At 39.3% G+C, this 57,874-nt stretch overlaps 2 protein-coding genes across 5 annotated transcripts; both read left to right on the plus strand.

Annotated features, from left to right (window-relative positions):
- Nucleotides 1-566: 566 nt before the first annotated feature.
- On the plus strand, nt 567-4,535 carry FABP7 (fatty acid binding protein 7; the record flags this gene model as incomplete). Its single annotated transcript, XM_082669405.1, has 4 exons — nt 567-693; nt 1,154-1,326; nt 2,549-2,650; nt 4,485-4,535. Exons 1-4 carry the CDS (start codon nt 621-623, stop codon nt 4,533-4,535), a joined length of 399 nt encoding a protein of 132 aa, XP_082525531.1. The 5' UTR covers nt 567-620.
- Nucleotides 4,536-8,786: 4,251 nt separating this feature from the next.
- Nucleotides 8,787-37,900, plus strand: SMPDL3A (sphingomyelin phosphodiesterase acid like 3A). 4 transcript variants are annotated; one of them, XR_014297586.1, is made up of 9 exons: nt 8,787-9,010; nt 13,868-14,081; nt 14,985-15,129; nt 19,678-19,774; nt 20,548-20,717; nt 21,174-21,354; nt 23,131-23,255; nt 36,383-36,532; nt 37,261-37,900. XR_014297586.1 is itself a non-coding variant. In XM_082668628.1 (8 exons), exons 1-8 carry the CDS (start codon nt 8,899-8,901, stop codon nt 26,079-26,081), a joined length of 1,362 nt encoding a protein of 453 aa, XP_082524754.1. In that variant the 5' UTR covers nt 8,788-8,898; the 3' UTR covers nt 26,082-26,393. The 4 variants fall into 4 exon arrangements, 2 of the variants coding, with proteins under 2 accessions (XP_082524754.1, XP_082524755.1); XR_014297587.1 differs by having other exon boundaries at nt 37,496-37,900; XM_082668628.1 differs by lacking the exons at nt 36,383-36,532; nt 37,261-37,900 and adding an exon at nt 25,764-26,393 and having other exon boundaries at nt 8,788-9,010.
- Nucleotides 37,901-57,874: the final 19,974 nt, after the last annotated feature.

The following is a 57,874-nucleotide window of genomic DNA, read 5'->3' on the forward strand; positions in this document are numbered from 1 at the left end:
TCTAGCTCATGTTTTGCTCTCCCTATAAATACGAGAGAAAATAAAAGGCACTATTCAGTCTCTTTTGTCTGAAAAGTCTGGCGTTTCAGTGGTTTTCGTTAAGGCGGGGTCCTCATTTGCAACCAGCTTTGCCATTAACGGAAATCAATCTGAATGTCCTACTGTGCGTTTTTTTCTTTCCTCACAGTCTGAAATGGCCTTTGCCAAGTTTTCGGGCTGAACCTGAAAGACCTTCTCTCATTATACGCTCCCTGCCTCCAGCCTCACTGAATCTTTGCAGAGATTTCTCAGGCAGAAGGGCTGCAGTGTGAGGTTTGGGAGGAACTCGACCTACTCCGCTAACCCAGTGGCCTGAGCCAATCACAAAGAGGATTGGAACCTCGCTGAATGCCCCCCTTCCCATCTCCTCCCCCTGCAACAGCCTCCTGGAAAGAGGGACACTGGAGGGATGTGTTTGCAATTCAAATCCTTGGCTTTCTGCCTGCCTCTTTTCTTAATAAGAAGGCAGGAGCTGCTGTGAGGTGCAAAGGGGTCTTCCGAATTGCAGTGGCCCTAAGATCCGAAGATCCTTGCCTCTGCCTCTTTTATCTGATTCTGAAGCTAACGGGAAAAGGGTAAGGATGGTGGAGGCTTTCTGTGCTACGTGGAAGTTGACGGACAGTCAGAATTTTGACGAGTACATGAAGGCTCTAGGTAGGTAAAAATAAGGTGTGCTTTCTCATCTTAACCTGCAGCTTCAGATACTTGCAGATTCCTTCTTCACCCATCAGGTTAGCAAGAGACAAAGACAGACCACATTGTCGTAATCAGGGCGCTAGGCTGTGTGTTTCTCACAGAATGGATATTTAAATGTAGCATTTGCCTGCTTTCTTGCCTAGGGCCAAATAACGGAGCATTTAGTATTCTGGGGAGGACATGAAGCTTCCGCGCCTTTTCCGCTTTTTCTTCAGCATCCTTTTACTATTTATGCTTCCAAATAAGCATCTGCTTATTATTACGGCTCAGTAGTTGTCCTGCATAATTGATGGGCTAAACATACTCTAATGAAACTTCCACTTTAGGACATAGATTCCAGAATAGGAAGGTAGATTCCTGCTTTGTGAGCTATTTTGGAAGTTGCAGCCAACTGTACTGCTTCCTTTTGCTATTTTAGGTGTGGGCTTTGCCACTAGGCAGGTGGGAAATGTGACTAAACCAACAGTGATCATCAGTCAGGAGGGGGACAAAGTGGTGATCAGGACTCAAAGCACATTCAAGAACACGGAGATTAGTTTCCATCTGGGAGAAGAGTTTGATGAAACCACTCCAGATGACAGAAACTGTAAGGTGAGGAGCTGCTCCTTCTCTGAGGGTGGGGATGGGAAGGAGAGAATAAAAGAGAGAAAGTCCCAATATTTCTTTTTTTCTAGATGATGGGAAGTGAAAAATATTCTCAGTATTTCACTTCAGAGAGAAGGACCAAGAGTTAATTTTGCATCCTAGTGTTCATAGCTTATATTCTGAATAATGGGCACCTACTATAGCTCAAATCTTGAATCTGTTTCTTTCTTTCTTTCTTTTTTTTTTTTTTTGCGGTACGCGGGCCTCTCACCGTTGTGGCCTCTCCCGTTGCGGAGCACAGGCTCCGGACACGCAGGCTCAGCGGCCATGGCTCACGGGCCCAGCCGCACCGCGGCATGTGGGATCTTCCGGACCGGGGCACGACCCCGTGTCCCCTGCATCGGCAGGCGGACTCTCAACCACTGTGCCACCAGGGAAGCCCTGAATCTGTTTCTTTACCATGTGTTTTTCTCATTTTATATTAAACCTGTATTTCAGAAAGTATTTAATAGTGTTCATTTGAAAGACTGCATTTTGTTTAATCTTTCTTTTGCCTCAGGTTGACTCAATCAATAGCTTGCCTCATTCTAAGACTCTGTTTAAAAGAGTAGGATGATTAGTCAGAAAGCACTAGTTCAGGATTTTTATTTCTAATAGGTAAATTTTTGCATTTAGATGTACACATTTCAATCAAATTATGAATTACTAGAGATTTTATAATAATGACTCTGGAAGCAACAGAGGAAATTGTACTACTTTGATAATTAGTTGATCACTATTTATTCAATTATCACTCTTTTAAAAATCAACTCAGGGACTTCCCTGGTGGCACACTGGTTAAGAATCCACCTGCCAATGCAAGGGACATGGGTTCAATCCCTGGTACAGGAAGATCCCACATGCCACAGAGCAACTAAGCCCGTTTACCACAGCTACTGAGCCCGTGTGCCACAACTACTGAGCCCGTGTGCCACAACTACTGAAGTCCGCACCTGGAGCCCGTGCTCCGCAACAAGAGAAGCCACTGCAATGAGAAGGCCGCGCACCGCAACGAAGATTAGCCCCTGCTCGCTGCAACTAGAGAAAGCCCACTCTCAGCAACAAAGACCCAATGCAGTCAAAAATAAATAAATAAATGTAAATAGATAAAAATCAATTCATTTGGCTTCCATATCAGAAATCTGATGTGTACCTATTGATATATTCTGCATTTTGTTGTTGGTTTCAGTCTGTTGTTAGCCTGGATGGAGACAAACTTGTCCATGTACAGAAATGGGATGACAAAGAGACAAATTTTGTAAGAGAGATTAAGAATGGCAAAATGGTCATGGTAAGTAGGAGCAATTTCCCCTTCCTGCTTCATTGCCCACCCCTCACCCCCTCATTTCCCATCTCCTTCCCTGTCCCTCCCTCCCTCCTTTTCTCCTGTCTTTCCTTCTTAAACAACATTAAATCACTAGCAAGGTTCTTTAATCATGTGTAAAACAGGAGAAATAAAAATATCTTAGCTAATTGTTTCCTCCACTCTGCTTTTTTAATTACAGAAAAAGAGAAAAGTTCTACTTAAGTGTAGTTTTAAAAAGTTGCCATTGATTTAGCTAAAACTGTGTCAAAAGAACAGTTGTTGGATTACCGTAATGTCTAATCCTCCAATGAAATCTGAATATAAAACCAATCATCATGAAAATATAGAGATGATATTATATTATCATTTGCTGAAACTCAGAAAAATTACCTTATAGCTTCTGTAATAAATGAGAGCTTTAAACATTTTATATTTTAGTTTATAAAGGTTTCACAAGTTCAGTGCAGATAATTTGGAATATAACAGGAAAGTGTAACAAAAATATGAAAATCCTTTTTAATGTCCCCTTAGAACCATTTTGGTATTACTTCCTTCCAGTCTTTCTTTTTAATGCATCAGATAGCTTTAAAAACATGTCTATTCAATACTGGATAGTCATGTAAAAATTATAAAATAAAAAATAATTTCTCTAAAATGGAATTTTGATGACATTGAAGTAGTCAATACATCATTTGTGGGGTTTTTTTTGGCGGGGGGTTGCTTTACATATTCCTTCTAAGATAATAGCAGGAAGGGTCTTTTGGTTTTGTTATTTAAGACTATTGATTAGTTTTCTTCTCCTTCCCTTGACTACCAGCTAGCTGTTCTAGGTTGAGATAGAGGGCTTACATATTCATTCTTCATTTCCTGGGTGGAAGTGGGTGTGGGGAGCAGAGGGACAGTTTTCCTTTCATGTTGATGAACATTTGCCCACGTTTTCCTGCAGTGACCATCACCATCATCAAACAAACAAACAAAAAAATTCATTTGTAAAGGATTCAATCTGAAGTTCTCCTTTATGATTTTTTCTTTATTTTTTTCCTGAATACAGAAAAGTGGATAGCTCAGCTTTGGCATGTATGACGGTGATCAGGCAAGCCTGAGTTCAAACAAGGAAATGAAAGTAATGGATGACAAGGGCACACTATACTCTTGGAAATCACAGGACTACATGAAAATGATGAACACTAAAAAACACTAAATTTTGTAAAGACGATTTATAGCAATTCTTCAAGTTGGATTAGATACAAGAGCCCATGTTGCACATTATAGCCACATAACCACCAAGGTTCACATAGGCTACAACATGACAGCCAAAGCAACGAGAACGTTTGTACATTTACCTTTTCCTGCTGATTGTGGAACAAATCATTGCAAATACCATTTGTCCAAATAATTTGGGTTTTCAAAAAACTCTTCAAAATTTATCTAGGTCATGAATTGTAAAGTATCATGAAAACCTACTATAAATTTTATATACTTTTTAAAGCAGATAGCTAATCTGCTCCAATTACCCTGATAATTTAAGGCAAAAGGAATTCTTTTGACCTGAATCTAGATAATCTCAGTTTTTGCCTCATATTTCTTTTAGAGACATGAACTGTGTATACATGTCATTCACGAGATAAATATAAGGGTTTCTTTTCAAAAAATGAAGACTTACGCAACATTTAATGTTTGTAAATGCCATTATTCTTTTGTATAATACTTAAATCATATATATGATAATCTTTAAAATAACATAACATGATAATCTTTAAAATTTCCAGCTACTGATGTACCTGTGTAAAAAGATTTGGTTATCTTTTGAATCTTTCAGACTCTTACTTTTGGTGATGTGGTTGCCATTCGCCACTATGAGAAGGCATAGAAAACATCCTGATCTGGGGCTGGAGAAGTTCTACAATCTTTCTGTTTACCCAAGTCTCAGTGCTCTACTGCTGTTACAGCACGGCCGATCACTAATTAGAAGGTTATCCTTGGTGTGGAGGTGGAAAATGATGACTTCAAAACTTGTTTTAAAGACTTGTTACTGCAAGCAATCAAAGCCATTTTTGATCTGCAGATTTATCACATTTTATAATTCCTATTAAAATTGTAAACTACTTTTTTTTAAAATAAAGAAGGGAATACATTCTATAATTTCCAATGGAATGCAAATCAAATTGGAATAAAAATCTTACACCCATGAGAAATTTGTTGTTGTTGTTAATATCACTAATCTGGCTGGGAACTATATATTAGAGAGTTTTAAATGGCCTTTTTTTATGGCATAAAGTCAGGCTGGGGAAGTTAGCACTTTGTTTAAAATACTAATTTAAAAAATAAGCAGAAGCCCAGGGAAACGTGGAAAAATTTGGATTGGTACTTCTGTAGAGAATTGGGGATGTCCAGGATCCAAAGGAGCTTTGTTATGGTGGGCTGGACTGCACGAATGACCTCTTGCTACTAGAAACAGGCAGTCTGAAGAAGCAAGCTGATATACATGAAAATGTCTTATTAAAGAATAAATATAATCAAAATCTCATATAATCAAAATGGCATGTAATTCAAGCTTCTTATTGAAAGGTAAATAGGACCAGGGAGTGAATTTTATCCGAGACTATTGTAACCAAGTAGGACCCTATGGGGCCTTCCTGGGACAGGCCTCCCTCCATATCCTCTGCTTTAGCTCCTCTCTGAAGTACCTAGATAACAGTATTTGATGCACATTTCCTGAGTTGTTTTCCAGATGTGAAAACCCCCCACCAAATGGAAGATGTTAACTACTTGATGACCATGAGCACATAGCCCCCAGGCCTCCTGGAGCCTAAGGACTGATCATGTGAACCCTTGTGACACAACCCTGTTACCTCACCATCAGTCAGTCAGAGAATTGTGCATGAGTTGATCACATACCCTGCAACCCCACCTCCCTCACCTGGCTTTTAAAAATGTTTGGCCAAACACTTCGGGGAGCTCAGGGCTTTTAGGGCAGAAGCCACCTGTCTCCTCGCATGGCCCTGCAATAAACCTTTCTCTGCTCCAGACTCTGATGTTTCAGTTTGTTTGGCCTCATTGTGCCTTGGGCACACGAACTTGTGCTAACACTATAAAGATGCATCTCCAGACAAGTACACTGAGCTGAACAAAGTCTATAAGTGCTAAAACGGATAAAATGGAGTGTGCAGAGGGCATTGTGTGTGTGTGTGCCAGTGTGTGTGTGTGGTGGTGGGGAAGCAGGGGTGTGCGAGGTTGGTGGAACTGAGTTGACCAAAGGAAAGTAAATATCTGTTTATGACTGGCTAAGATTTGCATTTGTAAAGTACAAACATTATTTCGTATTTCACTGTTTATAAGACGATTTTTGTACATGTTTTCAAACCCACAATGTGAAGCAGGTAAGGCAGATATTATTATTTTTACTTTACCGATGAGGAAACTGAAGATTCGATTAACATGTCCAAGTTCTCTTGACTAGTGAATAATACTGAGAAATGCAAACCTTGCAATCTTCCTGCTTATTTCCTCTCAAAAATTAATATTTCAGCTAAATTTTCTTTTGAAACAAAAATGTAAGATTTTATTTTCCCTGAATTACTCCTTAGGAAAACTTTCCTGTTAGCCTCTGTGAAGGCTGGTGCATGGGGCAGGGAAAGGGTAAATATTTTTCAGGACAAACATTCAGTATTCATTTTTAATCAACCCAATATTTTCATTAAGTTTCTATAAGTTAATTCAAAGTCCAATTAACTTACAGATATAAGTTTGAGGAAACTTCCCTTAACTTACACAGTTCAGCACAAAGATACTAGTACCTGACTATTGTATTACTTTTAACTACTGCAGTAAACAGTAGAAAAAATCTAAAGTGCAGCTATAGGATTTAACACGTGAATGTACAATTATTACTGAATGTCAGGATATGATGGTCTAGCTCAAGTTACCATTACTAAAACTAGAGTCTACCTTTGTCTTTAAAAGCATGAAACAGAACATAGAGAGGGTGTTTGCTCCAATAGCTCTGAAAACCTTCATCTCTGCTTCTGGAGGAAGACTGCTTTCTCTTGGTGATTTCAGCCTATGCTCTGATAGAAGCACGGCTTCTGGCCTCTCTATTCTTAAAGATACAAGGGCAAGGATAGGGATTTAGCTTCGTCTCATTATAATTAGGTCAAATAACATCCTGGCATTCATTTCCGTAACAACTGTCTGAAAAATGGAAAAGTTTTGGGATGACCTAGTGGGAAGCAAAGTTACATTGGGTTAAAAGCTCAAGAGTTGCAGCGGTAGATCAAATGCAGTTTTCTGGAAGACAAATAACAAGGATATTTACTTCCTAAATGTTTACAAGGTAGTTACAAATCATTTTCCTTCAAGCTATATTCTATCTCATACAGTAACCTGCCAAGGTACTAGCTTTTCTGGTTTGCCTCTTTAAAATTTTTTCAACGCATCTGAAAAGGAAAAACTACTAAGCCCAAAGGCAATTTGACCAACTGGCCCTGGAAGAACATCTCTGAAATTCCAAGATCTCAGATACTGACTATGCTAAAGGTTGTCTTGTGAAATCTGGTCACGAACCACTTTGTCACTGGTGCAGTCTCTCACCCAGATACACACGCTCACAACAAATTACACCTACACCTGGAACATGGGGACCTACAAATACGTGCCCAGGTGTGAGGTATACACCCAGAGATGGTAAGGCGCTCTAGCTTTGTGCTCCTCAGAGAGAGGGTATAAAGGAAAACAAAAGAAAGCAGAGGGAGTCAAAGGGAGGATAGTGTTTCTACCCATTAATTCAATATGTTGCCTTTTTAAAACTGCAAGCACTTCTTAGGTTTCAAAATGTGTATGCCATATTTTATGCTTACTTAAGAAGAATTATTTCACAACCAATTTACTTCCAGTAAAGCTGACTGAAAATTGGCAAAAGAAGAGTGAGAATTGCTATTTTTACAATTTTTTAAAATCCTTTTTCTGTCTTTCAAAATGCTTGTCCTAGAAACATGCAAGTTATATTGCTGTCCTTAGAGTTGTTCTCTCACATCCATTTTCCTTTTTTTTTTTTTTAAATCTTGCTCCATTTTCCTCCACACTCTTGAGGTTGTTGACTGAGAAACTCCAAGGACAATTTTTTCCACAATAGGAAAGCACTTTGGTTCTCCAAAGGCTTTTGATGCAGAAGCAGAAGCAGCTGAAGCAGAACTTGAACAGCTCTGGCAGCATATGAAGCATAAAATAGAGGCACCCTAACTCCCAGTTCAAAGCCCGTTTCATGAGACACTTTCCCATTAAATTACACAGCATACAAAATAAGGTTTTCTCTGTTGGGAAACAAATACACTTTACAACATCTTTTATGAGGTTAGTAATTCTGGAGGGTTTTTTCTTCTTCAGAGGAATTCTACGCCCTACAAATTTAAACTACATGTTCCCTTATCTTAAAGAAGTCAGCATCCTCATAAATGGTAATAGAAGGACCACAGAACCCAACGAAGTTTGGGGATCTTGGCTCCTTTGTCAGACTGAGTATCTTCAAAAATTCCTTGAAGAGTAAAATCAACCAGTTCTATGATTTTTGTATATCGCTGGAATGCATAGAATATGGTTCTGAGACATTGTTCTCAGTTTCAAAAACAAAGAAAAAAAGCCAAACGAATAAAAAACTGAAACCTAGTGTTTTCTGAGCAGTGGTTCTCAAACATCACCATCACTTTAGCGTCACGTAGAGGACTTGTACACACAAACGACTAGGCTTCACCCTCAGAGTTTGTGGCTCAGTAGGTCCCTGCCCGGCCTGGGAATTTTCCCTTCTAACTAGACTTCCCAGGTAGTGCTGACACGGCTGGTCGAGGGCCCACACTCAGATCCACTGTATCCCAAATCTCTGCTGACCTAGTTCAAGTTGAGACACTTCGAGGTTCTCTGCATCACTTCTGCAGAGGAGTCCCATGCGCTCAGGGTCAGGTGGCACTTAGGGAAGATGATCTGCGAGGGGTTGCTCCAAGCACATTCCTTCCCAGGCCAGTTACTGACGTTGAGACACAAACAGCAACGGGAAAAGCCGGATTATAGCTAGACAGCTGTTGAAAGTCAACCGAACCTACTCATTAAGGACTCTGCCCTCTCACGTGACCACTGGGCGTCAACCCCAGCAGAGGTCTTCCTCCTCCCCAGCCCCGGACCCTACGGTCGTGTGGAGCCCCGGGACTGTAATAGGTCTCCCAGGCCCGTGGCCGCGACCCGCGATGGCGCGGCTGGGCGCGCTCGTCTGCTGCCTGCTGGCTGCTTGGCACTGCCGCCCCGGCCTCGGACTGCCTCTGGCTCCCACTGGCGGCCCGAGTCCCAGTCCGGCGGTGGGTGAGTCGTCTGTACCCTTATCCTGCTGGCAGCTGCCCGGGAGCGGCGGCCAGAGCGCCTGCGCAAAGCCGAGAAAAGTGCGTGTGGGCAGCAGTGGCCCCAGCCAAGGCTCTGGGCTGCGACTCCACCTTCGGGGCGCGGGGAGGGCGAGGGCGACGGAAGGACACGAGCGCCAGCTCGGCTCGGCGGGGAGGCCGGGACTGGCTGCGGACAGTGGGGGCCGCTGCTCCTCCCGTGCAGTTGTTTTCGCTTTGCGTCTCCAGGTGTGTTTTGTGCCCGGAGGAAAGGAAGGAAAAACTGGGTGTCTCAAGGAAAAAAGAAGCTGGGGGCTGGGTGTCCCGCATTTCCAGAGGCCCCGAATCTGCCCAGAGCAGAGGGGGAGCTGCGGGGTTTCAGCTTCTCAGCAGCATAAATTTCAGTGGGACTGAGTTTCTTCTGTTCTGCGCGTCAAATTTGGTGGCCTTTTCTTCCCACCCCTCCAACCCCAGCGCGGTTGCGGCCCTGGCGCTCCGCGCTGGTTAGTCTACGTTAGAACGCACGGGGCCTTCACTTTACCTGGACGCCCCTGGGCTCCCCGCCGGCAGGGCCGATGTTAATTCATTCCCAACGCTTAGCCCAGCGCCTGTACAGAAGTGGTTCTCAAAATGGGGTCCGGCACCAGTAGCACCAGCATCGCTTAAACGCGTTAAAAATGCAAGTTTTTAGCCCCATCCCAGACCTGCCAAACCCGAAACTCTCGGAGAATTGAGCCCCAACGATCTGTTTAACAAATCGTCCAGGTGATTGTGATAGATGCTAGAGTCTGAGAACCACTGGTCCAGAATGGATAAACGTTGGATGAGAGATTTTGTGATGCCACCTGAGCCTTCAGTGCTAAAGGTCAAGGTGCCCACCCTCACCTCCCTGACTCACTTAAAACATAATTGCTTTGTTATCTAGAGGGGGCGAAATGGGATGGGTGGAGTTGTGTTCTGTGGTTTGGTCATAGCTGTCTCTGAAACAGCTTAGTACTTGGCTCTGAAACCTCCTCTCTTCTCCATCACTTGACTCTCACATGATTTCGGAAATGCTCTGGGCAAAAAATGCCTCCTGTTTGTTCAGGAGCCAAGTCCTCATGACTCAGCTGTCAGGCAGTTGAAAGCAAGAACTGTCAATCTTATTTCCCAACTGTCAGTGCTAACAAGAAATTGTCCTCAAATACTTAATGCATGCTGCTGGCTTCTGCCTTCATTAAAGCTGTTTTTCTTTAATTATGTGGCTGTCTAGGATTTTGAGATAAAATGTCCTAGGATGCAGGAGGCCCACCCATGGCAAATGCACCTTTTGGTTTTAAGGATCCGATTGCTGAAGGCCTCAATGACAGCTTTCTGGGGTCTAGTGAGTCTCCACTTCACACCGCCCTGTTTCTGTAGGGAAGCTACACCTGGGGAAGAGAGAGGGAGAGGGGGAACCAAGGTTCAAAGACCTGCTGAAGTGTCCATTCAGCAGGTTCACATTGGATATATTAATTCATATGCTTTCTGCTTGATGTGACCTTCTCTCTCCCCCTGTTCCCACCCCAAATGCTAGGACTTCTTTACACCGTGGGGTGTGTGTGTGTGTGTGTGTGTGTGTGTGTGTGTGTGTGTGTGCGCGCGCCAATTCCCGGTCTCAACTTTCTGTACTGTCAAGTCCCAGTGGTCAGAGGACAATAGCCCAGGGAGACTTCACCTGATTGTGTTTGCCACAATTTTTTAGATTTAGTAAGTCAGGACCTGATGGAATATTTGGTAGGAACTGACATTATAAAGAAATAAACAAAAACACCTATTTTAAACAACAACCATATGTCCAAACATCTGAATTATGATATACTAGCTTCTTTGGGATACATTATCCCAAAGATAAAATAAGATTGTTTTGAGCATTTATCCAGATATGTTTACAACACACACACACATACACATATACATATGTGGGAATCTTTTTAAAGATTATCTGCAGAACAAGAAAACAATTGTTGTGTAGTGAAAAGAACACTGGACTGCGAACCAGAGAATCAATTGAAGTGTGGGCTCTGCCACAGGCCAGGTCTCTGGCCTTGGACACACACACACACACACACACACACACACACACACAGTATTTTGTATAAATTTCATTAGAGGTGGGACGTGAGGCCTCCAGAGGTTCATTATTCATAAATCCCAGGTTAAGAACCTGTCAGGGCTCCATTCTTGGCTTCTATTTAAAGACACCCTTCAGTGCACCTACATAATTATTCCTCACTTATCTGTCTAGCAATCCAATGTAGTGGAAAGGGCGCTAGACTGCAAGTCTGGAGAGACAGGTTCCATTTCAGCTTTCATTACTGAGTCACCATGTGATATTGAGGAAATTCTGAATCTGCCTGTGCCTAATTAAAGAATGTTTGTTGAGGACCTACTATAGGTCAGACGTATTCTGGATGCTGGGGATATATAAATCCAGGTAATAGGTTACATCAGAGGAATGTGTCCTTAATGTGTTTCCAGTTTTGTTTTACAAAGTTTAATATATTAATAATTTCATGTCCCTTACTTGTCACAGTATCCCCTATAGGTGTAGCTGTTATCTATCTTACACCAGGCAAGTGAGACGGAAGGACTTCTGTTTTCTGGAAGGACATTTGAATGTGAGCACGCACAGAGAGGTACTGTGTGCAGTGGTTAAGAGCCGTGTGGACTCTGGAGTCAGATTTCCTGAATTGCTGTCTTGGTTCTGCTGCATATGACATACGTGACTTGCACTTAATTTCTGAGTGCTGCAGCTCCTTACCTGAAAAATGGAAATAATGGTCAGTCAATACACGTAAAGCATAAGAAACAGTATTAAACTTACAGTAAGTACTCAGTACATTTCAGCTACTACTTGGAAATGAGGAAATTCAATCTCAGATGCAAGCTTGACATTACAAATGAATAACAATACAACTAATGTTGAGCTTACCAGATGCCAGGCTCTTTCTGCTACTAAGTCACTTAACCCTCATTCAGTAGACAATAATATTATTCCCATTTTACAGATGAAACAGGCCGAGATCATACAACTAGATTAGGAAGAAGAGCTTGGATTTTAAGTAAGGCGGTCTGATTCCAGAGCCCCCATCCTTAACCATAACACTGTGCTGTTCTGTGTGTAGTTTACTACATACCTTAACATTCTATGAATAATAATGTACATATTTATGTAAAATAGAGATGCAGTATATATTTATACCCCAAGGAAGGGCAGCCACCAGGATGATTCTGAGCTATCTGCCAAACCACTTTATGTGCTGGGTAAAGTATGTCCAAGCTGGAAAAAGAGTTGCAGTACTTTCTGCATTATGGAAGGAAGTAACTCTTGGCAAATGTTTTCAAATGGGGGCTGAATACCAAGTAATTGACCGTAAAGACTATTTAATGACTACTTTGTTCTGGATCTTCTGTCTACCACTTCTTAGCTGTGAACTTAAATATGTTATAAAATTACAACAACTTTGCAAAGAAATAACATCCTAAATATAGTACACCTTTTCCACCTTAAGTAAACTGCTTTCAGTTTTCTACTTTATTATCCAGCTTTGGGTTTTATCCAAGGTGCATACTTAGCTTTTATCATACTTAGCTTTTATCATTTGTATAGATAAAAGTTTGCATTCTACTTATTTGCTCCATGCTTCTGGTGTAGTACTGCTGCTATGTCACTTCTGATGTTTCCTATTGTAAATTGGTCCTAATCAGAGTGAGCTCCAAATTCAAAGTGTGAAAAAGTCTCAATATTAAAACAGTTTATTGGTCGCATATGAGAAGGCAGCAAAATCACTGAAGATATATGTGAATTAAGTATAAGCAAACTTGAGGGCCCTTCAAAATGAGGGGTCAGATTTTGTCTCTGCCATTTATTAAGCTGTATATACTAGAGCAAATTTTCTAACTGATCCAGCATTAATTTCTCAACTCTAAAATGAGAACAGTGATTCCTACTTCAGAGAGTAGTTTTGAGAATGAAATGACACAGTATATTTAAATTGCTTATTACAATGTCTGGCACATAGTAAATACTTAATAAAGAGAGATACTACTATGATTAACCTGTGTTTCCTTCAATGAAAGAATCTTTCTCAAGATGATTTCCAATCAGGGGTGCTATCAAGTGAGTCTTGGGCTTCTCCCTGAAAACCCAGTGGAAGCATCTTCTTTAACAAATGCTTCCCTTAATATTATAAACATCTTATACAAGTGTGTGATAGAAGATGTTCCTCTGTTAAATAGCTTTTAAGAACCTCTGGCAGTTGGCTATTTTGGGCTGAAAGCTAAACTGAAGACTCTTTTTTTCATTAATATTGAGAGGCAAGATTTTACAAGAAATTAGGAGTGAGATTTATTAGTTACAAGTTCTGCAATCTATTCACTGTGTGACCCTAATAAAACACATATTTTTGTCCATTTTTCTACAAGAAAATAAATAAATTCTAAAACCTTAAATTCTACAAGGAAGGAGACATGCTATTAAGATACAATATGGGATTATTATTGACTTGCCAGAAGGATGTCTCCATATATATCACTGTGCAAACTTATGTTTGTCCTGTAGTCTTTATTAAGTAGTCATGCTTTGAGGGACTTCATCAGTTCTGATGTGTGTAAATAGTAAATTCTAGTAAAGTCTTCCTATTGTCTTTAGAATCCTTATTTCTGACAGGGAGTGTATTTAACTTCAGGGCATATGAATATTTAAATGACTAAGGCTTTCCTCTATCACAGGGTGGAGCAACTGTCTCGTCATACTGTAAATATTGGTATGGGAATTCCAAAAGAGAAGTAGGTTTAACCGCATTTATTTTCTCATCACCAGGACAGTTTTGGCACGTGACTGACTTACACTTAGACCCTACTTACCACATCACAGATGACCACACAAAAGTGTGCGCTTCCTCGAAAGGTGCAAGCGCCTCCAATCCTGGCCCTTTTGGAGATGTTCTATGTGATTCTCCTTATCACCTCATTTTGTCAGCATTTGATTTTATTAAAAATTCAGGACAGGAAGCATCTTTTATGATATGGACAGGGTGAGTGATTATATAAATACCCTTAGTTACTCAGTATGTATCTACAGTGTCCTAAACTTCATTAGAATGCCGAATTTCATAAGAATATATATTACGTTTTAAGAATTCTTGGGGTTTAAAAAAATACTAGATCAAATTAATCAACATTATTAGGGATAAGAAAAACTTTAAAAGACCCAGTTTTGTTTCTCTGTTTGTTTGTTTAGAATACAGGCTCTAGAAATATGTCCATGTTAACTAAGAGATGAATCCATAAACAGCGTATTTGTGTCAGTGTCTTGAGGTGTTTATTAATGTGATAATAGGTCTTGATTAAATAATCCAAAAACAAAAGGCAACAATGGGAGTTAACCTGTGATAGCGATTTTGCAAACATCATCGTCTGGTGGTGTAATTAACAAATTCCATCCATCATGACAGAGTGAAGAGGCCTAATATTTCCTGGACCTGAAGTAATGACCGTGGCACTGTTTTAATTTATACATTGTAACTCATTTAATCTTCACAATGGATATTATTATTCCCATTTTACAGATAAGGAAATGAAGGCACTGAGTATCTAAGTAACTTGCCCAAGTGCACACAGCTAATAAATGGCAAACCTGGCACTTTTGGCCCTGGAATCTGTGCTTTTAATTGCTAAAAATTTTTGCCTCTTATAAATCTTCAGTCAGGCAGTGAAATAGACTGAGATTTCCAGTTTATCTTTTGTATTTCACAAATTTTCTTTTGTATAGGCTTCCCTGTGGGACAAAGGTAAATGAAGAGTAGTTTATCAACTCTTTATCATCTGTTGATTTATAGTGGAATTTGACGATGACAATACAGCAAGGCATTACACGGGAGTCTAGTGACTTTTTATAGCAACTGATTTTGTTCTCTATGATTCTGTCTCCTTTTCAGGGATAGCCCACCTCATGTTCCAGTGCGTGAACTCTCAACAGACACGGTCATAAATGTGATTGCTAATATGACAGCCACAGTCCAGAGTCTCTTTCCAAATCTCCAGGTTTTCCCTGCACTGGGTAATCATGACTATTGGCCACAGGTAAATTTGACCACAACTTCTAGACATGCTTAAAGGATTTTTTTCCATCAATAGTGTCAAAATTATGCTGATAACTAGCCGATGATAGGGCGTGGGAGGGGCGCTCATGGAGGTGGAGTTTGCTCTGAATGCTAACCATCGAGGAAGGCAAGGCAAGTGCTTTGGGGACTTGAAAGGGACTCCTAATAGTTCATAAAAAGTTATATCCAGGGCTTCCCTGGTGGCGCAGTGGTTGAGAGTCCGCCTGCCGATGCAGGGGACACGGGTTCGTGCCCCGGTCCGGGAGGATCCCGTGTGCCGCGGAGCAGCTGGGTCCGTGAGCCATGGCCGCTGAGCCTGCGCTTCCGGAGCCTGTGCTCCGCAACGGGAGAGGCCACAACAGTGAGAGGCCCGCGTACCGCAAAAAAAAAAAAAAAAAAAAAAAAAAAGTTATATCCATAGCGAGATTTTGGAATCAAATTACCTAGTCTGTGAGTTATTAATTCTTGATTTCCTTTGTATTCTTCCTCAGTTTCTCCTTGCTTTTGAATAATTTTGTTCATTTGAATTTCCATGTTCAGGTTAGCAAAAACGGTTAATGTTGACAAATGTTTACATTTTTCAGAATTTCTATTAGGCCTACTAAACTACCCATACTCTGATCTAAGCTGGATTGTGATTAAAAACAAAAGCATAGAAAATCATCATAAGAACCCAAAAGGGAGGTCCATGTTCAAGATGTGATTCAAGGTAGAGAGCATGTTCAGAATATTTTTTATGCCTGATACGGCCCAGGCTTCAACCTATTAGGGTGGCTGTTTATTAAACAGCCTGTGCATAACAATTGGATAGCAGCGCTGGTTACAGCGATCTGCTATAGCAGTGTAGAATCTTAGATTTGTTCAGATTCAAGAGATCTTAGAGATTGTTGTTTAGTTCAGGGCTTGGCAAACTAGGGCCTGTGGTCCGAATGCAGTGTGACACTTGTTTTTGTAAATAAGGTTTTGCTGGAACACAGCCATGGCTATGCTTTCTGTTTTGCCTGTGGCTGCTTGTGTACTGTAACAGCAGAGTAGAATAGTTGCCACATTGACTATGTGGCCCAGAAGCCTAAAGTAATATTTATTTTTTGACCCTTCATAGAAAAAGTTTGCTGACCCCTTGTCTAGATGAGCTCTTCATTTTACAAAAGAGAAAACTGAGGCCCAGAAATGTTAAGTTGCTTGTTCCGGTGCTCGCAATCACTTAGTGGGAGAGCCCATATCCTGGATCTTTTGTGTTCAGTTAAACAAACATCCTTTCACACATCCTTTACTCTTGCCAGACTAACATATCAATATTTCCTAAACATTATATTTACTTTCATGCCTTTCTTTGTCTACATTTTTCTTTTGGTTTAGCATATCTTTTCCATCTCATGTCCAAAGGCTGCTTAATGAAGGTTTTGATTATAATAGTTAATGAATGTGAATAATGTGACTTTGAAAAGTTGCACTCTATGATGACCTTAAGTTTCAAGTGACTTCTTGAGCCCGGCCTCCTGTCTTGAGATGAACAATATGTGAGTCTTTGCGAGTTGGCCTTTCAACCAGTGGTCAGCTTTTGTTACTGTTGAGATGTTAGACCACACAGGGCAGAGGCTTGGGAATGGGCAATCTCCAGGAATCAGAGGTTACACACATTGTTTTTATATGCTTTATGTGACAGGCAGACTGTTGTAATAGAAAACGTGTGGGGTTTAGAGTCACATTCACTGGAAGTTAAAAACCTGTTCTGTCCTGCTTCTAATAGCTTGAGCAACTTGGATAATGCACATAATTATCCCTGATCATTTGTAAACAAGAGCAGTAATACCTACTTTGCAAAGTTTTGGGGAGAATTAGCGACACCATGTGGAAAGGGCATAGTTTCCTACCTGGCACATAATAAGCCCTCAGTAAGTGAAGTGGTGGTTTTGCAGCATGAAGCAGTGACATGGGACACATGTTTCCTAACTCCCCTGAGGACTGGTTTTATTTTACTTTTATCTCTGCCTTCTTTCTGCAAAGCTAAATCTTATAATAATTCAAGATATAGATGCTATCCAACTTCTAAAATATATCCGATTATATGTACAGCTAGGATAAACTGGCAGCCTTTATACCTTAAACAGTTAATTTTTTTCTCTTCCTAGCTTATGACCTTATACCTGAAAACCTTCTATTATTCTACTGCCGTCCTTCCATCCCAGTTTCAGGAAGGTCAGATGTAACACGAAAGCCCTACAACAAATTCTCCTGGAGACTTCTCATATCTGAGATCAAATTCCAGTGAATGTTAGTAACAAATAAATCGGATGTGTTATTTCTCCACTAAAACCCCATAAACATGTATTTAAACATAGCTACATCAACATACAAATACAGACGCAAATTCCCACCCACTACATCAGAAGTAGATATTTGTGTGGACAGCCCAGGGATTTCTTCCCATTGACAGGCAAGGAAGCAGTCTGGACCAGGGTCCTCAGGTACTCCTACAATGGCAAGGCTGGTGCTACCAAACTGGTGAGTGGGTCACTTCCCATTGTGCAATAGATAACTGGATGTAAGAGTGATGGTAGAAAGACCTGGGATTTAGACCCAGCTCTGGGACTGACCAGCTCTCCCTGGATAAATCACTTAACTTCTCTGGTGCTCATGTTTTTCATACTTAAAATAGACAGAAAAATCTAGAGCAATGTTTATATAATTTTGATTCTACATGACCATACCAGTATCTTGGCATCCATCCCAATGTAAACAAATGGCTAAGATATTAGGTTTTTGATGATGATGATGATAATTACCAATTTTTAATCAGAATTTAGATTGGCCTAAGCCATTGTGTAATTTTCAGACAGATGACTCTGATCGCTGACACGAATTGAAAATATCCTTTGGATAATCAGTTTCAGTTAAAAGAAGTCATTTGCTTATTACTTGCCCTGAATATATTCGTATTTTCATTATGTATTAGGCACATGTATTAGGAACTAATGTGACTTGGGTGTCATCTTTAAAAAAAAAATAAACTAAGAATTTTAATTACTGATGACAGGGAAACTCCTTTAAGAAATAGGTCTGTGTCACCAATATAGAGAAGGAAATGAAGAGAGTGAAGAAAATGGCTTCAGTTTTTTACCATAATTTTTTGAAATGAAAAATAGGAATAATTACCCAATTTCACAAATGATTTCTGAGTTTTTATTCAGTATGTACTTTCTTGAAGTTTTTTTTCTTCCCCTGCGCTTATGTCACCATAAAGATACTTTACTATAATATGATAAAATAGGATGATAAAAATACGGTGTAATGTATTATACATATATTATTTTAAAAAATCAGAACGATATGATTTAGGCTGACATAAAGAGACTTCAAATCAAAAACATGTTTTTCTCTTTCTAACTTACTTTACTCTGTATGACAGACTCTAGGTCCATCCACCTCACTACAAATAACTCAATTTCGTTTCTTTTTATGGCTGAGTATTATTCCGTTGTATATATGTGCCACATATTCTTTACCCATTCATCTGTCGATGGACACTTAGGTTGCTTCCATGTCCTGGCTATTGTAAATAGAGCTGCAATGAACACTGTGGTACATGACTCTTTTTGAATTATGGTTTTCTCAGGGTATATGCCCAGTAGTGGGATTGCTGAGTCACATGGTAGTTCTATTCTTAGTTTTTTAAGGAACCTCCATACTGTTTTCCATAGTGGTTGTATCAGTTTACGTTCCCACCAACAGTGCAGGAGGGTTCCCTTTTTACCTCACCCTTATAGCACGGGGAACTCTACTCAGTGCTCTGTGGTGACCTGAATGAGAAGGAAATCTAAATAAGAGAGGATATATGTATACGTACAACTGATTCACTTTGCTGTACAACAGAAACTAACACAACACTGTAAAGCAACTCTATACTCCAATAAAACAAACAAAAAATCAAAAACGTGTGGTTATAAGTCTTCATTCAAGAAGTTAAAAAGCTTTATACTAGTATTAACATTCCAGAGGACTTTGTTTAATTCTGAAATCCATCTCCTAGGCATGCTACACCAGGTCCCACATATTCAGGCTAAAACCTGCCTTCAGTGTCTCTATAATAAGCATATTCTCACGTCCATTCTATACCCCAGTCACACTGAAACAAGGGCTTGTTTCTGTATATGGCACTGTGCTGGTGTCTGAGCCATTATTTTTGCTTTGATTCCCTTTCTTGTCAACTTGATGAAATCATTATTCAAGTTCTGGTTCAAATGCTCTTTTCACTCTCCCTGCTGACTCTCTGGGCTAGACTTGATTGTTCTTGCTTTTCCACTCCCAGAACCCTTGTGGTGGTACCTAGCACATTGTCTTACAGATGATTGGTTGCATTTTGTCCTCCATCTCCCCAGTTAAGTTGTAAATCCTTGAAAATCAAGTCTATCTAGTATTCCTGCATCTCCAGATGCCTAACATAGTAGTAACTGCTCAAGTGATATTTACATTAATTCATCCACATATCTTCAGAGTTTCACTGGTGGATTATATTGTTTGTGGCCAGGATCAACTGCCTGTATTCACCAGCAAGGTGTACAATGCAGTAGCAAGCCTCTGGAAGCCATGGCTGGATGAAGAAGCTATTAGTACTCTAAGGAAAGGTAAGTGAAAGATTTACTCATCCCTATTTTATCTCTATTTTTTATCTCAGTTCATGTTGTTTAGACTTATATCTTTAATGTTTGCTTGGGTGTGCCAATTCTGCAGAGTCCCTGTGCCCAGTTTCTCTGGAGGCCTTATCATGTTTGAAAGCCGGGGAGTGGCATGGATGGCGAGTGGGCCCAGGGTGAAGAAAGCAGGGTCAGGGTCCCAGTGGCTGAAAGTGCCACAGGAGCAGGGTGTTCTGTCACCACTGGTTCGCAGGTGTGAGTGGGGTTATACCTTTAAGCCTCATCTCACCTGAGATTGTAGCAGCTCTGGTTTATCTGACATTTCTTCCTCAGTATTCTCTGGCAAGATCCATGTGTGTTCCCATTCTTTGGATTTTAGATTTCACAATATCTCTTATCTTAATTCCCCAAACATACAAAAGTAGAAGCTGATGTATTAATCTTTCTTTTATAAAATTCAGTACCTCATTACCTAGTGCCAAAACATTTAGTTATCTTTTCAAGTGAATGTTGGATACAACTGTTGTTACCTCAATTTGTGGAAGTGGCAGCACTGGACTTGACACATAGTAGGTTTTCAATAAATGTTTGTTAAATCTGATTCTTATCCAATGACAGCCTATGTATGTGCAAACTAAAGAATAAGAAATAAGTATAACTTGCCTAAATGGAAATTGAAAACCTTAATTAAGATTTTGCCTTCACAGTGTATATGTATCTGTGTGTGTATTATTCCAGAATGTGTTTCAAATTTGTTTTTATAGGTGGCTTTTATTCACAGAAAGTTTCAACTAATCTGAACTTTAGGATCATCAGTCTCAACACAAACTTATACTATGGCCCAAATATCGTGACCCTAAATAAGACTGACCCAGCAAATCAGTTTGAATGGCTAGAAAATACACTGAACATCTCTCAGCAAAATAAGGAGAAGGTAGATGCCATAGACCAACATCATCATGGGATGAACAGAGGGTTAAACTTGTATACTTATTAGACTTGAGTGGGGTCAGGGATTAATAAAAGTATTAAAATTTAAAGATGTTCTTACATGAAACACTTTGTGATTTGCCTCTGCTGTTGTTGCTTGTTTTATTTTGCTTTTAATGCTCTGGGGATTGATTGACATCTGTTGATTTTTTAAAAAAAATTTGAGCAACGTCACAGTTACCTTATATCATAAACCATGTAGTTCCAACAGACAAGTGCAAATATAGGACCATTAATAGTTCCATAATTTCAACTTTTTTTGGTAAATAAATAGGAGAAATGGTATATTTGCTTTCTAAAATTTAATTAATATACTTTCAATCTTGGGTATCTAAATCATTTTGTTGTGAAAAATGTGCGAAAAGATTCTCATCAGTCCTCTTTGTGTTTCTTTCTCCAGGTGTACATCATAGCTCATGTTCCAGTGGGGTACCTGCCTTATTCAAGGAGCATCACGGCAATGAGAGAATACTATAATGAGAAATTGATAGATATTTTTAGAAAATACAGTAACATCATTGCAGGACAATTTTATGGACACACTCACAGAGATAGTATTATGGTTCTTTCAGATAAAAAAGGTAATATAACATTCTATTTGCATCTCCTCAGTCCAAGATGCTAGAACAAAATAGTGAAAATCCATTAATTTTTACTGATCCAGTAAATTAAAAGTTTTATTAAATCTACCTGCCAGCACCTGCTTTTTCTCAGTTACCTTCTGTGAGTGATGGCAACTGTCCAAATCATATTTAGTCCTGCCACTGGGTTTCTTCCTTTTAGCTCCACAAGGCCGTCATCATTTGACTGCTGTTGACACAAAAGCCTCTGAAACCCTCAGTTCACTCAAATGTTCTTTTAGGTTCTCAAGTTTAGAGAATCACCCTTTTTTATTTACCTGCTAGACTCAAGTTTCCTTTGATATGATTAGATTTACTTCTCAGAATTTAAAGAGCAAAGCACAATTTACTGTTGGTTTAAAATAAATTAAGCTCCTACTTTTAAGTGCTTATCGACATTGTCATCTACTCAGCATTAAAAGAAAAAAAATAGAAGAAGCTCTAGCATTAAATAAGACAACGATTATCTATTTTTAAAGATAACTTCTGTATAAGGGCAAGAAAACTGAGAGTTAACAAAATAAGAGTTCTGATTTTTTAGTAGTCAGCCATGAGGAAAATCAATATGTATTTTTTTTTTTTCAGTAATTGGGGAACATTTTTTTTTTTTTGCGTTACGTGGGCCTCTCACTGTTGTGGCCTCCCGTTGCGGAGCACAGGCTCCGGACGCGCAGGCTCAGCGGCCATGGCTCACGGGCCCAGCCGCTCCGCGGCATGTGGGATCTTCCTGGACCGGGGCACGAACCCGTGTACCCTACATCAGCAGGCGGACTCTCAACCACTGCGCCACCAGGGAAGCCCTGGGGAACATTTTTGAAATGCTTTATTTACCTTCTTCATCTAGAATGAGTGGGCTTGGTAAAAATGACCATTTTCAGCATTTGGTAGCTTTTTTACTCAGAAATTTAGTTCTATAATACAGGGGTCCCCAACCCCTGGGCTGCGGACCGCTGTCTGCAGCCTGTTAGGAACGGGGCCGCCCAGAGCGAAGCGTCATCTGCTGTTCCCCATCACTCCTCATCGCTCCCATTACCGCCTGAAGCATCACCCACCCTCCCCACCCATGGGAAAATTGCCTTCCACAAAACTGGTCCCTGGTGCCAAAATGGTTGGGGGCTGCTGTTATAGCAGATATGTGTAAAACATGGTGACACTTAAATCAAATTCTTATTATATAATTATTGGAATATTGTTATAGGTAGAGTACAAAAAAAACTAGCTTTGTCTATTTTGTGTGTGTGTACTTGTAATAAGTTGGATAGTTTTATTATGAAAAATTTCAAATATATATATAGGTAGAGAGAATTATAAGACAAACCCCCATGTACCATCACTTATATTCAATATCTGTCAAGATTTTGCCACATTTATTTTACCTATGATTCTTTATTCTTTTTTCTCTGAAGTATTTGAACATAAATCTCATACATCAACTGTATTTCAGCCCTACATGCTTCTGTATTCATTGCTAAGTATATGGATAACTTACATAATAATAATACCATTAACTTACCTAACAAAATCAACAATAATTCTTTTAATCTCTTCATAGTAAAACTTCCCCTATTTTCTCAAAAGTGTCTCTTTAGTGTTGTTTCAGATCAGGGTCCATCAAGCGTCACACATCATTTGGCCGTTACTTCTGCTAACCTCTTAATCTGGAATTTGTTCATATTTTTAATATAGTTAAACTCAATTATTAAAAAATGTATGTTTATGTACATATATTTTATCTAGGAAATCCGATAAATTCTTTGTTTGTGGCTCCTGCTGTTACTCCAGTGAAGAGTGTTTTAGAAAAACAGACCAACAATCCTGGTGTCAGACTATTTCAATATGATCCTCGTGATTATAAATTACTGGTAAGTTGGTACAATTTTAGAATTGACCCCATATTTATGCATATCTTTGTAGTTTTCATTAGTTTAGTTGAATGTTTTCAGCACAGCTATTGTGAGTCGTACTTGATGTTGAAATCTCAGGATGTTTTTCTTCTTTTTTATATTTGGAATGTCAGCACTTTCTAAGTGTGGGTTTATGAGGTTAGCCTTTGGGAAGCTGTTTCTGTCTTCTAAGGTCTTCATTGGGTAGCGCCTTGTTTGTGTACTTACATACATTTGAAACTTTTCACTACTCCATATTTGTTATTAATTACTCTTCTCCTGAACACAGCTATGAAGAAGAATGTAGGCTCTGAAATCATACTGTCTCATGAGTGGTCTTACCCTACTTCTCTGTGTCCTAGTCTATTCCCCTTAAAACTGGGATTAAAATATTACTGACTTCACTGAGTTGCTGTGAGGACTACATGAACAACTATTCTTTTTTTAAAATTTTAATTATTTATTTATGGCTGTGTTGGGTTTTCGTTTCTGTGCGAGGGCTTTCTCCAGTTGTGGCAAGCGGGGGCCACTCTTCATCGCGGAGTGCAGGCCTTTCACTATTGCGGCCTCTCTTGTTGTGGAGCACAGGCTCCAGACGCGCAGGCTCAGTAGCTGTGGCTCGCGGGCCTAGTTGCTCCACGGCATGTGGGATCTTCCCAGACTAGGGCTCGAACCTGTGTCCCCTGCATTGGCAGGCAGATTCTCAACCATTGCGCCACCAGGGAAGCCCAAACAACTATTCTTAAAGCACGTGGGAAAATGCTTGGCTCACAGTAAGCACTCAATAAATGTTGGCAAAATTTTTTTGTAAGGAAAATAAATCGAGGTGGAACTTTTGAGACAAAAGCTCTCTGGAGCTGGTACATGACTCTATATATCAATTCAGCCTCAAAAGGCCAGGCATTTAGCTTATGGGTACTGCCCCTTTCAACAAATATAATTTGAAAAGAATTTCTCAGTTAAAATCTCTATTGATGTGACTGTATTCTTCTAGGTAAATTTAGTAGGAGATAGATTTGTTAATCCCTAGAGCATGTTTTTACAAGAAAAGATAGGGCAGAAAAAATCTGGTTTAATCCATAAATATTAAATTAAATGAGGAGATAAAACAATTGAGAAAATAGTCCAAAGGAATTTTTATTTATTTATTTATTTATTTTTGGCTGCATTGGGTCTTTGTTGCTGCACGTGGGCTTTCTCTAGTTGCGGCAAGTGGGGGCTTCTCATTGCGGTGGCTTCTCTTGTTGTGGAGCACGGTCTCTAGGTGCATGGGTTTTAGTAATTGTGGCACATGGGCTCAGTAGTTGTGGCGCACAGGCTTAGTTGTTCTACGGCATGTGGGATCTTCCTGGACCAGGGCTTGAACCTGTGTCCTCTGCATTGGCAGGCGGATTCTTAACCACTGCTCCACCAGGGAAGTCCCCAAAGGAATTCTTTTACAACTATTAGTTGCCTATTTTTGGATCTGAATCTCAGATACACACACACGTGTGTGTGCATGTGTGTGTGTGTGTATACTGACATAGAAAGATGTACCTGATATAATACTATACCATTTTTAAAAGTGCAAAACACAGTGAAAGAAACAAAATCCTTTCCCACATGGAGCTCACATTTTACCTTTTTGTGAAGTTTAAAAAAAAAAAAGTGCAAAACGGTTTGTATAGTTTAATTTCATTTTTTAAAAAAGCCAAAAGGTTAGGAAATAGGTATATATATTCTAAATACTTATATTTCTTTGTACATAAAGTCTAGAACAGCACACTGGAGTGCTGGTAAATGTTTAACAGCTGGTTCACCGGGCAGGGGGAAAAGTGCTTTGATTTGTAGTGTTTGCCAATTTCCATGGAATAAATACTCCCATCATGGCCAATTTCAAGCTGCGAAAGTGATACCAACTAACTTGCAAGATGCCTGAAAATTTGACAGTCAAGCATTTGTGGGCTGGTACAAGCCACCTCCTGCATATGACTGATTTATATACAACTGTTAGCAGTGGTTACTTCTGATGTGTGTGAATTGAACGCTTTTTATTTTGTAAGTCCCTCTGTATAGTTGGATTATTTTGTATTATGTTCTTTCTTTTTTTTTTTTTTTTTTGCGGTACGTGGGCCTCTCACTGTTGTGGCCTCTCCCGTTGCGGAGCACAGGCTCCGGACACGCAGGCTCAGCGGCCATGGCTCATGGGCCCAGCCGCTCTGCGGCATGTGAGATCTTCCCGGACCGGGGCACGAACCCGGGTCCCCTGCATCGGCAGACGGACTCTCAACCACTGCACCACCAGGGAAGCCCTCATTATTTTTTAAATGAAAAAATATATAGATTTTTCTATCAGGACTCTTTTTCTTTAAAAGCAATGCACACTTCTTAAAATGACTATACTTTAAATTAAGAATGTCACATAAATCCTAATAAGAACTCTTCTTGATATGCAGTACTTCATATGCCAAAAAACGAACCAGGCTTTGTTACTCTTTTTAACTATAGGATGTGCTACAGTATTACTTGAACCTGACAGATGCTAATCTAAAGGGAAAATCTAACTGGAAGCTGGAGTATACCCTGACCCAGGCCTATGACATTGAAGATTTGCAGCCAAAAAGTTTGTATGAATTAGCTAAACAATTTGCAATCTTAGACAGTAAACAGTTTATAAAATACTACAATTACTTCTTTGTGAGTTATGACAGTAGGGTAATTTGTGATGAGAAATGTAAGGCCTTTCAGATTTGTGCAATTATGAATCTTGATGTTATTTCGTATACAGATTGCCTCAAACAGTATTATATAAAGCACAATCCATAGTATTTCACAGCCTGTACTCATAGAAAATGTATCATTGCTCTGTTTCTGAGATCAGTTTGTGGAATTGTTATGCAAAAATTGGCGAGTTGCTGAGTGGGCAGGAAGAATTCCTGTCTTTGCTTTTTTATGATGCCCAAAATGTAGATATTTTTAACATCCTAAATTTTTATTATATCGAATGTATCTAAACTGCCCATTACTAGAATGATGTTTGGATGTACATACCCTATCTTCCAGTTTATATAATTGCATTTAATTTATACTCTTGTTGAAATTGTCATTTATACAATAAGACAAATTACTTTTCTCTAAGTATGACGAATTATTTTTAATATGATAATTTTCAGTCTTTTAATTCATTCTTCTGGAAACTTCATGTGTTAACTGAGGTTCAGACAGTTTTAAGTATCATGAGGTTGACACTGTTTATGCACTATCTATACTCGGGAAAACACCAAGGTCACATTAGGGCCATCTCTGAGTCTATGAAACATCACAGGACATGACCTCACTAGCTGTCTTCATTCTGTGAGTGAAGGGCAGTCCTCTTTAGAACTAAGTTTTAAGGAAGAGAATGTCACGGGAGAATGGCTAAATATTTTATCAGACTTTAAAAATGCAGAAATAGTATTTATATGTTGCTTACAGATACATGTAATAGATTCCCCCAGAAGAGGTGTGTTGGTAAACATCAAATACAGGAATGTTGGAGGTTAATGAATGGGAAAGTTGATTGGGGAGAGATATATAAGGGGATTTAAATGTGTTGGTAAAGTTTTCTTTCCTAGTTCAATCAATTTCCTAGTGGCTATGTTAATGTTAGCTCTATTTTTCTTTATATATTTTTAAATATATTAAGTACTATAGAGATCCAGCCTTTAAAGTTGATGATACTGGCTCTTCTACGGAGAATGATTCATAATGAAAGCATGGAGACGTTTGGAGGGTTTGAAGTAGTCTAGTAGAGAAGGGACTGTGGGGGGTGCTGAGGTGCTGGCAGTGGAGAGAAGTAGCCCTTTTGTGATATACTTGGTAAGTAGAAGCAGCAGGATTTATTGATGGCAAGGATGTACGAGCTAAAGTACAGAGAGAAATAAAGGATGACTGCTAGATTTTTGGCTGGAGAAACTGGTAGATGGTTGTGTTATGAGGGAGTTGGGATTACTAGAAGAGGAGAGGGCTGGCAGGGAGTGTGAGGGACACAGAGCAACAGATTAAGAGTACTATAGTGTACTACAGCTGATACAGGCTACCCAAGAATTCCTCTAGTTCTTTAAACATTTTTCTATTCTAATCATCTCTAAATTGAGAACTTAAGGATTTCTTTTAAAAAATAAATTAGTACCCTAAGAAAGCAGCCAAACAACTCAGACTCTACTACTGTGATTGTTTCTACAATATTTAAAATTCATTAGGAATAAACATGACTTACTTATAGGAATGTATCATCTGCCTGCCTCCCCACTGGTACTGCCTAAATCATTCTAGACAAACATCAGGGACACTTAAGGAAAGGAAAAATAGTATTAATTCAGTTATTGATGAGCTATCTATTCTTTTGGTAGAGAATGGATTTTCTCAAGCTACAGCATCCCCTACTTGAGTTGCTTCTCCTTGGAGCAATTATGTGTGTTAAGCATAATTAGGCAACCTTTCCATGAACACAGAAAGAAATAATAAGGTAAGGATCATGTTTATTTTATAATTAGTTTTTCAAAACATACCTGAAGTTCCTGTTTTACAAAATTCTCCTCATGAAAATGTAGTGTGATTCATCATCCTTAACTTTTAGTAAAACAAATTTCTTTCTACAATCTGTTATTTAATTTTAAACAAATCAGTATAAAACTCCTCTCTTTTATTGTAAAACTTCAGGTCTTTTGCATTCTATGCTATACATAGTACATTCCCCAAACTGGTGGTTTTAGGAAGATGGCTGTGAGTGTCCCCTGACCATTGCCCTGTAGGCTTGGAGGACTGTTCTTTATGCAGGACTAGGGACCCAGTGGTCCTTTTGGTTTCTGTAGCCTTTGTTCCTGCCTCAGTGAAGACTCTTTCCTCCCATCACCACTCCGTATTCTAATTAACATAGATTGTCAGTTTCTAAACACACATGTAATTATACATTTCAAAAGATTTTCAATATGTATGTTTGATAACTTACTTGAATTCAATATACGTAACTCAAAACTCAACAGTAAGAAAACAACCCAATTTTTTAAAATGTCAAAAGATCCAAATACTTCACCAGTGAAGAAATACGAATGGCAAACAAGCATGTAAAAAGGTACTCTACAACATTAGTCATTTAAAAAAATGTAAACTAAAAAGTAAAAAAAAAATTTAAAGTAAGTAAATTACTACTACACACCGATTGAATTGTTTTTTGAAAAATTGACAGTGTCGAGAACTGGTGAAGACAGAACTGAAATTCTTATATATTGTTCTTTTCTCCCCTTTTTAAAGTGGTACACTTTGTTGGATTAATTTCTATTCTTTTATTAGCTTCAGATGTAGCATATATTTCAATTTCCTAATTTATTATAAGATTGGAATTTATTTATTTTTCATTTTTAATGACATTTATTGTTTTCTTTCTAATTTTACAAGTGATACATGTTCATTGCATTCAACTAGAAATACATAAAAGGATAAAGTAAAAAGTAACAATCACCCATAATCCCCACCTCTCATAGGTAATGACCATGAGCAGTTTGATGCATTTACTCTGTGTCTATATATGCATATAGTTTTAATAATGAAAGAATAATTGACCTACAACACTATGTTAGTTTCAGGTGCATGACATAGTGACAGGATATTTCTTTATATTACAAAATCATCATGATGAAAAGTCTAGTTACCATGTGTCACCATACACAGATATTACAGTATAATTGACTATATTCCTCATGTTGTACATTTCATCTCCGGACTCATTTATTTTATAATTGGAAGTTTGTACCTCTTAATCTCCCTCTTTTACTTCACCCATACCCCCATCCACCTCCCCTCTGGCAACCACCTGTTTGTTCTCAGTATCTATAACTCTGTTTCTGTTGAATTATGTTAGTTCATTTGTTTTCTTTTTTAGACTGCACATATAAGTGAAATCATACAGTATTTGTCTTTCTCTGTCTGACTTATTTCACTTAGCATAATGCCCTCTAGGTCCATCCATGCAATTACCCATTTCTTCACCTTTGCTCACATTGTTCCTTTTCCCAATCTAAAGTCCCCCATTTCTTGCTCTCTCTAATATTGTTTTTCTTAAGACCTCACATAAAAACTACCTTTGTTGTCAAAACTTATCTGACCTCTTCAGGCACACTTAATCTTCTCTCCTTGGGGCCACCATCGTTACCTTATTTAAAACCATCAATGCCATTTTTCTCTGTTCCCTCTCTTCCTTTAGTTCTGAGAGGACAGGCCTCTGCTTTACCCAACTTTGTATCCCCATCACCTAACACAATGCTTGACAAATAGGTAAGTAAGCTTTATAATGAACAGTATCAAATTAATGAAATTATATCTATGTTGGGAGATATTTTTCTCCATTTCTTGCTGATGGCCAAATTCCTTAATGACTAGATAAAACCATCTATTATTATCATTAAGCAGCAGAGATTAAAGGTTGAAGATAGAAATGTTTGGCTTAGGCAATCCATTGATGGAAACATTTACACTAATGGGTAACAAGTTTAGTCAGCCATCCTACGTGCCTGATTCCAGTTGAGACAGAGAGGATGGATTCTGGCATTGGCATTGGCAGGTTGGTGAAAGAGAACTGAGAAGGGAAGTGGGGATTTTGAGACATAAGAAAAGAAGGGTAACCTGTCCTCTCACATGCTGGTAAGGAAAAGGGCTTAGTGAGTAGAAGGTCATCGGGAGGCCATATGATAAGTTGATGAGGTCAGGGATTCTAGTTTGTGTAGTCCAAGGTACTTACCTCTCTGTAATTCAGTTTGTCTCGTCAATTAAAATGAGAGTTATAGCATCACCTGATTTATAACATTATTGTGGGAACTAAGTGAAAATGTAAAGTGCATAGCTCAGTTTCTGGACATTGTAAGCATTATGTAAAAGTTATAAATATTAATATGATTTTTGACATTGTTAGATGCCCACAGAGAACAGAGTAGATTTGACAGGGACTTGGAAGTACAGAAGATGGAAGATGAAGTCAAGGAAAACAGAACCTCATACTTTTCAGTGTTGTTCTGGGGAACGTTCAGTTTATACACACATAAAGCCACAAGCACTGTGTTTTGTATGGCACAATTCTCTCCACAAATATAGGGTTCCTGTGGTGTTCCAGGTGCTGTTCTATGTGCTAGGTAAACAGCAGTGAACAAAACAGATGAAGATTCCTTCCTTTATGGAGCTCATTCTAGCGTGCGCATTACTGTGATGAGTGTGTGTGTGTGTGTGCGCGCGCACGCGTGTGGGCGCAGCTTATGGGGAACACTGATTGCCTTTGAACCACATTGCACATAACTAAAACTGATTTAACAATTAAAATATTTTAAATGTTTTTAACAGGATCACCTTCATTACAATGGACTTCATTCCCAGAAACTATTGAGTAGGGGTTGTGACTGTCATGTCACAAAACAAGAGGGTCAGAAATACTGACAACTGTATTACAAAGATGTCCACTTGAGCCTTTGCTATTTGGGAAGAATGATAAAAAGTTGCTAAAATGATTGCTTTGTCTAAAACCATATAATCGCAAAAACATGGAAATGGCTGTCACAACATAGAAGATAAACCTATGTTCTGATCAGTCTGTCAGGCAGGTTTTGTTATTTTGCAGATTAATACTGAGGTTCCTGCCGGATACTACTTACAAAATCCCTTTTTATGTGTGTGTCTTGAAAGCATTTATTCTCAGATCACCCAGACAGCAATGGGATTGTGCTTGGAACAAGGACTGGAGTTACAGGGAATGTTGTGATATAGTCTTCACTAGTCTTCTTTCCTGTTAAGCCTGCAAATGACTGCCAAGTGATATCAAAGCACCATAGCAACAGCCTGAGGCAGTTTTTATTCACCTGAAAATTCATTAACCACCAGTCCCCTTAAAATCTAGCTGGAATCTTTAGCTGAAATATCCGTAGTTTCTTTTAACCCTTCATTTTTTTGCCAAGAGTTGGTAGCATTGATTTTAGATATATAAAGATATTAAAATCCTTTGAAAATAAAAGAAGTCACTTAAAAATTTTAAATACCGTCTACTCATCATTATATTTTAATGGATATGTTTGCTACAGAAGAAAGAACCAAAATCTTTCATTTGGAATCTTTATGCTTTAGACGCAAAACAAGATCTTTTCAATAAGAGTACATTTAAGATGTTATTTATCTTCTACATTTGAGCATGACAGACCACAGAATATCAAATTGGGGGCTCCCTTGTTTAGAAGCCATACTGGGTTTATTTAAGTTACTCATATGTTCAGTAATTATTTTTATGGAAAAGGGAGGAGTAGATTCATACATTTATTCATCAAACATTTTCTTAATGCCTGTTACGTGCAGGGCCTGTAATTGAAACCTGAAACAAAGAAGAAGACATATACATAAGTGGACAATTAAAAATTATTATACTCACCACAGAAAGAAATTGTAATTATGTGACATGATGGAGGCGTTAACTAATGCTAAGGCATTAACTCTATTGCAGTATATAAGTATATGAAATCAATGTGTTGTACACAAACTTACACAGTGTTATATGTCAATTATATCTCAGTAAAGTTGGGGGGGAAAAGCGCTATCAGGATACGAGGATCTAAGTCAAGAAATTATATCCACCCTTCAAATTCATACCACAAACTCTTAGAATGGACATAATTAAACGTTAGTCTTTAGAGACATTTCTCTGAACCACAGATAATTTTGTGCCAATCAGTGCTGCAATGTTTAAGTAGATTTGAGCCAAGAGTGGGACAGAAGCATTCTAACAAAGTTTTTAAGAGGATTTACATTAACTTGATAATAAAACTTTCTCCCCCTCCAAAAAAATTACTGTAGTAGATTAAATCTTACTGATTTGCTCTCTTATTTTGCCTGAACCTTTATAGTTATGAGTTCTTGGGTTTTTGCATTTGATTGAGGATTTTAACAAATTTTCTAAACGTATTTTGGTTCTTGAGATGACTTATTTTAAAGATACAGTTCTGGGCTTCCCTGGTGGCGCAGTGATTGAGAGTCCGCCTGCCGATGCAGGGGACACGGGTTCGTGCCCCGGTCCGGGAAGATCCCACATGCCGCGGAGCGGCTAGGCCCGTGAGCCATGGCCACTGAGCCTGCGTGTCTGGAGCCTGTGCTCTGCAATGGGAGAGGCCACAACACTGAGAGGCCCGTGTACCACAAAAAAAAAAAAAAAAAAAATACAGTCCCTCTCTGGGTCTAAAAGCTCAATGTTTTCTTTCCTTTTGATACATTAGTTTTGTATAATATCTATGGTGGACTTTTTCTGTCATGCAGTTTCAAACGAGGTGCACCTAGTTCTGGATTTTCCCAAGAGAATGAAGAGAGTTTTCTCATTTGTAAAATAGAGATAATAATAGTATTTCACAAAGACGATTGTTATGAATCAAATTTTGTAAAGCATATAAAACAACCTTTGACACATAGTTAGTGCGACAAAAATGTAGTTAAATGAGATAAAATATACATTACCCTTGATCCCATTCATTGTCTCCTTGAGTGTTGTGAATTAACTTATTCTCAGCTTCTTTTTTGGCAGATAATGGTAGCCATTCCCAAATTCTGGCCTGTCAGATAATAATGAAAACAAGTTTCATCCAGATTATACCACATATATAGATACTAACTAAATATTTAATAGTAAAATAACATATAAAATCAAACAACAGACATTTTATTTACAATGCTCATTTTGTAGTCTCTAGAAGATCCCATTCTCCATCCATTGGGGTTCTTTGAACACTACCTCGGATTAGAGGTTTGCTAGAGTCAAACACTAAAATTCTAGAGATACAATATTTCAGTCTTGTAGCCTCCTCAGATGCTCAAAATCAGGGCAGTTGAGGCGTTAGCCTCTGGTGCAAAATTTAAAGAGGTGCCGAAACACTTAGTAATCAAGAGAAATAATATTTTAAAAATTCAAAATGAATGCAAAATAATTTGTCATGAAGAAAATGTTAAAATTTTAAATAAGACAGTCGTTGTTTTATGTTCCTGCATTGCTGTGCAACAAGAAGTCATTTCCAAGTAACCAGTGGTTACCGAACTGCCAGAACAGGTCGTGAAGGTTTACCGTGGCATCTGACCCCATTGGGCAACATGGAGCTTTATGGTCATAGTTTTGATTGTAGAGATTTTATTAACTTTTACATTTGGTTCAAAATGTGGGAGGATATTTTAGTAAGAGTATGTAAGGGCACACGTTGTTTCTTTGCTGAACTCAGGCTTCAATATGCCTTCACGGGGCACTGCTCAAAACCCTCAGGAGTTCACCTTCAGAGGCAGAAAGGGTGAGGATTGTCTAAGATATCATCCTTAGAGGTGAGGCTGCTGGCCTCCTGGCTCTTCAACCTTGCTTATGTATGATAGGAGGAGTGAGTGTCTCTTAAAAAAAAATACATGCACATATTTCTATGTCTGCCTATCCATCTATCGTCTGTATATCTGTCTATCTATCCGTCTATCTATCCATGCCATTTTAGCTAATCTACATACTTTGCATATCTTTAATTTCTCCTTTGAGAGTCCATTTCCAACATTCATCATGCTAGTCCACAGACTATTATTTTCACCAATAAAAATGCATTTCTGTGTTGAAGAGAGTGTGGAGAAAAAGCAACCCTTCTACCCTGTTGGTGGGAATGTAAATTGGTCCAGTCACTATGGAGAACAGTATGGAGGGTCCTTAGAAAACCAAAAACAGAGTTACCGTATGATCCTGCAATCCCACTCCTAAGCATATATCTAGAAATGATGAAACTCTAATTTGAAAAGATACATGCACCCCAGTGTTCACTGCAGCACTATTTACAATAGCCAAGACATGGAAGCAACCTTAATGTCCCTCGACAGATGAATGGATAAAGAAGATGTGGTACATATATACAATGGAATATTACTCAGCCATAAAAATGAATGAAATAATGCCATTTGCAGCAACATGGGTGGACCTAGAGATTATCATACTAAGTGAAATAAGTCATTTAGAGAAAGACAAATATCATATATTGTCACTTATATGTGGAACCTAAAATATGATACAAATGAACTTATTTACAAAATAGAAATAGACTCACAGACAGAAAACAAACTTATGGTTACCAAAGGGGAAAGGGGAGAGAGGGGGATAAATTGGGAGTTTGGGATTAACAGATAACACAGTACTATTATATATATGTAATAGATAAACAACAAGAACCTACTGTATAGCATGGAGAACTATATTCAATATCTTGTAATAATCTATAATGGAAAAGAATCTGAAGAAAAGAATATATATATCCCACTACTGGCCATATACTGAGAGAAAACCATAATTCAAAAAGACACATGCACCCCAATGTTCATTGCAGCACTATTTACAATAGCCAGGTCATGGAAGCAACCTAAATGCCCATCAACATATGAATGGATAAAGAAGATGTGGTACATATATACAGTGGAATATTACTCAGCCATAAAAAGGAATGAAATTGGGTCATTTGTAGAGACATAGATGGACCTAGAGACAATCGTACGGAGTGAAGTAAGTCAGAAAGAGAAAAATATCGTATATTAATGCATATATGTGGAATCTAGAAAAATAGTACAGATGCATCAGTTTGCAAGGCAGAAATAGAGACACAGATGTAGAGAACAAACGTATGGACACCAACAGGGGAAAGCGGGGTGGTGGTGGTGGTGGGATGAATTGGGAGATTGGGATTGACATATATACACTAATATGTGTAAAATAGATAACTAATAAGAACCTGCTGTATAAAAAAATTCAAAAGAAAATAAAACCTTAAAAAAAGAATATAAATATATATCTCTGAATCATTTTGCTGTACACTTGAAACAAACACAACCTTGTAAATCAACTATACTTCAATTAAAAAAAAAACCCTTGGCTAGATTAAAACATAAAAAAAAATTCTGAAATCCAGTATTCTAATTAGCAAAGAGTAACAGCTTCCTGATTAGAACTTGCATTGACCACTCTCAGGCCTTTCATTCTCGATAGTAAGTGAGTTGAACACCCAGCACATGAACTTTTAAGTATAACAATGGACTGGCCAGGGAGCTGAAGCTTACACTCACTTGCACACACATAAAACAGTTATCTCTGACGGGGTATTTTTAAGTAAGTCACAGACAGTGAAACACTGAGTTTTAGTCATTATGTTCTTAGACCTCAAGTTGGATGTGTATTGCTGTTTACCTCATAGGCTAATGTAAGTAAATGCCAGACACAATAAATGAGGGGATCTGCTTGACTTGAGCTGATATCTTATTTTGTCTCTACTGTTTGGTACTCTGAGATGCTAAACCATCAGAATCACGGCAAAACCCATATTTTCCCACATGCAGTAGTATTTGGGTTCATCTTACCTCCATTCTTACATTAAAATTTTATCTATGGAGCTCCCCTGGTGACGCAGTGGTTGAGAGTCCGCCTGCCGATGCAGGGGACACGGGTTCGTGCCCCGGTCCGGGAAGATCCCACATGCCGCGGAGTGACTGGGCCCGTGAGCCATGGCCGCTGAGCCTGCGCGTCCGGAGCCTGTGCTCTGCAACGGGAGAGGCCACAACAGTGAGAGACCCGTGTACCGCAAAAAAAAAAAAAAAAAAAAAAAAGGATGTACATACGAACCTTCAAATTGCGAATTTTCAAAGATGTGAATGTGCATTCACATGTCCAATCACGTAAGTTAGTTCACGTGTCTGGCATACATTGTCACGTGCGTGCATCCTCTACAAGTGGTTGTGCTTTTGTGCACTTTACTGTATAGCACTGTATAGAGTACAGTAGTACAGTATCTTTATTTCAAGCCCAAGATGTCCAGAAGCAAGAGTAAAAACAGTGGTGATGTAGCTGGTACTACTGTACTTTTCAAGGTACTGTACTGTAAGATTTAAAATATTTTCTTTATTTTTTGTGTTTTTTTTCTATGTATTCTTTGTGTGAAAAGTATTATAAATCTATTATAGTACAGTACTATATAGCCAGTTGTGTTAGTTGGGTACCTAGGCTAACTTTGTTGGACTTACAAACAAACTAGGCTTACAAACGTGCTCTCAGAATGGAACTTGTTCTTATGTAGGGGACTTACGGGGGACTTCCCTGGCAGTGTGATGCGGCCAAAAAAAAAAAAAAAAGATGTAACTTGTTACTGTGGAAGTCTCTTTAGAAGAGGAGAGTGATGATATGACAAAGATGTAAATACAGCCACAAGCAATATGTGAGCTGCTTGGTAAGTGTTGGATGCATGAAAGTATGCATAGGTAGGGATAGGCAGACAAATGTGTAGGTAACGTAGATAGATAAGTAGATGACGTATCCCGTAAGCAGAAGTAGTGCAGATCTCAGGACCAGAGTAAGTGAGAGCTGGTGCATTTCTTCTGGTCCAACTCATTTCTAAGCTCACCAGTACCATGATTGTAAATAATTTATAGAGTATTAACTAACAGTCTCTGCTCAGGAAGAACAGACTTACTATATTTAGACTGTTTTAGATGTCATTTGTTGATCTTTGGTCAGTGTTACGATTTTTCAAAGTGTTTCTTGCAAAAAACATTTGCACTTTCAAGAAATGACTCTCTTCTCAATGTTTACATTAGAAAGTAAATGACATGCAAAGTGTATGCAATTCACAAAATGTCCACTTATGAATAATTAATGGAGTTCACTGGAAGCTTAAGATGCAACAGACATCATCAGCTCTGGGTGTCACCACACAACACTGCATTCCCTTCTTATTCTTTTCTCCCCCTTTTCTTATTTATTTGTTTATCCTGTATCTTGACACTTTCCCCTCATTCCTGATGTTGAACTTGTGGCTTTTTCCAAGTGTGAACTTCAGATGGTATTCCATCGGTCAAGCTCCCTCTGGAGTGCGCACAATGCCTGACAGGGTGGGGATTAATGTTGGAAGCCTCTCCCTCCAGCAGCCTCAGTGTCTCCTTTTCTTTCACGCTTTAGGGATGTTTTGTCAGCCTTTGAATGCTGCCTCTTTGGCTGCCTTTGTGGAGACAGCTTGTGCTCAGAGGTGATTTACTTGTAAGCTGATTGCCGCTCCATGTGTGAAGAAAGCATGACCAGTTCTCAGTCAGCCCGTCAGGGCGCCCCCAGCTCGTTACATCAGCATCGTACGATGGGGAACTGGGCAGCGCCAAACAGTCTCCTTGTTGCCTCTTTTTTTTTTCTTTCTTTCAAGGAAAGAGAAGAAAGCCTGGGAAAAGAGAAATAGATGCCTGTTTTTCCTTGAGAATCACTGAATGCTCTTCACTGTAACACCAAGGAAAAAAAATTTTAATTGATGTTCTATAACAGGAGGGGGGAAGCAAAGGGACACAGAAGACTGAGGGAAAAAAATTACAGTTTAACGAGACTTGGGTCCAGTATATCAGCTTTATCTGTTTTGGCACTTTATTGAACCTTCCCCTATAACTCCCTCCCCATTTTTCTAGTGGTTATATTAATGTTTATCTAGAAACTTGTATGTGCATTAGCAGAGCAGAGACAAAGAAAATAACACTTCTGTTTGTTTTGGTTTTGATCCAATTAAGTAGATTGTTTCTTCCTGTTTCGTACTGTTCTGGATTGTATTACATTGCTTACAGCGGACTGTATGCTTTAAATAAAAAGTGAGCTAGTCCCCATCCCCTCACCTGTGTCATTTCTCATCAATGTCAAGTACTGGTCAGGGGAGGCACGGCACATGAAAGTCCTGTGACGCACTGGTTACCGATCCTGTCATCCGAGAACTGTAACATTCATGGTAGTTCCTCCTTCCCAGATACGTGCAGCAAGAATATGCCTTATGTCCTGCTGAATTGTAGTCAATGTTGATGACTCATGTCCACAGTTGGTTTTGTGGCAATCAACAACGTTATCAACCTGAGTTTGAACATTTGACCAAGAAGGTTTTTTTAAAAAAAAGAGCTTGGTTCTGCTGAGGTTTACTAACGTCCCCATAATATGTGAACCAAACTCCCGAAAAGTGCTTCTTCCTCCTTATTTACGATAAAATCACAGAATTCTCTCTACGATCACATGGAACTAACAATGGTATCCCTGCTGATAACACTCTTCATAAATTAAAGAAGGAAGCATTTGTGTTAAAAATAGTGAAGTATGCTGTCTTATACTTCTGGGAATAGAGATTACTGTTTCCGAGAAAACTTGTTCCGGTTATGCAGCAGAGGCACCAAACACGGACCTTTTAATAAAGGTCACTTTTAATAAAGTTCATTTCTGTCACTTTTAATAAAGTTCATTTATAATATTACTTTATGCCTGTCTCCTTTGCCTTGGCAAAGGAAACTCCTAATTTTATCTTTAGCAGCTGAAACTTTAATGAGAATGTTTTTATGTATTATTTAATAAATTTTGTCAATTTGATTACATAAATCAAATAACATCCTCATTGCAAAAAATTAGAAAATGTAGAAAACATAAAGGAGAAAACCATTTCATCATTCCATGACTTAGAGGAAACCTCTCCTAATGTTTGCTATACTCGTCAGCTGACATGATTTGTGAAGGGGACCCGGGAAGACATCTGACCACCCAAGTTGATCTTGGCACTTTTCCTTTGTTGCACTTGTCACAGCTGAAATGATCTTGTCCTTTGTGTAATTTTTAGTTTTTGGCTATCTCCCCCTCAATAATATAGATGAACTCCATGAAGACAGGTGCTTTTTCTGTTTTGTTCACGGTTGTATCCCCACCACCAAGAATGATGCCTGACATTCGAGGCACTCACTTATTATTTGTTAAATAATGCCTTCATGAATGAACACGAATATTGTCTTATTCCCTTGAATAGTCCTTGCTTAGTTGAATTTATCCTGTCTAAGCAATTTGGACTCTTGATATTTAAATTAACGTTGTATACATAGTATCTCCCCAAGCTTTTATGAGGGAATCTTCTCGTAATGCTGCAAAATTGGATGCTGAGTGTTGAACACCAAGACTTTGAGTGAGTAGGACAGGATTTCTTTGTATTCATTCTTAGATGGTTGTTCTGTTACTGAAACCAAGCACAGAAGACTTTCAACCAGTTGCTAAACAGGGAAGGGAGGGGATGCAGAGACAAGGGAGAAGCCGCCAGGAAACAATAGTGCAGGCTCGAGGCAGGGTCCTGGGTCCACCTCAAGGGATACACATAATAATATCTTTAAGGTCTTCTGCAGAATTAAAAGCCCCGCCAAATGGAAGATGTTCCAGAGAGAAGGTAACAGTTTGATAACCTCGAAGCTCATCAGGAAACCACCTGAGCCCAGATAAAAGGAGTGCAGGCCCTACATATACCCTGATCCTGATCAGAACCCTGCCCTTGAACCATCCTATAAAACTCCTCGTCAAATCTCCCCGGGTTGAGGCACACAGTTATTGAGGCATGACCCTGCTGTGTCTGCATTTGCCTGGCAAAGCAATAAAGCTATTCTTTTCTATTTCACCAAAAACTCTGTCTCTGAGATTCGATTCGGCACTGGTGCATGGAGGCCGAGTTTTCAGCATCATTACTGCATTCCTTGTGTCACTCTTTTCAAGCTGCTTTTCTTCAGTCTCCAGCGCAGAGAAAGGTATAGGTGGATGGCTATGCCTTTCTTCTGCAACTCCTGGCCTCACTGACCTTTTGAACCTACCAAATTCCTGTGCAGGGTCTTTGCACAGGCGATACCCTTGCCTAGGAGAATCTTCTGTGCTTTTCAGAGGACGGCCAGCAATTTTGGCTCTGCATTTGTCTGTCAGTGACTTTCTTGTGGTGCTACAGGAGTCTACCTACACTGATCACTGTCTGATATTTGAATTATTCATGCATATGTATCTGTTACCTCTGTTGTCCCACCTCCTACTAGAATGTTTCCATGAGGGCATGAAACTTGTTTTGTTCACTATGGTACCTGGTAAAGAGAATAAATACATTAGACAACAGTTTATCTAAGAAATATTTACTAAATTTACATGCTCTACCATGCTATGGGCTAAATACTAGGAATCTGAAGCTGACTATGAGACCATCCTTGTCCTTGGAGCTTATAATCTAGAAGAATTTGTGGAACCCCTGCCATATGAACAGGCCTATGCACATTGCCAGGAACATAACCCTGAATGAAGAGAGATTTGCTGGGGTGAGGTTGGGGAGTGGTACCGGTCTAGGTGGTGAAGATAGAAAATAAAAACCACTAGATAATTACAAGCCATTAGATAATTACATTTTTGATAAATGCTACATAGGAAAGTAGAGAACATAGCCAGGATGTAGCTTGGATTGTTTGATTCTTTCCAGATAACCTTATTAACCATTCTGTCAGAAAATTAGACAGAAAATCAGATGTGTTTATTTAGCACTCTTGTGGCATGGATTTTTTTTTTTTCTCCTCATTTCTTTAGCAGCCCAGTATATTTCCAACCAAAGCCACCCACGTAAGTCAATGGAGTTAGGCCAAAGAAATCAAGCTCTATGTTGATTTTGCTTTAACATAATAACCGGCACTAAGAAGTCCAACCTGTGTGTCTCTTTATGTCCTCTTATTTTTTGGATGAGAAAATAAACTTCTGTGAAGCATAAATGTAGATTAGACATTCTGAAATAAGTCAAATGCCAGGACTAAGAGAACAATTACGCTAAAATAGAATTTAATGCATTTAATCCCATAAAAGGGATGGCTTTCATTAAAGCCACTTAAATACCAGATCATGAAAAGATGATTTCTCCTGCCTGTGGTAGTGGGCTCCATATTCAATGGTAACATGCAATTCAGGGAGTTTTTTGTTCTGAGGTGCTATGCTAACTCAGTGACCGAACTCATCTCCACAAATCCTTTGATGACACTTTAAGTTCTTCAAACCAAGAAAATGGTGAGTGAATTTTATTAGGGGCCAGTAAAACTTAAAAATAAATTAGTTTAAAATATAATTCTTCTCTTGTATAAATACTTTATTGACTAGCAGCTGTATGTAACTCTTTACTGCCCTCCCCTGATCAGTTTTAGAAATGTTGATTCTTTCAAAGAAAATTAAACTCTTCCATCATTAAGAAAATAAATTTAGTCATTTCCTCCAATGGATAAGTTTAAATGGCCTCTTTTCCAGGGGACAATATCTTCCAGTCTCAAATTTCTCTACATTAGCATATTCCCAAAAGTAATAACCGGAAAAGAAACCATAGCTTTTAATTGACACTATCTCAAAGCCCTGGGATCTCCAGAGTGGTGCTAACTTCTTTCATTTCAGTATTACTCGCTCTCATTCAAAAACTAGAGGTGGGAATAAAGAAATCGAGTCACGCTCACTCTTTGATATAGTTTTTCTATTGAACTTGTGGGTAATTACTGAATCCCAGTAGCTTGAATACAACTTTACGCAAAATACATTGCACTATATTCTAGCCTGAATGTGAAATTTAAAAAGGTGAGGTGGACACATGGGGGCTTGTTTGATTTCGAATGGTGGACTGCTAGGGCCAGAAGTGAATCAGAGTTAAACAAATCTAGTGAATTGAATTAAAGTATGAGGAAACTGAGGCCCAGAGAGTGAAGTGATTCTCAAAGTCACACATAAAAAAAAACAGAGGTTTATTCAACTACCCCTGATTTCCTCTTCTATGCAACCTCCACCACAGGATCGGGTTTGGAAAAACCTCTCCTCATCTCCCACGTGTGAACCTAGGTTTTAGTGTCTCTTCAGCGTCCATCATTAAAACCTTAATGCTCTTGTGCTGCCCTCTGGTGACAAAGGATATGTACTACAGCTGCCGGGCTTGGTCAAGCACACCCCTCTTTACTCATTAATTCAACAAATATTTATGGAGGTCTACTAAATGCCTGCCATTTCTCTAGACACTGGACTTTCAGCAGTAAAAATGAACGACAATATTCCCGCCTTCGTGGAACTTATGTTCTAGTGGAGACACGACAGTGAACACATTATATAAAACAGGAGGACTATAGAGATCAAGATATCAGGGAAGGGGGTAGCTCTGTGTGGGCAGGAAGTTGCAATTTTAAATAGTGTGTTCAGAGAAGGCCGCAGTGAATAGATGACATTTTAGAAAAGACTTGAAGGAAGTGAGAGAGAATAAACCACGTCAGTATATGGTGGAGGGCCAGAGAGGCGCAAAGATGGAGACAGGAAGGCGCGATGGGGCCTGTCGGCTGTAACAAGAGCTTGGCTTTTCTCTGGGGAGATGGGAGCTACTGGAGCTTGGTGAGTAGAGGTGTGATGGGAAGTGTCATATGTTTTTGCAGGATTACTATGACTGCTGCGTTGTGAATACACTGCTGTGGTAGCAGAGAAGCCAATTAGAAGGCTGAGGCAAAATGATGGAGCTAAGCACCTAAGAGATAGCCACGGAGGTGAGATTCTGAACATGTTCTGAAGTTAAAGCTACGAGCACGTGCTGATGCTTTGATGTAGGGTGTGCGCAAAAAAGACAAGTCGATGTTGACCACAAAATTTTTGACCTTAGGATGGAAGGATGGAGCTGTCATTAAACGAGATAAGGAAAGACTAAGCAAGAAGCAGATGTTGAGGAAAAATTCAAGAGTTCAGTTTGGGTATCTCAATTTTTATATTTACCTACATATTTACCACTTGCAGTGTACTTCATTCCCTTATGTGGAGTGAAATGAACATTTGTCTGGTATAATTTTCCTTCTATCAGAGAACTTCCTCTAATATTTCTTTTCATGCACATCTGTTGGTGATTAATCTCCTCCACTTTTTTTTTTTTTTTTTGGCATGAAACAGTATTTCATTTTTGTTTTTTTGTTTTTTGTTTTTGCAGTACGTGGGCCTCTCACTGTTGTGGCCTCTCCTGCTGCGGAGCACAGGCTCCGGACACGCAGGCTCAGCGGCCATGGCTCACGGGCCTAGCCGCTCTGCGGCATGTGCGATCTTCCCAGACCGGGGCACGAACCTGCGTCCCCTGCATCAGCAGGAGGACTCTTAACCACTGCGCCACCAGGGAAGCTCTAGTTTTGAACTTTAAGTTCATAAGAAGTGGGGCTATATTTTATTAGTACGAATAAAGTACTATATCTACACAGTTGCTTAATAAATATATGCAATTTTATTTCTTTTCCCCCTTTTCTCATATTATGCTTATCAGGGTCGATGGTTCATGGAGGAAACTAACAAGGGATAAGGAGGGTTTATAAGTCAGTTTATTTTTCCCACCCTCTGCTTCGAAACAAGTGGAATTGGTAGCAGGGAAATCTGAATAACTCATCACCTAACTTTTAAAAAGTATGAAACTCAGGCTCTGATTAATTCATCATTCAACTTCTAAAAAACGCAAAAATTGATTTACTATTTGAATAAACAGTAAGGAAAACAACTACCCAATCTATAAATTGCTCAGCTGGAATGAAGTGTTACTAGACACATTGTAAATATGAAATGGACTAGTACAGGTTCTATCCATTTATTATAGATTTTATGCCTCAAATATATTCATAATGGATTACATTGCTGAAGTTCATTCCTCATATGTTTATATATTTAATATTTCTCCCTCAGAAGATTTGAACATGGCTAAAGGCAAAGTTATATTTCTCCTTGATAATAATGCAATATTAAAGTGTTACACATAAAGGAAGTTTACTCTGAATTTATGGCTGAAACTACCCTGTATTTCAAGTTACAATAATGATTCTCTTACTCACCTGACATAGTGACTTCTTTCAGCCGCATCATTCTTCTGTCTTGGGACCTTGTGCTAAAAAGTCATCTTTTCAAACTTGGCTCTTTCAGATCCTGATAATTCAAGATGATGTATTTTCAGAAAAACAGATACCCTGAAGAATACCTTAGGAAAACCAAATGTCTCTAATCACTATCTTTGATTTAACGCCAAATGGGTAATAACATGACTAAAATAAAATGACAGAGTTATTTCCATTTAAAAGTGCATTAGCAAAGCTGTTCTATGGCATTAGAAGGTAGAACAGTCACACCAATTACATCTGAGAGGAAGTTAGTCACTTGAAAAGGGCAGGAGGAGTCTCTTGAGGCGCTGGGAATATTCTGTTTCTCAATCTCAGTTCTTGTTTCATGAATGTGTTTATTTTGTGAAAATTCATCAAACTATAGGCTTATGAACTGGGTCCTTGATGTATGTTAAACTTTAACAAAAATATTTATTAAATAGGAAAAAAGACAATAGACAAGAGTGACAGAAAATCAATTCTGCTTTTTATTATAGATGAAATTTTCATGTGTAAAAATCCTATGTACAGCTTAGTTAGCTTTTTTTAAAAAATTAATTTATTATTTATTTATTTTTGGCTGTGTTGGGTCTTCGTTTCTGTGCGAGGGCTTTCTCCAGTTGCGGCGAGCGGGGGCCACTCTACATCGCAGTGGGCGGGCCTCTCCCGTTGCGGAGCACAGGCTCCAGACGCGCAGGCTCAGTAGTTATGGCTCACGGGCTTAGTTGCTCCACGGCATGTGGGATCTTCCCAGACCAGGGCTCGAACCCGTGTCCCCTGCATTGGCAGGCAGATTCCCAACCACTGTGCCACCAGGGAAGCCTGCCTAGTTAGCTTTTAATTCAGAAAATATGCTTAAAATTTTGTGTGTGTGTTGCTCAGCCAACATGATTTTTTGTGCCTGGGCATCCCCTTCTTCTATCCATTGCCTCTGAGATTAGAATATTCCCTCTTGCTGCTGACATGATTTTATTGAGACATGCTCAGTTAGGGCAGCTGCCCATGAAAACACAGGAAGGGATTTTTTTCCTCTTTATCAAATTTATTATAATTTGAAGTTTCTCAGGGATAACACTGGAAAGAAAGGTGCTGATGGTGTCTATCCCTCCAGCTTACTTCTGTTACTTGAAATAACACATTAGTAACAGAACACTACATACACATGTATCTATTATATATCTTCATTCCATAATATATATTCCATAATAAGGCATATAGGCCTGGGAAGGATAAGAGTATTATCTATTAGCATTTCTGTGTAAGCGTTTATCAGATCCTGTCCTATGATCGGATAGCCAGCTGATCACAGCTCACTGCAGGAGTTACATAATTGGTTGTTTGGGCTGGAGATAGGAAAGTCCAATATGGGAAGGGTCACTGAGTATTTTGGTAAGGAGCCTGCGTCATATTTTAACTGAACACCACAAAACTTGATACCGGTTGTCTGTGAGCACACTTTGGCAATCCCTTCAGGAGGGAGATCCTGCAGATGTGGGGAAGGGAGATGGGTGGAGGGGTGAGGTTGGGCTTTGGGGTTGGCTCTCGAAGGTGCTTTGTCAGCACTGATGTATGAGTAGCATCAACTGCTCCTTTCCAACATGCACAATTGGCCATTCCAGATGCCCTGCCCTGCTGGACAGACAAATGATGAAACGATTCAGCCCATAAAGTTAATAAAACCATCCGATAATAAATTACATCTCTAGATTGGATTTCTACAAATGAGTGTATCTGTTTGCTTTGAAGGCACTTACGCTTGCATTCACGTCATTACGCTTATAATGCTAAAATAAACATTTCCACAATTTTCAATATAAAAATCAAGTAGCCAAGGCATACATATGAAAACATTGTATTAGCATAATGTTTCTTTATTTGGCAAGACTGAAATTTCTAAGCGTCATAACTACAGTTCACATCAGGTCCTTCTACTTCCTCCATTATCTCCATTCTAAAAATTCTTGAGTGAAACAAACACATGCAGAAGATTTTTATTAGCTTTCCTCAGAAAGTAATTTATTTCTGAATAATCTCGCAGAGAATAGTGTCTCTGATATAAACCCATAGATAACATTTTTTAATTTCTAGAAGCTAAAAATAATTTTTTTTAAACCTAGGGGGTCAATAAATCTTTCAGTCTGTTGCTGAATTGAACAGAGATTGCACTGGTTATCTCTTCATGAAGAGTGCTTCTTGTTTATAATTCACTGATGAACTTTGCAAATGAAAAATAAAGCCCAGAGTATCCTAATTTAACCTGTGGAAGCAAAGAATAGCCCATCTGATGGGCTAAGGGGAGAATGATGTGATGGTGAAGCTGGACCAGTTCCTTGGAACTGGTTAAAAGTCTTGGTTTTTAACCTCTTTTCAAAGACCAGGAGTTTCTATAGATAAAAAGAAGAGGAATGCTTTGGTTATATCAGGAAAAAGAAAAAAATATTAGGAATCAGAATATCTGAATCCAGACCCTGCCATTTTCTAGTTCTATGACTAAGCTCATAACCAATCTGAGCACTAGTTTTTCCATCTTTAAAATTACCATAAAGCTGCTCTGCTGACATGAGCCGTGTAAATGCAGTTTAAAAAAAAAATTTTTAGAAGCTATGATTGTGATGGATACAGAAATACCAAGCACCTACTACGCTTTGTGCCCTTGGACAACCCTAGGACTCACGCTGGGTGTTGGAGCAATTTGCTGTATGACTCAGCTTCCTTCATCTGAGAATGGATGAACTCGATAAACTGTTTTTACGGAGGCATGTACAGCAAGGCTGGGCTTATTTCAGAAGTTTCAACAAGGGGAGGGAATGAGGCATTCTTCAGCCCTAACATCTGGCTCTGCATCTTGTTTGCTAATTTGTCTTGATTAGAAAGCAGAGGATGTCTGCCACTCAGTGCCCCATGAGGAGGGAAAAGTATGACTACATGTTATTTGCGTTGGTCACTTGGGGCACATATGAGGAAATCAAATCTCTTATCAGGGAGGAAAAACAGAAAAAGAACTTGATTGTGGGTGGTGGTGGGTTAGGAGTGGGGCTTCTTCTTCTTTTTTTTTTTTTTTTTTTTTTTTGCGGTATGCGGGCCTCTCACTGTTGCGGCCTCTCCCGTTGTGGAGCACAGGCTCCGGACGCGCAGGCCCAGTGGCCATGGCTCACGGGCCCAGCCGATCCGCGGCGTGTGGGATCCTCCCGGACTGGGGCACGAACCCATGTCCCCTGCATCGGTAGGTGGACTGCCAACAACTGCAACACCAGGGAAGCCCTGTTTGCTAGTATTTTGTTGAGGATTTTTGCATCTATGTTCATCAGTGATATTGGCCTGTAGTTTTCTTTCTTTGTGACACCTTTGTCTGGTTTTGGTATCAGGGTGATGGTGGCCTTGTAGAATGAATTTGGGAGTGTTCTTCCCTCTGCTATATTTTGGAAGAATCTGAGAAGGATAGGGGTTAGCTCTTCTCTAAATGTTTGATAGAATTCGCCTGTGAAGTCATCTGGTGGTGGACTTTTGTTTGTTGGAAGATTTTTAATCACAGTTTCAATTTCAGTGCTTGTGATTGGTCTGTTTATATTTTTCTATTTCTTCCTGGTTCAGTCTCCGAAGGTTGTGGTTTTCTAAGAATGTATGCATTTCTTCCAGTTGTCCATTTTATTGGCATATAGTTGCTTGTAGTAATCTCATGATCCTTTGTATTTCTGCAGGGTCAGTTGTTACTTCTCGTTTTTAATTTCTAATTCTATTGATTTGAGTCTTCTTCCTTTTTTCTTGATGAGTCTGGCTAACGGTTTATCAATTTTGTTTATCTTCTCAAAGAACGAGCTTTTAGTTTTATTGACCTTTGCTATTGTTTCCTTCATTTCTTTTTCATTTATTTCTGTTCTGATCTTTATGATTTCTTTCCTTCTGCTAACTTTGGGTTTTTTTGTTCTTCTTTCTCTAATTGTTTTAGGTGTCAGGTTAGGTTGCTTATTTGAGATTTTTCTTGTTTCTTGAGGTAGGATTGTATTGCTATAAACTTCCTTCTTAGAACTACTTTTGCTTCATCCCATAAGTTTTGGGTCATTGTATTTTCATTGTCATTTGTTTCTAGGTATCTTTTGATTTCCTCTTTGATTTCTTCAGTGATCTCTTGGTTTAGTAGTGTATTGTTTAGCCTCCATGTGTTTGTATTTTTTACTGATTTCTTCCTGTAATTGATATCTATTCTAATAGTGTTGTGGTCAGAAAAGATACTTGATATGATTTCAATTGCCTTAAATTTACCAAGGCTGATTTGTGACCCAGGATATGATCTATCATGGAGAATGTTCCATGAGCACTTGAGAAGAAATTGTATTCTGTTGTTTTTGGATGGATTGTCCTATAAATATCAACTAACTCCATCTTGTTTAATGTATCATTTAAAGCTTGTGTTTCCTTATTTATTTTCTTTTTGGATGATCTGTCCATTGGTGAAAGTGGGATGTTAAAATTCCCTACTATGATTGTGTTACTGTCAATTTCCCCTTTTATGGCTGTTAGCATTTGCCTTATGTATTGATGTGCTCCTATGTTGGGTGCATAAATATTTACAATAGTTATATCTTCTTCTTGGATTGATCCCTTGATCATTATATATTGTCCTTCTTTGTCTCTTGTAGTAGTCTTTGTTTTAAAGTCTATTTTGTCTGATATGAGAATTGCTACTCCAGCTTTCTTTTGTTTTCCATTTACTTGGAATATCTTTTCCATCCCCTCACTTTCAGTCTGTATGTGTCCCTAGGTCTGAAGTGGGTCTTTGTAGACAGCATATACACAGGTCTTGTTTATGTATCCATTCAGCCAGTCTATGTCTTTTGGTTGGAGCATTTAATCCATTTGCATTTAAGGTAATTGTCGATATATATGTTCCCATGACCATTTTCTTAATTGTTTTGGGTTTGTTATTGTAGGTCTTTTCCTTCTCTTCTGTTTCCTGCATAGAGAAGATCCTTTAGCATTTGTTGTAAAGCTGGTTTGGTGGTGCTGAATTCTCTTAACTTTTGCTTCTCTGTAAAGGTTTTAATTTCTCCATCGAATCTGAATGAGGTCCTTGCTGGGTAGAGTAATCTTGGTTGTAGTATTTTTCCTTTCATCACTTTAAATATGTCCTGACACTCCCTTCTGGCTTGCAGAGTTTCTGCTGAAAGATCAGCTGTTAACCTTATGGGGATCCCCTTGTGTGTTATTTGTTGTTTTTCCCTTGCTGCTTTTAATATTTTTTCTTTGTATTTAATTTTTGATAGTTTGATTAATATGTGTCTTGGCATGTTTCTCCTTGAATTTATCCTGTATGGGACTCTCTGTGCTTCCTGGACTTGACTGATTATTTCCTTTCCCATATTAGGGAAGTTTTCAACTATAATCTCTTCAAATATTTTCTCAGTCCCTTTCTTTATCTCTTCTTCTTCTGGGACCCCTATAATTCAAATATTGGTGTGTTTAATGTTGTCCCAGAGGTCTCTGAGGCTGTCCTCAGTTCTTTTCATTCTTTTTTCTTTATTGTGCTCTACGGTAATTATTTCCACTATTTTATCTTCTAGGTCACTTATCCGTTCTTCTGCCTCAGTTTTTCTGCTATTGATTCCTTCTAGAGAATTTTTGGTTTTGTTTATTGTATTGTTCATCATTGTATGTTTGCTCTTTAGTTCTTCTAGGTCCTTGTTAAACATTTCTTGTATTTTCTCCATTCTATTTCCAAGATTTTGGATCATCTTTTCTGTTATTACCTGAATTCTTTTTCAGGTAGACGGCCCTTTTCCTCTTCATTCATTTTGTCCAGTGGGTTTTTACCCACCAGTAATGGGTAAATGGGTAGATGCTCCTTCATCTGCTGTGTATTTCTCTGTTTTCTCATTTTACTTAACTTACCATGTTTGGGGTCTCCTTTTTGCATGCTGCGTGTTCATAGTTCCCATTGTCTTTGGTGTCTGCCCCCAGTGGGTAAGGCTGATTCAGTGGGTTGTTTAGGCTTCCTCGTGGTGGGGAGAACTGGTGCCTGTGTTCTGGTGGATGAGGCTGGATCTTGTCTTTCTGGTGGGCAGGACCATGTCTGGTGGTGTGTTTTGGGGTGTCTGTGACCTTATTAGGATTTTAGGCAGCCTCTCTGCTAATGGGTGGGGTTGTGTTCCTGTCCTGCTAGTTGTTTGGCTTGGGGTGTCCAGCACTGGAGCTTGCTGATCATTGAGTGGAGCTGGGTCTAGCATTGAGATGGAGATCTCTGGGAGAGCTCTTGCCGTTTGATATCTGGCTTCTGTTCTTCACCCAGACAGGAGGGGGTTAAAGGAGCGGCTGATTAGGGGGCTCTGGCTCACTCAGGCTGGGGGGAGGGAGGGGTATAGATGTGGGGTGAGACTGTGGCAGCAGAGGGCATTGTGACTTTCCACCAGCCTGAGACGCACCGTGTGAGCCTGAGGCGTGCCGTGTGTTCTCCCAGAGAAGTTGTCCCTGGATCACGGGACCCTGGCAATGGCGGGCTGCACAGGCTCCTGGGAGGGAAGGTGTGGATAATGTCCTGTGCTTGCACACAGGCTTCTTGCTGGCTGCAGCAGCAGCCTTAGCGTTTCATGCCAGTCTCTTGTGTCTGCGCTGATAGACACGGCTCGCGCCCGTCTCTGGAGCTCGTTTAGGCGGTGCTCTGACTCCCCTCTCCTCGCGCACCCCAAAACAAGGTCTCTTGCCTCTTAGGCAGGTCCAGAGTTTTTCCCGGACTCCTTCCCAGAGAGCTGTGGTGCACTAGCACCCTTCAGGGTTTGTTCATGCAGCCAACCCCTGTCCTGTCCCTCGGGTCTGACCTCTGAAGCCCGAGCCTCAGCTCCCAGCCACACCCGCCCCGGCGGGTGAGCAGACAAGCCTCTCGGGCTGGTGAGTGCTGGTCGGCACCGATCCTCTGTGCGGGAATCTCTCCACTTTGCCCTCCGCACCCCTGTGGCTGCGCTCTCCTCTGTGGCCCTGAAGCTTCCCCGCTCCGCCACCCCCAGTCTCCGCCCGCGAAGGGGCTTCCTAGTGTGTGGAAACATTTCATCCTTCACAGCTGCCTCCCACTGGGGCAGGTCCCGTCCCTATCCTTTTGTCTCTGTTTATTCTTTTTTCTTTTGCCCTACCCAGGTACGTGGGGAGTTTCTTGCCTTTTGGGAGGTCTGAGGTCTTCTGCCAGTGTTCAGTAGGTGTTCTGTAGGAGTTGTTCCACATGTAGATGTATTTTTGATGTATTTGTGGGGAGGAAGGTGATCTCCACATCTTACTCCTCCACCATCTTGAAGGTCCCCCCCCCCCCCAGTCTACCTAGTTTCAATTCCCCACTGTTCTCATGCATTTGTCAAACTTGCTGAAGTACTTTCTGTTGCCAAACATGTCCTGTGTTCTTCCATTCAGGCCTGGTCTACCAGTTAATATCTTTGCTGGACATGCTTCTCGTCTTTCCCTGACCACAGCAGGTCAGGTGTAAAGTCCTGTCAATACAGCGATTTTAGGGAGAGGAAGGGACCCAGGGATGACTGAATATCTCTTTCCAGGGTGAAGTGAGAGACAGGAAGAAATCTTACTGCAGAGAAGAAAATCAGGCAGCCCTGGCACAACGAAGGCCACAACAGTGTCCAATTTTGAGAGTTTGAACCTGACACCAATGCTTCATCTTGCCCTATATTCCACGAGTCCCTCGTATCTATCCTACTTTCCATCTAAAAGAGGACAATTCATAGTTTCCTCTCCTGTTTCTCCTTCTTATTTAATTTTATTTTGAAATTATCATATAAAAATGAACTTTGTGGATATACAGTTCTATGAATTTAATACATGTATAGATGCATATAATCACACTACAATCAGAACACAAAGAAGCTCCATCACCCCTAAAATGCCCTCATGCTCTTCCTATAAAGTCACATCCTTATCTCATCCATAGCCTCTAGCAATCTGATATATTCTTCATCATTATAGTTTTATCATTTCAAGAATAGCACATAAAAGGAATCATATGCATGCTACCTTTGTGTCTGACTTTTTTCACTCAGCAAAATGCCTTTGAGATTCATCTAAGTTGTTCAATTTTTATTCTTTTTATCGCTGAGTAGTGTTCCATGGTATGATGTACCATGTTTTGTTTATCTATTCACCTACTGAAAGACATTTAGCCTATTTTTAGTTTTGGGAGATTATTAATAGAACTGCTATAAACATTCCTATACAGGTTTGTGTAAGAACATAAATTTTCATTTCTCTAAGGTAAATACTAATGTCTTTAGTCAGTTCAGGCTGCTATAACAAAACACTGTAGACTGGGTGGCTTAGAAACAATAGAAATTTATGTCTCACAGTCTAAAGGCTAGAAGTCCGAGATCAGTGTTGCAGCATGGCTGGGCTCTGGTGATGACCCTCTGCAGACTGCTGACTTCTCACTGTATCCTCCCATGGCAGAAAGAGAGCTAGGGAGTTGTCAGGGGTCTTTTTCATAAGGACACTAATTCCATTCATGAGGGCTCTACCTTCATGACCTAATTATATCCCAAAGACACCATTTTCTAATACCATCACACTGGGGGGTTAGGATTTCAACATAAAAATTTGGGGGGAACACATCCAATCCATAACAACCCATAAATTGAATTGCTGGGTCATATGGTAAGTGTGTCATAAGAAACTGACAAACTATTTTCCAGAGTGGCTGTATAATTTTGCATTCCCACCAACAATGTATCAGTGTTCCTCTTGCTCTGCATCCTCACCAGCAGTTGGCATTGTCAGTGTTTTTAAGTTTAGCCATTCTGAGAAGTGTTTAGTGGTATCTCAATGTGGCTTCAATTTGCTTTCCCTAATGGCTAATAATGTTGAACATGTTTTTATATGCTTATTTGCTATCTGTATATTCTATTGGGTAAAATGTTCAATTCTTTTGTCCATTTTCTAATTGAATTGTTTCTAGTCTATTGTTGAGTTTAGAGAGTTTTTATATTTTCTGGATATAAGACCTTTGCTAAATATTTGATTTGCAAATATTATCTGAAGTTTGTCTTTTTCATTTTCTTGACAGTGTCTTTAACAGAATAAAGTTGTTTTTTTTTTAAATGAACTCCAACTTATCAAGGTTTTTCTTTTTTAAAATTTCATTTATTTATTTATTTATTTTTGGCTGTGCTGGGTCTTCTTTTCTGTGCGTGGGCTTTCTCTAGTTGGCAGCGAGCGGGGGCCACTCTTCATCGCGGTGCGCGGGGCTCTCACTGTTGCGGCCTCTCTTGTTGTGGAGCACAAGCTCCAGACGCACAGGCTCAGTAGTTGTGGCTCACAGGCCTAGTCGCTCCGCGGCATGTGGGATCTTCCCAGACCAGGGCTCGAACCCGTGTCCCCTGCATTGGCAGGCAGACTCTCAACCACTGCGCCACCAGGGAAGCCCCTATCAAGGTTTTTCTTTCATGGATCTTTTTTTGGTGTCATGTCTAAGAATTCTTTGCCTAGCTCTAGGTTATGGAGATTTTCTGTTTTCCTCTAAGAATATTGTATTTTTATGTATTTACATTTAGATATGATACATTTTGAATTAATTTTTGTGTAAGACGTGAAGTTTAGGTAAAAATTTTTTCTTGCATATGGATATCCAATAACAACAATCATTATTTGTTGAAAAGAATATCCTTCTATCATGGAATTGCTTTTGAACGTTTTTCAAAAATGTATTGGCCACATGGGTCAATTTCTGGCTTCTCTGTTCTGGTCCACTGTCTCTCTGCTATTTTGCACTATTTTGATTACTGTACTTTTATAGTATATCTTAAAATCTGGTAGAGTGATTCCTCCAAATTCACTCCTCTTTTTCAAAGTTATTTTATCAGTTCTAGTTCCTTTGTCCATATAAGTTTTAGAATTATCTCGTCTATATACACAAAAATCCTGCTGGAATTTTTATTGGAATGCATTAAATCTGCAGAAAAATTTGGGGAGAATTGCCATGTTTGCCATGTTGAATCTTCAGATCCTTGAGCATGGCATGTCCTTCCATTTATTTAGATATTTGATTTATTTCATTAGCATATTGTACTTTTCAGTATATAGCTTTGGAAGATTTGTTAGATTTATACCTATTTCATTTTGTGGGGAGGTACTGTAAATGATATTGTTTCTAAATTCAATTTCAAACATACTTTGATAGTACATAGAAATGTCATTGGTATCTGTGTGTTTACTGTGTATCCTGTGTTCATGTTAAAGCCACTTGTTAGTTTTACGAATGTGTTTGCAGACCTGTTTCATCTTTCCCCAGATGAGCCTGTTGGAAATCTTAACCTTTCTCCAAGGCCTGTCTTCTTTTTCCTGTACAAAATATTCTATTGTGGTTGATTTACAGTATTATACTAGTTTCAGGTGTACGACATAGTGGTTCAATATTTTTATAGAGTATACTCCATTTAAAGTTATCATAAAATATTGGTTATATTCCCTGTGCTGTACAATATATCCTTGTACATTATTTATTTTATACATAGTAGTTTGTGCCTATTAATCTCCTACCCCATCTCGCCCTTTTCCCCTCTCCAAGACCTTTATTAAATACAATTCCTTTCTGAAACCTTTCCAGTTTCCCTTACCAGATGTGATTTATCCATCTCTTAAATACACAAACCTTTTTGTCACAATATGTTAATTGTCTATTTCCCCCTATGTTAGGATGAATTGACTACTTCTTTTGTTCCTCCAGTATAATATGGGGATTATTATGGTGTTAAATACTTTCAATAATGATTCTATTTCTTCTCATTCTGGGATATTGGACAAATTTCCTAATCTTTCTGATCTTCTGATTTTTTTATTTGTAAAATGGGAGTAATAATAACAATTTCATAGGTTTATTTTGAAGATAATGTGTTAGGAGCTCAATAAATATCAGTTTCTTTTCACCCTTTCCCTGGAGTTATACAGTTGACTTTTGAACAACACAGGTCCTCTTACACATGGATTTTTTTCAATAAATAAAATATTTTATCTTCATTTTAGAGATCTTTAAATTAAGTAAGTGTGGGGAAAAGTTTTTGTTCGATTAGAGATCATAATATGTGGAATCAAAAGAACTGGGATTTAGGTCCTGATTCTAACCAAACTGTTTCAACTTCCTGCCCTTGGCTGAGTCATTTATCAACTCCTTTGTTTTCAAGGCAGAGATAGAATTTCGAAGATTTTCAACCGCACTATTGTCGGTGACCCTAACCCTGTTGGCATTCAAGTGTCAACTGTACATTCTTGAGAACCTATTGTAACGTACTTGCTTGAGTTCTCTGCCGTGTCCAGGATGGAGTAGGCCTTCTGTGGATGTATGTTTCATTGTATTAACAGAACTTGGCACAGGGCAGGGCACACCATCTGTGCTTAGTAAACTCTTGTTTTACAACTTTTCATTGTTTCTATGACAAATCTCAATATTAAATATTAGTGAAGGAAATTAGCAAACCTGCAGCATTAACATAAGCAAGGCATGTGGAGAAAATAAATTACCCCAGGTTCTCTTAGCAGCTATTTCATAAACTAAAGGGAGGTCACCATGTACCAGATGGGAGATTAAGAGTAGAGGAGGCAGGAGAAACAAAAAGGAACAATCAAAAGAGCAAATTTAACAGTAATTGAAGAATAGATAGGGGATGAGAAGGACAATCATCTTGAAAGAGATTACTTTGGGATTTCTGGTGGAAAAGGCAAGCAGGGACACATCATAGCTGTTGGATCAAGAGGAGATAAAGAATAGAATTTCACCACCACCACCAGTCACTATGGAGTTCCCTGGTGGGGCTACAATTTTTTGATTGCTATCCCAGTGCCACTAGGCTACCTCCCAGGTAGAATCTAGGCATGGCTCTTTGTGCACTACAAGATAAACAAAAATAATTTTAACATTCAGAAACTTGCTTTCAGTCCCTTGATACTCACTTCTGGCTGCTATCACAAAAATACCATAGACTGGTTGGCTTAAACAACAAACATTTATTTCTCACAGTTCTGGAGGCTGGAAGTCCAAGACCACCAAGCAGATCTGGTGTCTGGTGAGAGCCCACTTCTTGGCTTGTACACAGCTGCTTTCTCACTGTGTGCTCACATGGTCATGACAGAGATGTCTTTCTCCTGTCTCTCCTTGTAAGGGCACTAATCCCATTCATGAGGGCTCCTCTCTCATGACCTAATTACTTCCTAAAGGCCCCACCTCTAAATACCATCACATTGGTGATTAGGTTTCAACATACAAATTTTGGGGGTGGACTCAAACATTTAGTCCATTGCACTGGGACAAGCACAAACTTTTGCAAAACCTGTTAATAATCTAAATCTTTATTAGATGGGTCAGTCTGGGAACCAAGGAAAAGGAGGAAGAAGTTTGGGGATCATAGCACTAGAGACTAGGTTTCATCCATTAATGTATATAGGAAGCTTGTCTAAGAGAAGATGGCATTCCCGAGGGAGCCCAGCAGGGTGCACTATGAGGCCAGGGGAAGGGAACACACTGGAGAACTGCAACCTCACATTTGCTGAGTGAAAGGTACACAATATTAAATTTATCATGACAATCATTGCAGAATTATCTGGATGAGGGCAGGAGAATATTGGGATAGAAAAAGGTGAGAGATAGCAAGCAGGTCAAACATCATAGATTCAAGGATTTCTGGAATATTATTAAATGATACAATTTAAACATTTAGTCTTTGTACCTAGATTGAAAAATACCCTGCAAAGATTCACAGACTTTGTCCCTAAAACAAGCTACAGTAATTTTATTCTTTACCATATGAGCCTGGTGTATACTAGGCAAGATGTTGTCCAGAGCTCTTAGAAATATTTTTGCTTTTGCTTTGTTTCATCACGTACACGAAAGCATGTGAGGATAGTATGTCAAAAGTGACACCATCGACCTTTCTTCCTGGGATTCATTACAACCCAAAAGGGCTATAGTAGTGTTGTCTTTGGCAATGAATATATGTAGTAATTTTCTAAATGCAATGCAGCAGCCTCAAGAGTTACTCATAGATAGACCAGTGTATTAACTGGACCTCCTTCCCTGCTTCTCTGACTACTGAATATCACGACTGAGAAATACATAGCCTCCTCTTGGCTTGGGGTGGATGCTCTCAGGGGACCATTAATCCTGCTTCACCTGTGGCTCCAGAAGATGTGGCTAGTTTAAACTTCTCCGTTAACAGCTTAATCTGCTCTACACTGGAAAAGCAAGGCTGTATAAGGAAGAGTGTTTACTGCTTACACTAAAAATCTAAACATTAAACATGCTAAAAGCATCTAGGCCAGGAATATATGATACACAGCTCTAGAATTTTTTTTTTTTTTTTTCGGTACGCGGGCCTCTCACTGTTGTGGCCTCTCCCGTTGCGGAGCACAGGCTCTGGACGCATAGGCTCAGCGGCCATGGTTCACGGGCCCAGCCGCTCCGCAGCATGTGGGATCCTCCCAGACCGGGGCACGAACCTGTGTCCCCTGCATCGGCAGGCAGACTCTCAACCACTGCGCCACCAGGGAAGCCCCAGCTCTAGGTTTTGATGTAGTTTCGTTTTGTCTAAAGTGGTTTCCAATTCTGAAGATAGAGTTAAAGGCAAATATACAAAAGAATACAATGGAAAGAGCTGAGGGCTTTAACAATCTCAGTTTGGGGGCTGAGAGATCACAGTCCATACACTGAATTATATCTATAAATTATTTAGCTAGGTCAGTGCTTGAGAGGACAAAGTGAGGTCAACCTGAGCTTAGTGTCTTCTTTTCATAGCTTTGGTGCACCAAGAAATGGCAAGAAACATCAGAAGGAACTGTGATTCCAACACCACTTACTGAATAGTCCATTCTTTCCTCACTGAGGAGAAATGTGATCTTCATCACATACTGAC

This window comes from Grampus griseus, assembly GCF_964374135.1.
Source record: "Grampus griseus genome assembly, chromosome: 13".
Taxonomy (NCBI): Eukaryota; Metazoa; Chordata; class Mammalia; order Artiodactyla; family Delphinidae; genus Grampus; species Grampus griseus.

Coding starts and splice junctions, on each gene's coding strand:
- SMPDL3A (XM_082668628.1), top strand. CDS start 8,899: ATGGCGCGGCTGGGCGCGCTCGTCTGCTGCCTGCTGGCTGCTTGGCAC. Junction 9,011..13,867: donor GAGTCCCAGTCCGGCGGTGG/GTGAGTCGTCTG, acceptor TCTCATCACCAG/GACAGTTTTGGCACGTGACT. Junction 15,130..19,677: donor ATCATGACTATTGGCCACAG/GTAAATTTGACC, acceptor GTTTGTGGCCAG/GATCAACTGCCTGTATTCAC.